Here is a 72,089-nt window from a genome sequence, read left to right as displayed (position 1 = left end):
CACGCAAGAGGCGCCCACGAAACCGTCGGCACCTCTCCCGCGATGGTTCGCTGAACACGAAACCGCGTTACATTGGCAAGCGCTGTGGCGTCGTCTGCTCTATGCCTAGCAGTCGACAAAGCGAGGGTGTGATCGCAGGCGGGAATAGCGAGTCCGCCACACGGCGCATGCGCGGAGTTTCGGACGGCACCCGCTATGCGGCACTGGGGGTGCGGGAAAGCTAAAGCCCCTACAGGTCTCAAAAGTTGCGCAAGGTGCGCCGACGTACGAGGCACGTGCTACGTGCAGCCCTTGGGAAGATCATAGCGGCGCAGCCCAGCACTCAGCTAGATTTCAGACGCCATGTTCTTCCCAGAAGTGAGGCGCGGCACGTGTCTCGAGCATTTTCACAACAATGAATGGCGCCACTTTTCCCAGGATAGAGGGGCTTTAGGAAAAGCAAGCAAAAGCGCCCGTGGGTATGAAAGCACTCTAAGTACTCTAAGGAAAGCCGCCGCTCGCGTGTTACAGCTAACAGAGTCCGCAATAATACTTGCCCCGGAAAGTACCAGAAGAAATACTTTAGGTAAACTACAGAGGCCAGATTCCCTAAACTTTCTTACGACAAAAAAATTCGAAAATTTATCTTACGACGAAGTTACGTACTTTTGAGTATTCCGAAGCAAACTGTTCATACGTTTTGCGTAAGTTACGACGAAATCCAGCGACAGGTGAATTTCGTCGAAACTTACACAAAACTTACGAACCTGTTGCTTCAGAAATACTCAAAAGTTCGTTACTTTGTCGTAATATAAATGTAGGAATTTTTTGTCGCAAGAAAGTTTCGGGAATCTGGCCTCAGGTGCATACATACACAATGTACTTCAAGTAAAGTACAAGGGCATACATGGAGAAGGCACTTCAAGTAAAGTACAGGTTTTCTAAACCTACTTGGAGTAGTGTGTTACATACAATACAGTTAAAGCACTTCCCAACACCGCGGGAATGTTCAGTGCTTCCTAAACTTAAATCGCCATAAGATGGTTCAGTTTTTCCACGTTCTATTCTTTTCCAATGCCGGCAAGGCAGCCGCTGCGACCAACGGCCTCTGTGTTTATTCAACGTTTCAAATCAGTCAATCTAAACGCGCATCAAAACAGAGCATCTGCACAAGTGACTTGAGCGTCTGCTTCAAGAATGCCCTAAAGAACTTTCTCCACGAACATGAGATTTTTTTGTGTATTAGAGCGTAGTTCTTAGGCGTCCATTTCCGGCTTGGGCGGCGTTGGCGTTGCCGTCGCCGTCGGCGTAACCGCGCGTTGCATTATAGGACGATTGCCATGAGGACGTCACACGTGACGTCACGTGTGATGTCATTAGGGTCTCTTGTGACGTCACTAGGGTGACGAGTGACGTCACAAGAGGAGGGAGGGAGAGGAGGAAGGGAGGAGGAGGAGAGGGAGGAGGAAGGAAAAGGGCGAGGAAGGTGGAGGAAGGGGGAGGATGAGAGGATAACTTTCCTTCCTCCTCCTCAAGAGCTGCGCTCTAGCTCGGCATTGCAGGGAATCGTAAACGTCTGATTTATTTTTTCCTAGGGGACAGTCTGGTCCCCATCTGCACTTTCTTGTTATATGTGTGCGCATTTGTATAACTCCGCTTACAAAGTGTTATGTCTTATCTTTCCTGCTTGGGCCCGTGTGGGGCCTGCAATACTTTTAAATAAAAAAAAATTAAAAATATGTGCTACTTCAACAGGCGTGTTCAGGAGATCATTATGTAGCGCCATTTGACAGTCTCGAGAAGATTAGCGGTAATTGGCTGTGATACTTGTCGGGCAAAGGAGTACCTTTATATGATATATGATGACCTCTAATAAAATAAATTGAGAATCGGCACATTTCTTGTCGTCTTTGTGTCTTCATCGTCCTCGTTTTTTTTTTCACTATTTATAATCGATGTTTTTTTCGGAGACTAACAGCTGTTGCATTGAAGTCCTGACCCGTCTGCGTTTGAAGCAGCGTACTGATCGCCGGGCTTCAACTGGACTGGTACAAACAGCATTGCACGTTCATAGAAATCATGCAGCAGATTATCGGCTTTTCTAGATCAAAACCCGACGTTCTTGTAGAATTTCCTAACGGAGATTCTGCAAGGTCGTAGAACACCGGAATTACCATCGCCACGAGCTCACTTTTTCTGCTATGTGTGATACGCAAGGCTGCGCAAAGACGTACCAAGAGTCTGAATAGTACAGAAGCCGAGTGCACAAGACATATATGGATCCAGAAATCTCGAGAGAAGCCCCGGATATCGAGTGCGTACGTTCTTTTCATTTGTTTGCGTGTCTCCGGTTTATTCTGCGACTTAGTAGTCACCAGCTCACCTGCGCCCTCAATCTTTTTTTTTTAGTTTACGTCAGTGCACCGTGTTGACTAAGTTTACAAGTAAACGCAGCATAAATGGCAAACGATCATACAAAGTGCGAAGCGACCAACAGCGGCAGCTGTTACATTGTGGACAATGTGCTTTAGGAGTTTCGCTTTTAGTTGATGCGGTTTGGAATATTTGTTTCGCATTATTTGTTTTTATTTGAATAGCTGCAGGATATGGGCTTAATGAGATGTGTGAAAGGCGCCTACGCGCTGCCTCTCGTGTTCTTGACAGTCGGCGTACTAAGACCCGTGCTGATTGTTGGGCAAGTTGGTATGGTACGTTAGAAAGCATGATTGCGCTTTGAAGACAGGGACATACGAAAAACAGACATCACAGAGCGCTCTGTGGTGTCTATTCTTCCTATGTCCCTGTCTTCAAAGCGCCAATCATGTTTTCTAACGTACTAAACACCGTCCTCGTGACGCCTGGCGGCCATCCGCCTTTACTGTGCTCAGCGCAGCGCGCCTGCTGTTCCCGCTCTTCGCACGCAGAGCGAACCTTGCGTGATCCACGGCCCTAATCTTCACACTTGGCAAAAAGATCGGTGAGAAATCAGGCGGTCATGATTGGCTAACGCCGCACTTGACCTTGGCACCTGCCAATCACTGCCGCCAGATTTTTAGACGTCTTTTTCCCCGATTCTCTAATTAACCCCACAAGTCATGTCTGGCGGGGGGCGAGAACTGAGCCAGCGCCGTGTGGACGGGCCGGAGAACCTTTAAGAACCATGAAGCATCGGCGGCGGTGAAGGAGAGTGTGGAAGGAGGGAGGGGGGGGGGGGGCGGAAGTGAGAAGAAGCGATAGCCCAATAGCATGTCTTGTCATGTATGACAGTTGTGCGATAGGTGACGGCAATGGGGAGAGAGCAATATGGCACGGGTGCACTGGCGGCATTACCACCCTCTCACATGCTTACAAGTTGTTGCTGTTGTTGTTCTTGTTGTTGTTGTTGCTGCTTTTCTTGGTGTTGTTTTTGTTGCTGTTGTTGTTTTTGTTGTTGTTGTGTTTGTTTCTGTTGTTGTTCTTGTCGTTGTGTTTGTTGCCGTTGTTATTGTTGTTCTTTTTGTTGTTGTTGTCGTTGTTGTCGTTGCTGCTGTTTGTTATTGTTGTTGTTCTTGTTGTTTCTGTTGTTGTCGTTCTTGTTGTTGTTGTTGATGTTGTTCTTGTCGTTGTTTTTGTTGTTCTTGTTCTTGTTGCTGTTATTCTTGTTGTTGTTTTTGTTGTTGTTCTTGTTTTGCGTACGAACGTTGCCGGACTCACGGAAGAGGGGCGGTAACAGCTTCCACTCTAAATCAAGAGGATGCAAAAAAATCGCGCACACCGGAGCCCGCTCTTCCGAGTGCCCACGGAGCCTAAGTGTTGAATTCAAGAACCTGCCTTTCATTTCAGCGCTTTCCTCGAGTAATAAACAGAAATTGTTTGACTTAAATAACGACGCCATTTCGATTCAGGAACCTTCCTCACCTTTTGCTAAGGTAAGGAGCAGACGAAGGGCTCCTTCGTTGAGTAAGAAAAATATGAAGGGATTTGGGGTCAACATTAAGCTGCAATTTGATCTCAGCACTAATACTTGATACATGCATTTTAGCGATTATTGAGACCTCTGTGGAATTTTAGAAAAACCAGACAGTGAAAATTTTGCATACTGAATATGCTAGTATAAATAATTCGCGTTTTAATGCGAACGCATTAACTATCCCCTTTTTCTCATTGGTAGAGCGAAACGGCTCCTAGATAGCCATTGGCGGCCGCTTCACGAGAGCGCGCGCTCGGCCGCCGCTCTCGTGTTAAGGCCAAGCGGGAAACACATGTACGACGAAACCTTCCGATCCGACGTGCGGACTGCCGGAATGACCTTGGGGGGAGAGGGTTTTCGTAGCATCGGAGAGCGTTAAAAACCCTCTCCTCCGACCGTCGTATTGCGCGGTCGGACGTCGGATCGGACGGTTTCGTCGCACATGTGTTTCCCGCTTAAGGCCCGTTCACACACTTGCGACCTCTTAGAACCTGGTGCCTTGGAACCTCTTAATATCTTTTACAACGAGAGGACACACTAGCGCCATCTATTGGGTAGCAGTGGAAACTTGGCGGTCCGCATATTTTCTCTATCTCTCGCGCAATATTCTTTCTTTCTTGTCTCAAAAAACTTTTGTCAACGTAATAAACGAGCTTGTCTTATAGGTATTACGCACATTTGACCTGGGAAATCCCGCAAAAACTTCGCCCTTGTGAAATGCAGTTCCAGGGTCACCGCATAGATGGCGCCAGAGTGCCAGCGCGTTCTCTCGTCCTAAGAAATTTTAAGAGGTTTTTACAGGTCTCGTCTCTCTCGGTCGTACTCGGTTGCCACAGTGTGAACGGGCCTTTAGTCGTTGAACCCGGAAGGGGGAGGAGGAGGGCGGAGGGGGGGGGGGGTGGCTGCGGTCACTTCTGCTCCTCTTGGCGCCGAGGAACATGGCGCCACCTGGGGCATCTATATCGTCGGCGGCAGCATTATTGTGCAGTGGGCAATCGTTGCAGGAAATACCACAGCTTCGCTGTCCGATAACCTTCACAGCGTGGATTGAGCCTTCATTCTTTTACTGTTTCACAAAATGCGCTGCAAGACAAGGACAGAGTAAGTGACACAACACGAAGCGCTACTTTCAACTGAATGTTTATTGAAAACACACTATTTATATACCCAATCGGGCTTCTCAAGTGAGAATTCAAATTCTTTGTCTGTCAGTGGTTTCTTACATCCAAGAGAACAAGCTCAAGCTCCTGACCGCCGATAAGGAGGGCGGCTTCGTCGTGACCCCTGAGGGCCTCTTCGGGGAGAAGTCGCGGGCGGCTATCCAAAAGAACTTCAGGCAAGTTGAAAATGTGTCACTTAACAAGATCAAGACAGCGGCCAAGCAACTTTGTGAAAGTCTTGAATTGAAAAGTCTGGCGAAGAGGGTTCCAGCTTCCAAGAACCTTAGCCTGGAAGTGTTTTTCACTGCCAAAAACCCATAAAGCTAATATTCCTTTTAAAGTGATAGCGTCGGAAAGGGACTCATGGCAACGTGAAGTCGCGGGGTTCTTGGGCAAGCAGGTTGCGGGTCTTGATTTGAACGATCCGTTTCTGATTCGTAATTCAGAGGCGGCCATCCAGTGCTCGTCTGCAGATGTTTTCTACTCGGGCGGGTTCTCCATCGATGTAGAGGACTTGCTTTATTCCATACGGCATGACGAATTGTTCTCTGCAGTTAGAGAGTGCATAGAACGTAACGACGAGATTGCGTTTCGGACCTCTACTGGGCTTAGTGTGGACTCATTTATAGGACTGCTCACATGTTACGTGGATTCTACCTTTGTGTCTTTTGAAAGTGACTTGTATGTTCAGAAGCATGGGAACTGCATTGGGTCACGAGTCGGCCCCGTACTGTGCGATATTCTTTTGGCGCGATTTGGCCGGGAAGTGCTCAGCAGTCTAAAAGAAAAGGGGGATGTTAAGATACTAAGATACGTGGATGACTTTCTGGTGCTGGTACCGCAGCCCACTGTGTTGGATGAGAACATTATTAAAAGAGTGCTGGGAATTTTCGGTTTTAATTCGCGAGGACTAAAGTTCACTCACGAAACAATGGCGTCAGGAAAGCTGCAATTCCTGGATTTAAGTTTAGATTTTCAAGAGCAGCACGTGTGCTGGGAGTACAGACCACGCTCAACGAAAACGGTCCTGCCCTTTAATTCAGCACACTCTAAGCTGGTTAAGAGAGGGATCGCTTCCTCCCTTTTGAAGGCATCGTTCGCCAAGTCGTGTCAGCACGCCGTGAAAAGTAGTTTTTGCAACCAGGTGGAACGCCTAAAAATGTCGGGATACACTGATCGCTTTCTTCAAGAGGTGGCTGAAACACTTGTTTCCAAGATGAAAAAGAAAGAAGAGGAAGCACAGGAGCCCAGGAGGAGAAGGAGACCCGCTGTTATACCGTATATACACAAGGTGTCACACAACCTAAAAAAGGTGGCGGCACACTTTGATTTGCCGGTTGTGTTTTCGGCCCCGGAAAAGCTGTCCAGCCTGTGCCAAAGAATTAACAATAAACAAGAAGGAGTAGACGTTTGCAGAAAGAAGCACTCTAGAAAATTCGTGGAATGCGCATCTTCGGTCGTATACGAAATTCCAATGACATGCGGAAAAGGGTACGTAGGCCAAACGGGCGGATGCGTTAATGAAAGGGCAAGAGAGCACGCGCTATCAGTAAGGAATTCCCCCACGAGCAACTTAGCAATTCATTGCGACAAATGCCCTTGCGCCCCGGTACTAGAAAAAACAAAAATTCTGGGAAAGCTGAGAAGTAAAATCTCGAGAGAAATCTTCGAGTCATTTAATATTAGAATGCAGGTGGATGATAAGTGCATTAGTGGCCCGTCAGTGCATCTGAGAGACAAAGAATTGGAATTTTTACTTGAGAAGCCCGATTGGGGTTCTATAGATAGTGTGTTTTCAATAAACATTCAGTTGAAAGTAGCGCTTCGTGTTGTGTCACTTAATCTGTCCTTGTCTTGCGGCGCATTTTGTGAAAAAGTAGTCATGTACCAACTGGCCCATCTGTCACTATTGATCATTCTTTTAGACGAAGCGTTGCGTGATAGGTTCGTGTGCGGATTGCGAAGAGTGGGCATACAACGAGTATTGTTCGCTGAAGACCAAAAGCTGACGTTTTCGAAAGTAGTCGAACGAGCTTTAGCAATGGAGGCAACAACAAAAAGCGTTGCGGAAGTGCAAGATGGAAGGACGAGTTTTTTTAGTTGCAGCTCTCCGAAGCACATGAGCAAGGATTGTAGGCACGCGTCAGGACCTTGCTTTTATTGTGGAAAGAAAGGACATATTAAGAGAATTTGTCAAGCCGAAAAAAATTAATGCGATGAGGAAAACGGGAAGATCCTTTAAGACACGGACGTGACCGTTAACGGCGTCACTTGTTCTGCGCAGAAGCCGATAACCCTCCGTGTCATGATCAACTAAACGCCGCTTGAAATGGAACTCGATACGGGAGCGACCTTGTCAGTGATCGGCAGTTGTTTCCTTCTTTCCAATGACAAGCGCTTCCGGACATACACAGGTGCTCTCGTTCAGGTGAAAAAAGTGTTTTTTTTTTTTTTGCGTTGACGTCCAACGCAAAAGGCGAACACATAACTTGCCGATGAAAGTCATCAAGCAAAAAGCGCCACCACTCCTCGATCGACAATGGCTGCAGCATCTGCGTTTGGACTGGAACACTATTTTCACCCAGAGCAAGCTGTCTCCGGCACTCAACTCAACTGACAACAATGCAAGCGCTTAGGTGAGCGCACTTTTGCACAAGTACAGTCATATTTTTAAGGAAGAGCTGGGATGCATCAAAGGAGACAAAGTAGAGCTATTTTTGAAAAAAGACGCCCGCTCAAAGTATTTAAAGGCACGGACGGAATGTGTCTTTTGCTATACTTCCTCAGTAGAGAAATACCTAAAAATAATGGAGTCTATGGGTATCCTCATCCCCATCGCCACGTGCGAATTCAAAACACCGGTAGTACCGATCACAAAGAAAAATGGCAACATTGGACTTTGTGGTGATCATAAGACGACAGTGAGCTCCATGCTTGACAACGACCGTTACTTTTTGTTCAGCGTTTAGGATATCGTCACCACACCTGCTTTTTTTTTTTTTTAATTGGCATAAACAGGGTCTACCTAAAAGCTCGTAGGCCATGTTTAGGACTCTGCCCGGCATGTGCTCGCGATCAACACTCACAACGGCCTGTTTGCAATGGACAGACTGCCTTTTGGGGTCACGTCAGCTCTTGGAATATGCCACAGGATCATGGATACTGTGCTCAAAGGCTTTAAGGGGTTGCATGTTACTTGGACGACACTTTTCTTACTGGACAGTCGAAAATAGAGCATATTATGAATCTAAAACAAGTGCCCAAGCGGTTGGCTGAAAAAACAGTGCGTGTGAAAGCCGATAAATCGATAAATGCATTTTATTTTAGAAAGGGCTAAACATTTGGGCCACGGACTCATTGCAGCTGGTATATATGCTTCGACGGAGAAGACGAAGAGCTTCAGAAATACTCCAGCTCCAGACGACAAGCAGCAGCCTCGGTCACAAACAGTTAGTTAGATTGCGGGATGCTGGTTTCCCACCCCGTTTTTTTTTTTTTTTTTTTTTTTTGTGATGTTGCAGCGGAGAGCTGGCTGTGAGGGAAAGTCGAGAGGTGAGACCTGTTTTCATGCCATATGTGCACAAGGTGTCTCATAATCTAAACAAAGGGGCGAATAGGTTAAACATTCCGGTTGTTGTTTCCTCACCAAAAACCTTTCTAAGCTATATAAAAGAATGATAAAAAAAAATAAGAAGGGTCAGGAGAGGTGGCGGGAGTGTGCATCAAACGTCATGTCACTAAGTTTCGTGAGTGCTCCATTAAGGTTACCTATAAAAGTCCTCTGTCATGTGGTAGTGTTTACATGGGCCAGACAGGGAGGTGCATCAATGATAGAATTAGAGAGAACTCAGCGGCAACCAGGCAATCCCCGTCTGGCCATTTGGCTGTACACTGCGAAAGATGTGAATGCCAACCTGTGCTCTATAAAACTAAGGTTGCGGGAAGATTCAGAGCGCCACTGGAGCGTGAAATATATGAGGCCTCCATGATAAGGGTCCATGGTTTGAATGTTTGTATCAGCGTTCTCTCTATCGCCCTCTTTGATAAGGAGTAGGCTTTTAACAATCAAGCTTCAGACAGATATCACTGACGTCTGGCTTCGATTTTTTTTATTTAGATGTAGCCTCTGTGCACATGTGCGATTTTAATATTTTCATGTGTGTGTTCTGTTAAAATTCCGTTGCAAGTTACGCCCTGTCCTGTGTGCCTTTCTCCTCTGTCCTCTCTTCTTGCGTATTTTTCACCATGTATCAGAAACAAGTAGCCCAACTCGCAGTCTTAATACTATAGCAAGTTCCTTCCTCGGCTAGCGACCATGGCGCACCCGCTATACAGACTGCTGCGTGAGGACCAGGACCAGACTTGGCAGTGGACACCGGCTTTCCACGATGCCTTCGACAGCATCAAGCACGTGCTAGCGTGCTTACCCCCAACGACCCGGAGATTCCTCTTCAGCTGGCCTGCGACTCATCGCATTACGGGGTAGGCGCCCTACTCTCGCGCATTTTGTCTAACGGCACAGTTCGATTTGCTGCTTGCGCATGTAGAATTTTGTCAGTAGTGGAACAAAAATACAGCCAGTTTTAAAGGAAGCCCACGCGCTCATTTTCGGCGTCAAGAAGCTCCGCTGCTCATCACTGATCACAGCCGCGCTTTCACGATTATTACTTAGAACAAGCCATGGCAAACAATCTTAGGGCCAAAGGGCAGTATTCCAGCGATAGCAGAGGCAAAGTTTCAGCGTTGTGCCGTGACGTTGTTTGCGTACAGTAATTCTTTGAAGTTCAAGCCTACAATCGAGGATGCAGAGGCCGACTGTTTTTCGTGGTTGCTAAAGCATGAAGACGACTTGGGTGACCCGGACGAAACATTTTACTCCTTACGCCTACCGTCGATGCTGTAACAGGTGCAACAGCACAAGACCCCTCTTTGCAAGGTCATGTAGCTCACGAACACAGGGTGGCCGAACTTCATACAGGATGTAGAGTTGAAGTCGTTCTTCGACAGGCGGACTCCGCTGACCACGCAGCAGGGATGTCTGCTCTGCGTTATGCGGACGGTCGTACCGCCCAAGCTAGGATTCTTGGTTCTCCAAAAACTCCACGACGGATATCCTGGTTTGGTAAGGACACAAAAGATTGCCCGGAGTTATGTGGGGTGGCCTACTATAGACATCGAGCTAGAAGCACACGGAAAGAGGTGCAAGCCATGTCAGGAACCACGTGATGCCCCGAGCAACGCTCAACTGCACCCATGGGCTTGGCCCACGGCACCTTGAAAGTGTGTGCACGTTAATTTTGGTGGACCTTTTCGACAACGCATGTCTCTTGCCGTTGTGGATGCTGATTCTAAATTACCAGAAGTATGCATCATGAAAAACACAACTAGCGCCGACATCGTTGCTCGTCTTCGTTAAATGTTTTCTAGGTTTGGTTATCATTGTCTCCGACAAAAAAAAAAACGCACCTGACATCTTCCGAATTCAAAGCCTGCGTCCGAGAGCTGGGTGCACGCGACGTCACCACGGCTCCGTACCACCCCAGCAGTTCGAACAGACTAGCAGAACGCTTCATGCAGTCCCTCAAGAAAGCACTAAAGAAAGGGGTGAACACGGAAAACATACCGCTAACCTTCAAACGTTCCTACTAGCCTACGGGAACACACCTCTTGCTGCGACAAAATAGACCCCTTTCGGAATTTTGACAACACTAAAAAACATGTAGCCGGAATAGTAAAACATCTAGCAACATTGGGTGATCGCCGCCATTACGCAGGGTTCGATTCGTTCGACCGGTCGGCGTGCAGCGTAGCCGCCGAAGCGTTTTGAGCTATGGCTTGTGCGGGTGTTTTCCCGATCACCTGTTGGTCTAATAATCAATCGATACTGCCACGTATAAGTGACAGAAAGGTGAGGCAGTTTTACAGGAGCTGGTCAGGCACAGACCGGTGCATGGAAAGAAGCTACAACTTCTTTGTCGAAGCATACGTGGTCCCCGCATCGATAAGGGAAGGGCTAACTACTCACGGAACAGGCAAGTTCTTTCCTGTTTTGTAGTGATTTTTTTTTTAGTAACATACCATAATTTTAGTACGGTTAATCATAGTGATCGCGCTTCTACCATGGCCACTCCGAACGACCCGGTACGCAGCCCCCTTCGTGAGCTTTTCGTTCGGTGAGAGCCGAGAACTCGCTCGAATTTTGTTGCCTTCGACACTTTAAATAGTCTACTTTCATCACGCCTTATTGCTGTGATCCACTTCCGATAGCCATTGTCTGTTTTGGAGAACATATGAAAGGACACCTGCAAAATAACATACATTCGACAAAAATAGTTTCCTTAAAAATTAAAATTAAACAACATACAATGTGTTCAAAAATAACAACCGTTGAACAGAGTAACAATTGTTGAACACGCTCTCAACACCAACTCTTTGGCTGCATTCTCACAAATTTCCAAACTGATTAGTAGCGTAACGTCCCTAAACATCTAGCGGTACGGCCTTGGCACTCTGGTCAGGTCACCATTCCAAAAGTTCCCACGATCGCAAGGCGCGTTCGAGTGATCTTCAGATTCGGTGTACACTGCATTTAGTCTGTACACCCCCTCCACCCGACGTCGGTTTTCTGGAAAACTCTTTACCGGCGTGAGTAAAGGAAATTAACTTGCGGAAGAAGTAATCATGCATCTGCACGCCGAAAAAGTACTTAAAATGGCCTCGGTTGCAGTGAAGAAGCACTGAAGGAGGGAGCCGCTCGCGCATGCGAGCTGCGCACTGAACCGCGGCCGTACCCCTCTAGTTAAAGACGGGGCGCGACACATCACCACACTGCTACAACATACAATCGTTTGCGATGCTTCCGCTGACGGATGATAAGAGCGTATTCTTGTCTAACCCGCGAAAGTTTTGTAAACAACACGAGGACTCGGTTTTTCTTTTTAAACACTTTAGAACTTGTCTGACACATACCTTTTTCCCGTCTCCGTCAACGTATCCATCCTGCGTACATAAAGGTACGCAGCAATGCAATGGCATATTGATGCGGCGCGCGCAGACAGGGGCTCAAAGTAAAAGCAGCACCGTTGTAGGCGGTAAGATGCAGGCGGTTCTGGCGGGACCCCAGCGTGATGGCGGCGGACTTAGTTGCAGTTGCGTGCAACAGGTGGCGCTACTTCGAAAGGGGTCTTATAGACCCCTTTCGAAGTAGAGCGCCACACGAAGTAGAGCGCCACTTGATGTTCATTAGACGCCTTCTGTTCCAAGCTACGCGTTTCTTAACCAACAGTGGTAGAACAAGTGCAGCACAAGCAATTCATTTAGGGTTGTCAGCGCAGCTCCACTTTCCAGACCTTCACGTACGCGACACTGCTAGGGTTCGCAATTACAGGGGATTGCCAAGATGGGTCCAAGGAACCGTGGTGCTGTAGAAAAGGGCCCATCTCCCCCACCGTACGAATGCAGACACCATGTGGTGTTGCGGTGTAGCATCGGTACCAAGGTCAGCTGCTACAGAACTGTACCACTGGTGTCAACCAAGATTGCAGTGCACGAGACACTTTCTCGGAGAAACCACCGACGTCTTTTGCAGCTGCCACTCCTCCTCAGGCAACAGCCAAAACTTCCTGGAAGTGTTCACCAGCTGCTGCAACCACCAGTACTCCGCAAGCGGCAGCAGCTACCACTTTGGCGCCTGCCCGCCGATACGCCGAAAGATCCCGAAGGCCCCCGGATCGCTACACGCCGTCATAAGCATTTTATGATTGTAGTCTCCCAAATTAAGTGGGAGGAGATGTCATGTATTCGTTATCGCCATGACGAGCGATTTCGCAAAGCACCTGACAAGGTGTGATCTTGATCAACGACGAGCGCGCTCTGCTCCTGTCTCTTTTTGCTACGTACGTTTTATAGTCGGTAGTGAAGACGACTATGTGGCAATAAACGGCTCGTTACAATCAGCCTCGTGTCCCTCGCCCCAACATGTCCTTTTACCCCACGTTTCAGTCCCAAGTGTTGGGCAGTTGGAGCATCTGGCACACCTTGCTCGAAGATAAAGTAAGTAGGCAGGCGAGCTGGTTGATGTTACACATTTTTGAAAACCGGAGACGACGGACGATGAAGGGGACAACACACAAAACGTCTCAACCGCAGCTACTAAATTTTATTTGAACAATCGTTTATATAGCATCTCTCCCACACGTCTTCCGGAACTACCCACGTCACTGCAACTTTTAGCCAGGGTATATCTCGTCTTGACTTTTTTTTTCTAATCACCTCACTTAGTTTGTACAAAGCATTGCAATCCAAGCCCCATCGTCACACCCCCTAAAGTCGGACCCAAGGAACCACACCTTCACACTCCACCTAGCCTAACTGGCAAAAAAAAAAAATTGATAACAGCACAAAATCTTTTGTGTCGCTTCGTCTAGTATGATTACAATTTAAACCTCCGAACTCCCTTCATTGTCGCAACCCCGAAGGTCGGACCCAACGCCGAAGGTCGGACCCCCCCCCCCCCCCAAAAAAAAAAAAAAAGATTTACAACAGCAAAAATTTTCGGGTCGCTTCGTCTAATGCGATTGACGGCTGACTGATAGTTTCCTACAGTCGTGATTCTAATTGTCTCTTTCAAAACTCTTTTTGCACAATCTTTTTCTTTGCTCAAAACAACGGTAGACCCCCAATCCGGTAGACAATTATTGCATTCCTGTACGTGTTTAGCAATCTCAGAGTTTGGAGACCCGTTTCTAACTGCCCTCATGTGTTCAAGCAGTCTCTCATTCAAGCACCTTTTTGTCTGCCCCACGTAGGTGAAACCGCAGGCCATTGGAATATCGTACACTACACCAACCTGGCAATCAACGGCAGCTTCTCTGTGCCGTTTCTGACAACCTCGCGCCCCTCCCGCGAACGGCGTAAGTTTGTTCAACTTAAAGTCGGGAGTGAAGACCACCTTTATCCTGAATCTCCCAGCAACCGCCAACAAGTTGTGCGAAAACTTATGGAAAAAAGGAATGCACACTACCCTCTCTGGTTTCTCAATTTCTTTAATCACCTCTCCTCTGAGTCTCACCACACACTTCCTTGCGACCCCCTCCACAAGGCTACTCTTATACCTTGCCTCCTTAATGCGTTCTAATTGTCTTATAACAGCTTTATGTACTTTGTGCCGACAAGATTTTTTAAAGCGTTGTCTAGCAGAGACATGACTACCCCTCGTTTAATCAATTTTGAGTGGCAACTTTTGTAGGGCAACAAAGGTTTTGCCGCTACTTTTCCGTATTCCCAGCACAACCCGTCCACCGTGTTCAACCTAAGATCTAAATACTGCAGCACACCTCCATCAGGCTCCTCACTGCTAAAGGTCAACTCAGGCACTGCTTGTACTATGAAATCTTTGATCTCGGGCAGTGCCCCCTTCTCAACCGAACATATCAAAATATCATCAACGTATCTCCTGATCAACACTGACCCTGTTGGGAATGATTGTACAACTTGTGCCAAGGCCGAATCCAATGAAGCCAAATAAATCTTGGACAAAGCCGGTGCCAACGATGAACCGATGCAGACCCCTTTCTTTTGAGCATATTTGCCCCCCTCAAATTCTACAGCTGTAGAGTTCAGATATAATTCCGTTAAGTTAAGAAAACTCCCTACGTCTATACCGGACTGTGACTGCAACCGAACTAAGTTTGCCCCCAACAAGTCGCTTAATCTCGAGAGGAGCAATGGTTGATGGCGGGAGTAATACAAGTCTTCAATGTGTAGTGACATGACTTCGCACTTCTGCTGGTGGAAAGGCGTCAAACAGCTCACAAGATCTTCCGACTTCCTGAGACCGATAGGACTGTTCAACTCGATTGTCGACAGACAACCTTGGAGAAAAGTCGACACAACCTTTTGCCAAGTTCCATTCTCGTTGACAACTACCCTAAGCGGCAACATAGGCTTGTGGTCTTTTAGAAAGAATTTGATAGAAAACGAGTTCCTTGTGACCTCTCCAACCTTTTTCGCCACTTTCTCCATCTCACACTCATTCGAAATTCCCAGCACATTCCTTTTTATCTGTCTGAGGTTAACCTTGACAGGCTGGAACAACCCCGCAATCGCTGCTCTTGATTTCTCTTGAAACTCGGGCTCTGGCAAAATCGCAAACTTCCCGGTTTTGTCAGTCTGTAGCACTGAAAGTTTACCTACTTGTAACTCTTTCTTAAGCTCCCTAACAGCCTTGAAATCTCTGCTAGACAACGCTTTAAAAAAATCTTGTCGGCACAAAGTACATAAAGCTGTTATAAGACAATTAGAACTCATTAAGGAGGCAGGGTATAAGAGTAGCCTTGTGAAGGGGGTCGCAAGGAAGTGTGTGGTGAGACTCAGAGGAGAGGTGAGGAAAGAAATTGAGAAACCAGAGAGGGTAGTGTGCATTCCTTTTTTCCATAAGTTTTCGCACAACTTGTTGGCGGTTGCTGGGAGATTCAAGATAAAGGTGGTCTTCACTCCCGACTTTAAGTTGAACAGGCTTACGGCGTTCGCAAGAGGGGCGCGAGGTTGTCAGAAACGGCACAGGGAAGCTGCAGTTGATTGCCAGGTTGGTGTAGTGTACGATATTCCAATGGCCTCCGGTTCACCTACGTGGGGCAGACAAAAAGGTGCTTGAATGAGAGACTGCTTGAACACATGAGGGCAGTTAGGAACGGGTCTCCAAACTCAGAGATTGCCAAACACGTACAGGAGTGCAATAATTGTCTGCCGGATTGGGGGTCTACCGTTGTTTTGAGCAAAGAAAAAGATTGTGCAAAAAGAGTTTTGAAAGAGACAATTAGAATCACGACTGTCGGAAACTGTATCAGTCAGCCGCCAATCGCATTAGACGAAGCGACCTGAAAATTTTTGCTGTTGTAAATGTTTTTTTGTTCTTTTTTGGGGTGGTGGGGGGCGGTCCGACCTTCGGCGTTGGGTCCGACCTTCGGGGTTGCGACAATGAAGGGAGTTCGGAGGTTTGAATTGTTATCAGACTAGACGAAGCGACCCAAAAGATTTTGTGCTGTTATAATTTTTTTTTTTTTTTTGCCAGTTAGGCTAGGTGGAGTGTGAAGGTGTGGTTCCTTGGGTCCGACTTTATGGGGTGTGACGATGGGGCTTGTATTGCAATGCTTTGTACAAACTAAGTGAGGTGATTAGAAAAAAAAAAAAAGTCAAGACGAGATATACCCTGGCTAAAAGTTGCAGTGACGTGGGAAGTTCCGGAAGACGTGTGGGAGAGATGCTATATAAACGACTGTTCAAATAAAATTTAGTAGCTGCGGTTGAGACGTTTTGTGGGTTGTCCCCTTCTTCGTCCGTCGTCTCCGGTTTTCAAAAATGTGTAACACCTTGCTCTTCCCAATTCATCATCAGTTTTCAGGGAAGACGGCAGAGAAATAAATAGGCAAAAAGCCTGAGAAATTGACAAGCCTGGCGTGGCGAGCGTGGGTAGAAAACAACGAAAGAGAGAGCGTTCAACTTCTTAATCAGTCAGGTAGTTCATGGACGAGCTGCCGTCGCCACATTAGGTAAACGACGTCAGGGTTGTGTCAAGGTATCCTGGTCACCAAAATCAAACCGCGAAAATTAAAAAAAACATTTGTTGTAATTAGAGGTTTTAATATTTAAAAATGTTTTCTGTATGTCCAATAACCTATGGTGGGTGTCATAGAACGAATAATCTAACTTGTCTAATTTCTGTGTCCTGGCCCTTTTTGATTAATTTAATTTGGGATTGCAGCTTTTTTAATCACACTGGCACACCTGATTGGCGATGTCACATATCTTGCAGTTTGAACTGAACAACGCATAGTATGTATATCTGCGAGTTTATTACATTTAGACTTCGGCATAACTGTGACACTTTTTACTAGTGGTGCTTGCTTTTTAAAACGTAAATTAAAAAGATTCATTTACTATTTGTACTGCACTTTCTTTTTTCACAGACAAGCATCTTCGATGCGCAATGCCTTTAGACCGCGGACAGGGACCGATGGATAGAAATAACTTTATTTATTTATACAGGTGGAGGCGGTTATGCCCGCGCTCCTTCGAGAGTCTGCCACACCTGGTGGCCGGGAGCCCATGGGCCTCGGCGACCTCGGGAGCCCGACGGACCACCTGTAATTATGTGGTCGGGTCTAAGCTGCGTAGCGCAGCGTCCCACCGCTCCTCCGAGGGGAAGGGAGAGGGATGGAAAGAAGAGCACTTCCATAATATATGGGAGAGAGTACCTCTGGCGCTGCAGAAAATGCAGGTGAGATTGTAGAGGGCTGGGTAGATGTCAGAGAGGACGAGAGGGCTGGGGAAGGAGTCTGTCTGCAGCTGGTGCCACATAGCACTCTCTTCCCGGGAGAGGGCTTGGGTCGCAGGAGGGTAAAGGTGGCGGGAGAGGCGGTAATGTCATAGGAGGCCACTAGACGTTCGCGCGCTGAACGAGCCCCGCGGTCTCCAGACTGGGTCCATCCCGCCCGAACGGTGTATCCTCGGGCTGTGGAGTGGGCCAACTCGTGTCCGCAGAGTCCCGGTTGCGCTGGCATCCAGATTAGGCTGACATTTGATTCAAACAAATTAAAAGGATTGGCTCTCAGGATGATTTGGGCCGGAACTGATATGTAACCATTAGCGAAATTCAGGGTGGCGGTTTTTGAGTCAGATACGATAACCTTGGGGCATGGCGTGGCGGTGAGGGCAAGTGCAATGGCGGCCTCTTGCGCCTGCTCCGGGGAAGTAGTAAAGATCATGGCACAAGTTTTCACCTGGCCCGTGGAGGTGACCGCTACAGCTGCAAATGCCGACCGATGTACGTATTCGGCCGCGTCCACATAGCGGACGTCGAACCGATCAGTAAATAACTTATGATGAGTGGAGGCTCTTCTGCGCCGACGACCCTCGTGGAATGTCGGGTGCATATTTCGCGGGAAGGGAGCTACTACCAGGCGAGAGTGTATCTCTCGTATAATTGCTTGTTTAGGGGCCCATTCTGTGGGGGGATTAAGATTCAAACGGGATGGGATTTGACGGCCAGTGGAAGAGCGCGAGAGGTGTTCGTATTGGCCTGTACGGTGTGCCTCAATTAGCTCGGATGCCGTGTTATGAAGTCCTAAGCTAAAGAGACGCTGTGTGGAAGTATTGTGTGGTAGTCTGAGGGCGAACCTGAATGCTTGACGAATAAGTATGTCAATCTTGCTGGTTTCAGTAACCGCAAGGTGAAGGTAAGAAAGTGTAAGTGAGGCGGCTAAGGACTATGGGAACCACGGGTTCCCCGCATCCCTATCTAGGCCTAGCTCAGGCAGGCCGTGGGACGTCGCCACGTGGGGGCGCGTCCTGGATGCGGCTTTCCCTCGTCCTTCTCGGGTGATTTGCCTAAGGCACACCCCTCGGGATCATGACTTGGACGCGTCCGCCCCTCCGGGGAGCCACCTACATCCGACCCAGCCCGGGCGCGTCCATTCCCGCAGGCTATATAAGACGGCCCTAATCCAACGGGCGGGACTCTCGCTGGGGGAGGCTCTGCTCGACGGAGCCTTCATATCTTTATCTGATCCTCCCCCTCCGTGATACTGTCAATAGCGGCAGCGCGGACTCCGACTGGTGATCCTGTCAAAAGAGACAGCGCCGTCATCTCCAACATTGTTGGCCTTCGGGCAAGCGTGTGACATTCGAGTCAATAAACACGTCTTTGTCCGGACCCAAGGAACCTTCTGTGTTTCTAAGTGGTACCCCCAAAGAAGGGGATTCCCACATCTGGCGCCTCAACGTGCGGCTTGTCCGGCGACTACAAACAAAGCAGCACTCTCACAATGACAGCGAACCAGGCCAATTTCCGGCCAAGACACTTGGTGGACGGAGGGAGAGGCAAATGCCCAAAACCCGATGCCACTCAACGGCTTTGTGGCCACATCAGCCACGCACGGACACAATGAGCAAGTGTCCTTTCAGCCGAGCTTCCCTAGTGGGTATGACTCACAATGCCCGGAATGCAACCGTGGCACTCCTTCTCGGAGTGCGCCAGCCTTCATCGCCAAGCTCACCCGCGACTTTCGAAGTCAACACGGGTCCGACGAGACAAGAGACAATGACGCGACAGCAGGCAAATGCAGCCTCTTACAGCTTCGATCTCTTAACCTCAGACTGGCCGTCAGGTTCACCGCACGGAGATAACACTGACGCCTTCTACGAGCCGCAGCACAGCACAGCTGCTACAGGCGCAACAAACCACTTGGCGGGCCCATACAGAGGGAACAACCCGCCAGCCGCACATGCGAAGAGCGATTCTCACCACAGAGAAAACACGCTAGGCGGATATCACCCCCTGCAAGAAAACGCAGCTCGGGTGATCGAAAGCCTGACGGGCGCACTGCAAACAGCAGTTAGGCCCCCGCCGCCGACACGGCCACCGGTCAGAATCCCTATCCCGACATACCAAGGGTACGGAGACCGAGTGAGTGCGACAGACTTCCTCGAAAACCTGAAGTACCAACAGGCCATGGGAATGTCGGACCTCGAGATACTTGAACGCGTCTTGCCAATCTCGTTGGTGGACCAAGCGGCGCGGTGGCTCCGACTAACCGGAAGCCAGCTGTCGTCGATCGAGCAGTTCCGGAAGGCATTTCGCCAGGAATTCCTCCCTGCAGACTACGAACGCAGGATGAGGCGAGAGCTCGAACAACGGACCCAACACCCAGACGAGTCACAGTTGGAGTTCGTTAGGGCGATGCAAGAGCTCTTTGAGCTAGCAGAACCCTCAGCGCCCAATGCAGAGCGGGTAGAGCGAATCATTAGACAATCGCCACCGACTTTTGCGGCGTATCTCCGAGGCAGTCACTTTCGCGACTTGAACGAACTGGCCTCGGAGGCTCGGCGGATTCAGGGAGACATTCTTGCCGCACGAGTGTATCGTCCCCCACCCCCAGCATCAGCGGCACTCGAGCCGCGCTGCGCGTGGAACGGTGACGCGGCGTCCCGAAACAAGAGACATGAAGCCGCCCACTACGCAGACGAGCGAAGTCGAGACACGTACGACATATCAGATCGTGCGCTCGACCCGTACTCCTATGAACGGCAGGCAGCAGAGACTGCGCCGCAGTTCAACAGGCAAGATCGGACCACAGAGTTACCGACGCCACGGGAGGAAACGCGGCCAAAGCGTCCAAACACACAGGACGAAAGGCGCGGCACACATCAAAGCACACTACAGGACTCAAGAAAAGTCCCGAAACAACGTTGCTTTCGCTGTAATAGCGCCAACCACCTGGTTCGACAATGCCCAGAACGGCAGAACCCCGGTCCCCAACAGTCAGGAAACGAGCAAGGCCGCCGATAACCAACCCGGCGGCTCTAAACGGCACGGAGCAAGAGACTCTTTTGCCTACAGCCTACAGAATAGGCTTTCCGACCGGCACGCTAGCGCTATTCATAGCCCTGACGATTGTCGGTCGGACGTTCAAGGCACTGCTGGACACACGAGCCAGCGCCTCGCGTTTCGGCGATGAAGTGTTGACCCACCTCCAGCAAAACTCAGTGCATATGAGGGAGGGCAACAAAGCCTTTCGACTCGCGTGCGGTACCGCCCATTCAAGCGGTACTGTGCGGTTGGTTGCGAGATGGGAGAATCGAGTAAGACGGCAACGCTTCGTTCATCTTCCCAGTCTTTCCGTTCCGATCATCCTGGGCAGAGATTCTCTCGCCAAAACAGGGATCGTGATCAACGTGAGTAGCGGTGGCTACCGAGAGGGCACATTCGCACCTCTGAAACCCTTCTGCGAACCCCCAACGCCAGAAAAAAACACTGGGTAATGGGGCAGACAGCAGCTGCCAAAACAAGGCAACAGAATCACAAAAACCGGGTATCAACCCCTCAACAGGTACCCCGACGCGGCTGCAAACAAGCGCCGTAGCGTCGGAGGTCACCCACCCCCTGCTGACTGAGTCATGCTGCGGGTCAGGGCAAAAAAAAGCCCGTTTGTCGACATTATTGCGACGCTATGACGCCATGTTCACAGAGCGTCCCGGCTGCACAAACGAAGTGCGACACAGGATCGACACGGGCGATGCGCTTCCTCGGAGGCAAAACGCACGACCCGTCAGTCTGGCTAAACCGAAAGCCATCGACGTCGCTTTGGACGAAATGATCGAGACCGGAGTTGTCCCTGGGGATTTCCCGTTGTGCTGGTCCCAAAAAAGGACGGCAGCTCACGGCTCTGCGTAGACTACCGCCGTCTAAATGACGCAACGCGGAAAGACGCATATCCCCTTCCGAGCATTGACTCGATCCTTTCCAACCTCGGCAGCGCACGGTATTTCACAACCCTGGAAGCTAGCCGAGGCTACCTCCAAGTTCAAATGGAGGCAGGTGACGAGGCAAAAACAGCCTTTGTGTGTCACCGCGGGGTTTTCGAATTCACAAGAATGCCCTTTGGTCTGTGCGGAGCGCCAATGACGTTTCAACGCTTGATTGACCGAGTACTGGGAGAAGCCAAATGGAAACATGCAATGGCCTATCTCGACGACATTGTCGTATACTCCAACACCTTCGAAGATCATCTACGAGATCTGAAGGATGTGTTCGACAGGCTAAAGGCTGCGGGTATCACTTTAAACCCAGAAAAAGCCCAAATAGCCGAAACCCGAATCAACTTGCTTGGGTTCACGCTCGATTGCGGGCGCATCACGCCAAACCCCGAGAAGCTAAAGGCTATCCGGGAGTTTTCGGCGCCGACGGACGTAAACTCGCTCCGTCGCTATCTGGGAATGGTAAATTTTTACCGCCAATTCATCCCAAACTGCGCATCACTCCAAGCGCCACTAACACGGCTACTGAGAAAGACCGTGAGATGGAGTTGGGGTCCCGAGTAGGAGGCGGCATTTCGCTGCACCTCTAAAGCGCTCGAGGACACAGCTGAACTAAAGCTGCCCGACTTTAACAAGCCTTTCGTGATCCAAACGGACGCGAGCAAACTGGGCTTGGGAGCGGTCCTGCTCCAAGAACACGAGGGAGTGCTTGGTCCGGTAGCTTTTGCTAGCCGCTCGCTGACACCCGCAGAGGTGAACTACAGCACATGTGAACAAGAGTGCTTGGCCATTGTATTCGCCCTGAAGCGCTTCGAGATATATGTCGACGGGACCACGTTCACGATCGAAACAGATCACCAGAGCCTAATATGGCTGTCCAGACTTCGCGAACCCGCAGGACGGTTAGCGAGATGCATCTTGCTACTGCAAAAATACGACTATGTCGTGCGGTACAGGAAAGGCAGCACAAACGTGGTGACGGACGCACTGTCGCGAGCCCCCGTAGACTGCGCAAATTTTTCCGCGAGGACCAAGGCCGAGCCAATGGCAAACCCCAAGCCACGCGGAGCCGAAAATCAGTCCAAAATGGAGGCAACACCACAGACCACCTCGGACGAAAACGTGAACCACATAGACGCAGTGAGCGCAGTGGGGATCGTGTTCAGCAAAGAAGAGCTACTGAAAGCTCAGCAGAATGATCCGTTTTGTCGAAAGGTGATCGACGGACTCTCGAGTGAGTCGGACTCTGTGGAGTCGGGCGGCGCGTCCGCCGGGCGTATGACTGCTGGTATTGCAGTAAACGCCGAGTGTCGGGATGTATCTGGTACTGGTACTGACACGCTGGATCAATATCTGCTGAACGCCGACGGGCTGCTGCTGAAGTATATCCCATCTGAGAAGGACACAGATAATGTGTTCAAGGTGGTAGTGCCAAAAAGTCTGAGGTGCGCAGTAATGCGTTACTATCACGACTCGCACTTGGCCGGACATGCGAGCGGCTCCAAGACTCACACAAAGTTATGCCACATCGCAACCTGGCCGGGCATGAAAAGGGACGTATTCCGCTATGCCCGCACGTGCCACACTTGCCAAAGCTTGAAACCAAGAGGCGGCAAACCTCCGGGCCTAATGCAGCCGATCCACAGCCAAGAACCATGGTCTTTGGCGGCTTGCGACGTGGTCGGGCCTTAACCAAGGAGCCCCAAAGGACACCAGTATCTATTGGTTGTCACTGACCACTTCAGCAAATGGGTAGAACTTTTCCCACTACGAAAGCTGACGGCCCGAGCAATCACTGAAAAGCTCATGGAGGTGTTCACCCGATTCGGATTCGCTGAAGCTCTTCTAACAGATAGAGCAAGCTAATTCGTCGGGAAGGTATTTGTGGACGCTTGCAAAGCGCTGGGCATCAAGTGCAGAACAACCACACCCTACCACCCACAGGCGAACATCACGGAGCGATGTAACAGAAACATCAAACCCATGCTGGCAGCATTTGCCGAAAAGCACCGCGACTGGGACGCATACATTCCCGAGATTGGGTTCGCTCTCCGTTCTACTGTCAATCGTTCGACAGGCTTCACCCCCGCCTTCCTCACATTTGGAAGAGAATTGCCGAATCCAATGGACCGCGTCCTGCGGGCAAACGCTGGGGTGAGCGACGCACAGTCGAAACAGACTGAACATGCGCGCAGGCTACAAACCCGGATGACGAAAGCTTTCTCGGAGGCCCGTCGCAATCTCGGGGTAGCACGAGCTAACCAAAAAGCTCAGTACGACCGCTCTCGCCGGGATCTCCGCTACAAAGTCGGCGATCTCGTGCTCATACGAAATCATGTTCTGAGCGACGCCAGCAAAGGCTTTTCTGCTACACTGGCACCAAAGTGGTTGGGCCCGTACCGAGTGCACGAAGTATTTTCACCACTCGTGTACAAGCTGACTGAGAAGGACTCAAGAAAAGTCAGCGGGCCTGTGCATGTCTGCGATCTCAAACCCTACAACGAAAGGGAAGAAGAAGGGGACGAACAAACGCAGCCCCCGCAGCAATATGCACGCAAAACGCGAGACAACGCCGACGATGGACAACAGGCGTCTCGCTACAATCTGCGAACACGGAAAAACTAATATCCGAAGTTTTCGTAGAGGCAGCCCCAGTAAGTGGCGAAATGTCACATTAAGGGAAGTGCAAAACACAATGCACCTGCTGCCTTCACGAACGCGCCAGACATCATTGTTTTACTGGCAAGTGACCTAGATAAAAGGTCACCTCAGCGTTCGCTCCCGGATCAACCCGTAGGGGAATCCCCCGAACTACGGCATCCGAGGGGAAGGGTAGGCGCAACGGCCATTGGTCAGTTACTGCCACCTACGCTCACGTGTCCACACGTCACCGCAAAAGCGCGGTGCGAGCGTCGTCACAAGCGGTCGGAGACCAAGTGGTAATTGGACCGCAGTACGCCCCCGCATCTACGAAGGTCCCCAGCCAGCACGGGGCTTCGCGCCGTTCGGGAGCTGCCGTCTCCTGGTGACGGCAGTTCAGCGGCGTCCAGGGATCAGAGCTGCGCGTGGGTCGTCAGGCAGCCCCGATACCCCAGTCGGCCCTGCGCCGAACCAGCGACCCGCCGTCTTGGGTCGTCGGGATCGACAAACGGTCAGGGGATTGCCCGCTCTTCATCCACGAGACTTGCGCGCCGGTTGGCCAGCTCACCGACCAGGGACCAGCTCTTCTTGTTCGTCCCGCGACAAGTCCCAAGGGCCCCACGAACCACTTCCACCAAAGACCCTACGCCATGGTGAGCGAGCTACTGCAACGCGGGGAACGTCACCGAAGACGCCAAACTATTTGTTACCCCATGAATGTGAAAGCCGGCACCGCCGCGTTGTTTTTGTTTTGTTTTGTTTTGTTTTCGAGAGTCGGTAGGTTAATTTTTATTTTTCTTAAACCTACCTCAGCCTTAAAGGAGCTATGCAACAATTTCTGTGCTTTGCGCAAATACCGCTTAAAACGGATCCCTAACGTTAATGACCTGTAAAACACGCGTTCGTTTTTCACCCCACGCAATAGAAGTCCCAGAAAAAAAATTAAAGAAAAACGAGCAGCGTTCACCCCCTCAACTCGCAGCCAGAACAAGCGGCCACGTTATCTGGAGCCGAATAATAATTGGGTTGTGTGTGTGTTTATACAGCCTAGAACTTGGTCTGCCTCACAGGGGCGACGAGTCTCCCAGCTGTAGATGAGAAATTTAGCCACTGCGGTACAGCCGCTAGCCTGGGGTCTTTAACGTGCATCACGCAGTAGTGATACACGACCGCACGCCGGTACGATGCTCATCCAGATCGAAACGGGCAGGGGTGGGGCTCGAACCCAGGATCCCTGGGTTCTGCAGCGCGAGCTTTCGCTCCACGTGCTCCGAGCTGGTGTGCGCTAGACCACTCGGTCACCGATCCCTTTTTTTTTTTTTTCTTTATTGCATGGTAGTTACAGCAACATTCATGTCATTCTAACAGCACTGCACAGCTCTTTTGCACAGCGTATTAAAAATCACGCATTTCGAGGAGTGATTTTAAAATACTACCCTATTGGAAAAACGTACAAGAAACAAACCTGCGGCTTGTACAGTCCTGGTATGACACCATTATAATTTATTGTTATTATACATGCAGCTAGTTAGGTTTTGCGGTCTCCATAACTGGAGATACCGGCACCGCTATGGCTCCGGGTCTGTCTATACTGGCAGCCGGTTGGCTCGCCGATATGACTCGGTATGGCTGGTATGATTTTGCGTCCGATGACGTAGGCGACCGCCATCTTTCCAACGAAACGCCTATACCACAAGACCACCGGTATAACTAAATCATACATGCAGAAAGACGACCGCCATCTTCCAACAAAAACGTCCATCGTTTACCACCGGTATCGTTACATACATCATACATGTCGAAAAATAACATAAGCCGCGTTTACATGAATGCGACTTAGTCGCATTGAATCCAGTTGCCGCATTCAATATGCGGTCATGTAAACGGCATAATGCGCAAAGCGCATCGCATTAAAGTCGCTAGACAGAGGTGGATCGAGATGGCGAGTGCGCATTCATTCAGCCCATGTAAACGAAGATCGCATCGCATTTTGGAACGGGGAGGATTATCGGAAGGCGCTCGCTGCGGGAGCGAGTGAACAGCTGAGAACATGGTGGCGGCCAACCTCGTCGGCGGCGCGGAGAGCGGTCCCGCAATTTTTTTCCCGAGAACAAACGCAAGCTTTTATTGCGATCATAAGTAAGCGGAATTTAGCGGAGCTGCTCGGTGAGGGCGGCCCCGTCCAAGGGTTTACTACGGTTGATAGAATGCCATTTCGTCGAAGCACGTTTTAGAGAACGGGCACGTTTTATCGAAGCACAGTTTAGAGAAAGCAGAGCCTCAGTTTAGAGAAATGCCGTTTATCGAAAAGGGGACGCTATTGGAAAAAGGGTTTTCTACTTCGCGCGTGTATCACTGGTGCGCGTGTTAACCCAAGCCCCCCGCTGCGCTCCCGCCGCTTCGCGGCGGCAGTCTGCGGCGGCTCATTACAAAAATGTTAACTCACCAGACTTATCCGCACACGCCGCTTCGCGGCGACCGAATTCGCTAAAAGGAGGCTCATCGCCATTTTCTCTAAACTTGGTTTCTCTATAAAGGCATTCGATAAACTGGGGTCGGTAAAACGACGTTCGCTAAAACGAGCTTCTCTAAACCGCATGACTCCGCCCGTCCAAACCTTTGCGAAGTACGACTTGCGCGTCCGAAGGGGTCACAAAGGCTTCGGTGCAAGCACGCATGACACCGAGAGCTCCGATCACTGTAGAGCACTGCATGGTTGCGCAGAACGAGCAGCTCCTACCTCGCTGCCGTTCCTGGCTGCGCAAGAGCCTCTCGGACTCGGGGTCTGGTCGCGATCGGCGAGGTCTGGCGCGGCGAAACGTGGAGGCTTCCTCAAAGCGTGCACACACACGTCGCCTCTCGTTCAGAGTGGACCGGCGGCCCGGACTGGAGTCCTAAACGCCTTGGTTTTGATGCTTCTTCCGTCTCCCAACTTCTTCCACAGCACCGAAGACAGCGGGCGCGATCTTTACGTTCACTGAATGCGTCGAAAGGCCTCCACGTGCGATGCACCGGAAAACGTGGTGCGGCTGGTGCCGGAACGGAACTGACGGAACTGCATAACTTCGAGCTTTGAGTCAACGTGCACGGCAACAAACCGATCGTGACACTAAGCCGCGGATACCGCATCGCCGGTCGACAGGGGCAAATGGCCCGTTGCTCGTATCGTGGGCCGTGACTCGTACTCGGCCAACTCGGCGTCTTTTCGTGGCCCCTCGCGTCGTCGCAACCAGCCGCAAACATACCAGCCCGCGACCGTGGCCGATGTCGGAGAAAAGCGAAACCGAAACGTAAAGCTTCCGCCCAGTGGCTTCCGCTGCCGCGCCTTTTCTAACTTCCCGGCCAGTCCCGGTTTACACACTTCCGGTCGTCGCGGAGATGGCGACGCAGCCAGACGTAGCGGTTTTGGCGCTGGCTCCTTCTGCGTTTTACGGGACAGATGTTTTACGGTCCGTTTCTACTGCGTCTCTGGCTCTCAACTCGACGACGCCTCTCATGGTTCAACCAGGCGTGGTCAGCCGGGGTCAGCACAGCGCGGCCGGCTCAACTCGTCCGATCGCCGGACCGCAGGCGACTTCCGATTTCGGCCGTTAGGCCTAGGATCCGAAGGACTCTGTTTCCGTGAAGCGGTAAGCGAATCTCGTCCCGTTTTCGTTCTACTTTTAAATTACGTTAGGTGCGCTACAGTGTAAGCATGCGTGCCAAGTGTTCGTGACAATTTTGAACTAGAATAATTGTGCTTCATTGCGGTTTGTCATTTACGAAAAAGTAAATCGAGCAATGAACGAGGAGCCATGCTTGAAAACGATGTATGTACGATGTTAACTTCTACCTGGGCGGCTTAAAAAAAAGTCAAGACTGGTTACGGTTGAATGCGAGGCTGGTCCCAATGCAATGGTAACCACTTAGAGCACCTTTCTGAACAGCATGTAAGCAATATAGCGATCAACGAGACGAGCGACGACGAGAAGCTACGAGTGCCGGCGCCGAGCGACGAAGATTTCTCACTCTCGCTGCTTGCGCCGCTCGGTACCTGGGCTTCTAGAAAACGTCGCTCATCACCTTGATCGCTCGCACCAATCGCTTTCATAATGTGTGTCTCGTCGCGCAGCTGACTACCGTGTTTATTCAAATATATGTCGACCTTTTTTTTTTCTTTTATTTATTTATTTTTTTTTTTTTTTCGGAAATCGTGACTAAAGAATTTCGACCTACATTCGCGACCAAATTTTGCGACCGTACCGGAGGCATGAAGCTATCGAGTCACCGAGCCGGCGTTGCCGTAGAGCTGCGCCGCTTCTTGTTTCCAAAAGCTTTTGTTAAACAACCGAAAACAACAGCGGTGGCCGATGCCGCTATCGCGCGCACCTCTTGGGGCATTGGATTTCGCCATCGCACCTCTAGCGTTCCCCTTGCTGGGCAATGGGGAAGGAGAGGAACGCGATGCGCCATGCACTTTGTCCTCCATCCTCGCAAACGCGCACAAAAAAAGAAAAAAAAAAAGATGTTACTTTTGTTAGTTGCTTGAGGCGGCTCGGCTCGCGTGTTGCTCATGGCGACACGGCGGCTTTGTTTGCGTCTTTGTAGTTTGTCTTTCGTCGCTTCGCACCTTCTTTCGTTTCTTGTCGTCATTTTACAACGGTGTCAGTGAAGTATTGTGGCGGATTTGCGAGCATGTCTACCAAGCTGTGAAGTGATGTAAATAAAGGTTTCTTTCTTTTGCCCAAAATTTCCCCTGTTCTTAAAAATAAAAAAAAAAGTCGACCTATATTTGAATTTTTTTTTTTATTATTCTCGGTGGGTCCAACAAATAGAGTTCGACCTATTTTCGAGTAAATACGGTAACTTTAATTTTTATTTTGGGTTACGTCGGACGTAACTTGAATGCTTGACAGTTACGTTGGGCGTAACTTTAATTTTTATTTCGGGTTCCGTCGGACGTAACGTTAGACACTGCGTTACACTTAAGAAAAATAGGGGCTGATGGTTCATCATATAAACCAACCATTTGTGTTTAATTAAAGTGAATCACTGGCCTAAACAAAATACTGCTGTCCTATAGGAATGTAGCGCTTCAGATAAATTTGTTAATTTTTGCTTTTAGTCTCTGCCCCACCAGATACAACATCTGGCCTAAAGCAGTGTTCCGGATCTCCTTCCAAGACCTCAGGCGGGTCGTCATTCAATCCAGGAGGCGGCGGCGTCTCATGGGCGTGTTGCTGGTGCTTCTTACTGGATGGTGCTACCGAGGGAAAAGTGGTCGTGCTTGGGAAAGGCAAGTATGGCCGCCGTAAGTATAGATATTGTTTTTACCTTTGCTCGAACCCACCTTTAAGAAATGCACAGTTCGCATGTGTGCATCTCTCAATGCTTCTACAGTCGGCTGTTAATATTTGGAGTGCTCCAACTCTGTCAGCGCTAGTTTCTCTAGATTATGCAAATGAGATGCAACACTAAACCACATATGCTCTCGCAACAAACAGTGCTCTGCTGAAGCACGCACTGTGGAATCTACTGGCTTTATAATGCAGCATAAAATAGTTGACGCCAAGTATAGCTACTTTTGTGACTCCGTTTTACCAAAAGCTCTGCCGAAATAAACTTGCCACCTTATAGGTAGTGCAAAAGAACCTCGCGTGCCTAACCTGGAGAAGGACATTTTTTTCATAGGTCAATTTTTTCTTAAACCAATACCTTCAGCCTCCTTGAAATGTTAACATCATGTGACACTCAGAAGAACAGTAAACCCCTTAATGTTGGCGAACCTTTAATTTTCGCAACCTTTAATTTTGCGGAATTCAGTGACTGCGATTATGTCCTCTGTGACCGATTCGAGAAGAAATAGGGGCCACCAAGATAAGGGGGTTTTACTGTCCATCGGAGGAGAGAGGAAGTCACCTTTGTTTGTATGCAAGAGTAAAACCAACAACAACAATCATGGTGCCGACACTTTGTGAGCCTATCTGTGTCTATTGAATGATATCAATTTTGTTTTTGTTCGTTAAAAATTGTTGCCTGTCCACTGTGGGATGTCGTCTTCAACACGAGCAGTGGTTTTCCTCTGAAGCAGGCAGCATGGACGCGTGCCGCAGCACAACATAGTTTATTTGCAGGTGGTACCGCAGTTTGAAGGATGGTTCGCACAATATGGGGGAATCGCAATTCAATGTTCTACCTCGGGCGTAGACAAGATTTGCTCATTCTAAATCATTTTGTCTACAAATCGGGAACTTGCAACGAATGTACCCGCATGGTTGGAAGGTCCAGACAAGCCTTGCGAGCGCTTCGTTTTCTAGCCTCTCAGTCCTGAACCTACTCACGCACCACATGTGTAGATGTTCCGGTACGTGGGAGCACTTATTTGGAAAATGGTGAATGGCAACTGTTGTTATCTTTAAGGTGGACTGCATATTTGCAGTACTTTTCCTCACTTAAAAATATGTCTTACTAAAAATATGTAGTATAGCCGATGACAAAAAGAGAATGGCTGGGCGTCCTCTAGCACATGCTTGTGCTTTTCACCCCGCTTTAGACAGATGTGCTCGCTCCAGGCTCATCAGGAGCTGAAACGTCATCGAAGGTAGCAGACGGGCTGGAGGTCGAACAACGGAGACTTCTCCCTGCCTTTCTGATGGTGTCAGTGAGCATGTACTTCTATACTCTAACTTAGCTTAACCTGCACAGAGCTGAGTAGAATAGGCTTGGCAAGTGCCCTTCTTGCATATGCATTTGTACAGCTGAGGCACTTTCTAAATCAAGAACATTGTGTACCTTACCTTCAAAAACACATCATTTTGAGGGTGCAAAAGGAATTCTAAGGCATATTTTTGTTTGTATTGTCCTATTACGCATCGACTCCTTCAACTTAATGCGGAGTCGACCCAGCCTCTTGAAAAATTTAATGCTTGCCAGGTAATTGTTTTGCATTTAGTTGATATATCAGTATTCAGTTAGGTATCCCAAGTCATTAGTCGTTGAGGTGGAGTCTCTCTGTAAGTCAGTCATGTTTAACAGTCATAGAAATGCTTGTCAAATAATGGCACTGTCGAGGACATGTATTCAGCTCGAACAATCGCTGGGCACAAGCTGGTCGTGTGGTTACAGGCAGCAAACATCCCGGTTGGAACGTCCTATTTCGCAATGTAGCTGCAGACTAAATGAGGGCCCCACTCATAAACGTCTATACTTTTAGTCTCTTTAAGCTGGACCACTTTTGAAACTACAAGCCTTTGCAGCAAAAACAGCATGACGCATGATTATAAGCTCGACGTACCATGGCGTCCAACTAGAAGGTCACATGGCTTGCTTTGTGCACTGAATTTGCAAGGATGGCTTGAAGCTTCTGTCGTGGTTAACTTTAAGCTGAGATAGTTTAAAATAATGCTCTCAGTTTTTAGTGTTGCCCGGCATGGTTAACAAGTTGGTGATATAGCGCTGCATTGAAAAGTCTGTGCATTCATGACTGTATCACCTTATGAATGCAAGCTACCTATTAAACTCTTCGTTTTTCAGAGAAATGAAATGCACTTTGCTTCCAATTGCACCCGCTTCTGTAACTTCATGGTATGAAGCACCTTATGGCTGCAAGCTCTGACCGATCTTGTTCTGTGGTCTGCGCAGGCCCATATGAGGGAGTCACTCCGAGAGCCTCACCAGAGTTTCCTGCCCGTGGTCGTTCTAAATGTTTTTGTTGTAGGTATGCATCCTTTCTGTCTTTCCCTTAATTGTACTCAAACGTCTTCTTTTCATTGTCGCCGATTTGCCTCAAAATTGGTTAAGCACACAAATGCACGCTGTACAACTATATTGTACATATTTTTTCCAAGGTAACTTTTCTTTGCCAAAGTTAGATTTTTTTATGAAGGTTAGTCTTTTTTGTTTTTATTTTCAAATTTATGTGAGTTTCCATGGGCAACACTAAAACGTTATGCCAGAAGCAAGGACAAGTTCACTGCTCTAATTTGTTCTCAACTGATTGCAAGAAATTTCGTTAATGTCGTGAAACCTCCTTCCAGCGCTTGCTTTGCAGCATAAAAAAAATTATACATAGGACATACTCTGTTTCTTAAACTGCTTGCTCATTCTGCAGGTCTGCCTGCCATAGATGTCGTGCCACTGGAGAGCAGGCGAATTCGAATGCTGGTTTTGCCATTGCTTTTTTTTTTTAGACGTTGTCTTAGTAGTTCTTGTAAATTTGGAGATTTTCCTAAAAAGCAAGCCGGGAAGAATATTTAGTTTAGTTAGGAAGCTGAAAATAATGATTTAGTACCCCTTTGTCACTAAAATAGATACTGTGTGCCGCTGTTAGTGTCAAGCCGAGATCCACGCTTTTTTGGCATTTTGCTCAGAGTGGTACCCATTCTTATTCGTTAGCCTCTTGGTGTGCCAACTAAACTCTTTGTATACAGACACCTGCCCTCTGCTGGTACACTCTACCCTCATGTTCAGCGAGTGTATGAACCGGAGTTGTATCCACAGTCGACACTCGCTGAGCACGAGGGTAGGAAAATCTTTCCATTGCAGCAGAGCCATATATGGGAAGAGTCTGGCAGTCTATGATTTCGCTGCCGTAACGTCTCCCTTCCGAGTGAGCTGATCAGCCCGCGGCACAGAGCAAGAGGCGTGAGCGCATGCGCGTGAACTCTAGGCTGCTCCCAGCTGAGCGGGGAGGGCCGCCATTTTCATTCATTCGCCCGGCATGGGATCGATATTCAAATTTCGGTTCTTTCCTTTTATTTGGCAGGCTCTGGCAATAAAATGATATAGTGTTATTCCTCGGTGGCTTAAAAACCTAAAGAAAGAAGTTCCTCCGTGTTTGAACGCACTTTTATTTAGGCAAAAAAAATAAATAAGCCCGTAGCAGACGACACGTAGCCTCAACAGTGCTCCGTGCAGACAGCTTTGCGTCAAAATGGTGGTCGTCTCCGCTTTGTTTCTCTGCTGCCTTCTCTCTCCCTCCTTCGGCGTTCTCCTCCCTTTCCTCCTCTCCGGCACCTTCGTTGCCACACCCGCTGGCTAAACTCTCCCACTATACGGCTTTGCATTGCAGTAGTAGTTTTATTTGTAGTCTTTACAGTTGAATGTGAATATTTGACAGAAGTCTCAGGTTGGGGCGAAAGGGGGTTAAATGAATGCATTTGATCATTCACCTAAATTCGGTACCCATCATTTTAACGCCTACGTCGCTTTGTCCTGGGGGGTGACTATGACTAAAATAAGAGGATCTATGTGCTGATCACGAAAGAATATGCTAGCCATTCTAATGTAGCTCTACCAAGTACTTGATTGTGATTTGTTTTTATTTTCAGCTACTTGGGTGCCTCAAGATCTGGAGATCCTAGTGGCCACAAGCTTGGTCTCAATCTTTTTCTGTGGTCTGGGCAGGACCATGGGGGAGGTAATCCCAGCAACAAGAGCATCGCAGTATCTCCCTGGCTGTGACTTTCGGTCTGCGTCACGACAGGGGAGTCCTCGTGCCACCAGGTGTTAGGTATGCCACTTGAAATAAGCATTTTTCTTACCTATTAATAGAACAGCAAAAGCACTACTAAGCCTAAAATGAAAAAAACATATTCAAATCTTGGGTTGGATGAAATTCCAATTACAAAAAGGAGTCTGCAGACATGATTAACATGTGAACTTAAAGCCCGCGGATGTAGGTTCGACGGTGTCACAGAAATAACTTCCCGCAGATCGCCTTGCTCGTGCTATACCCAAACAAATTCTTAAAATAATCATTGTGTTTCGTTGGTGTCATCAATCTTATGTCCCTACCACACTCACCAGTCGGGACATGTGAAATATAAAAAAAACAGGAACTTGCACATTGTCAGCTCTGCAAAGATTTATATAGTAAACAGAGCATAGCACGTTCAGCTTAAGAAAAAAATTCAGTGCAGGCCTATATTCATGGTTCACATATGTGTAATTGCTCTTTATAATGAAGTGAAAACTGCTTAAGTTGTGGCCCACTACAGGCTTTCTATTAGTGTTAAAAAGTGCGGTAGAAAATATGATTGCGCTTGGAAGACGGGGACATAGGAAGGACAGACACAACAGAGCGCTAACTTTCAACTGATTTAATTCAAGAACCTCAGCGTAGAAACGGACTGTGTCACCGCACCACATCTCAACCAATCCGTGGCCCTGCCATGGACCGCAAGTACGCCAAATCCTTATCCGCCAAGTCAATTGACGCCACACTGACACAACTTGTGCCGGAACTATTTATAGTGTCAGCCTCCATAATCTCGCTAACAGTCCTATCTTTGTGCCTCTCAAGAACAATAGACGAAACAAATAATGGTTTGCACCCGCAGTCATGACAGTGACACGACAGATCATGACTGCGAGTGCAAACCGTTATTTGCTCAGTCTACTGTTCTTGCTAGGCACAAAGATATGACTGTTGAGAGATTATGGAGGCTGATGCTATAAATAGTTCCGGCACGTGTTGTGTCAGTGTGGCGTCAATTGACTTGGCGGATAAGGAGTTGGCGTACTTGCGGTCCGTGGCAGGGCCACGGATTGGTTGAGATGTGGTGCGGTGACGCAGTGTGTTTCTACGCCGAGGTTCTTGAATTAAATCAGTTGAAAGTTAGCACTCTGTGGTGTCTGTCCTTCCTTTGTCCCCGTCTTCAAAGCACAATCATGTTTTCTAACGTACCGTACCAACTTGCCCAACAATCAGCACTTGCTAAAAAGTGCTATTGTGTTTTAAGCAGCTTGCACCAAATATTTTCTTGAAATACATAGGTTCATGGAAATTATTATGTAGATGTTGGCAGACAGTCATGGTGAGGCCAATCTTTAATGCCAAGTGGTCCACTTATTCAGAGTTAATTGAGTTTGTAAATATTGTAGGTCGCAAATTAAATTTTTATGGTACGCAATGGCCACAATCATCCGTAATGACTAGCTCTACCTAGGGGAACTTCATACGTTTACTACGGCAAGATGGTTTCGAAAAACAAAGTATTTAGTTTATTCAACTCCTGCACTAACCTTGTCTTTAGAAACTTTTTACATTCTTTGCGATGCTGAGATAAGATTCTGGAAATAGTTTTTCTAGAACTACTCTAGATATTTCCAGTTCATCATTTTTCTCGCAAAGCATTCGAGAGAGCCAAACCCTGTAATGTACGGAGGGAACTCACAGAATGATGCGACTGACAGTTTGGAACATTCGGCACTGTAACAGTAATAATGACATGTCACTTATGTAATGTTCATTATCGCAGATCAAACTGCTTTTTCCGTCTACACTCATTTTCAGTAGACTCATTCAGCGAACTCCCACCTGAGACTGCAGCGCTGGGTTCTGCAAAGTAATTTGAATGAATATAGATGCAACAGGTTTCTTTGAGCGTGCGTCTAACACATATTCTTCATATTGAATCTGCTAACTGTATTCATGTCCATGTCCATAATTCCACATTCCAGCTTATTTTTATTTTGACATTTGAGTTTTCTTCAGTACTTTTCTCAACATCTGTGCTTGCTGAGCCGTACTCAAGTCCATACATCTTGTCTTTCGCTATTACATTAATATATAAAACTGTTGATGCCGAGTGAGAATTCAAGGTACCGAATCTGTCGTGCGAGCTAAATAAGAACCAATAAAAAGCTCTACAAAGGAAATTTTGTTAAAGGATGCTGTATGGGCATTAGAATAGCACATGCCATGCTAAAAAAAATACAAATTCTTGTTAGGTATGCGAGGATGACAGTGCTGTGCTGTTTCTGATGTGTCACAAAAAAAAAATCAGTGCCATACAGTGTTCCTTATGGAAGTACAAACTGTTGAATTCGAAGCCCAGAAGTTTTATTCAAGAATGTTCCTCAATACAAATGTATTTAGAGATCTGAGCCACTGACTCATACATGACTATGTGGCAAACATTAATTTTCATGTGGATTATAGTTTACAAGGTCTAGTCTGCATTGATTTATTGCATTCATGCTGAAACTGGGAGGGTTTCTCTGGGTATGAATAAAGAGATAAACATTTCTTGAAATCAAAACATTTGAGAACGGACAAAAGGAAGGATCTGAGAATGGTATCTTAGATTCTCTTCTTTTTCTTACAGTATCTCTAATGTTCACTTTATTTCACCTGATGCATTTAGTTTTTAGCGCAGGTCTTAGCACCCGTTTCCGCGTTTCGCGGCGTCGCTGTCGGCGTAACCACCCAACTAAACTTGGCAGGAAATTGAATTAATGTTGTGGTCATGTGACGTTAATATTTCCGCTAAGTCTAGCTGAGAAACTGAATTTTTTTATGGCTGACGTGACACGGTCATGCGACGTCATTTTCCCTGCTACTTTTAGCGGAAAAACTGCATTTGTGTTGAGGTCATGTGACATCAATTTCTGCGCTAAATTTAGTGGGAAACTTAACCAGCTAAATTTAGTGGGGAAATTTTCCCGCTAAATTCAGGGAAGTTTCCTGCTAAATGGGAGGGAGCAGAAGAGGAGGAGGGGAGGGGGAGGAGGGGCATACCTTCCCATCCTCCTCTTCAAGATCTGTGCTCTAATTTCACGTTACATAGAATTGTAAACGTCTCATATTTCATCTCATGTTTATTCAACTTTTATATTGCAGGTGCGCTCGCAGCACAAATCTGGGTTGTGCTGATCCTCTATGCACAAGTTAGGAACTCCTGAGTGGCAAGAGTGGGAGTTTGGTCTGACAGCTCAAGGGACACCATTGTTCAGTATTGAATTTTTAATAATCTTCTTTTAAGCAAAGTTAAGCTTTGCTGCATGCAGTTCTTGTAAAAATAAATACCTGCAACCAAATTTACCAGGTCACGACATTTCGCCTCTGCTCTTAGTGGTCCTGGTGAGCCTCGGATAAGAGCTTACTGGTGTGCAAACACCATGCTTGTTTGAAACCACTCACTGATGTAGAGACTCGCTGACATCCAGCATTCCAATGAAACGCTGGATGTCCACAAGTCTTTCTTGAACAATGCAAGCGGGGAAGGAACCATACAATCGTATCGTATTGGGGGACATTCTACATAGTTTTTTTTCTATGTTTTACAGATTTTTTTTAAAAAAGCCGTAAAAGCTACATTTACGCGGTCTGTGCACGTGAGTTATATGGCCAGGGCGGCATAGTATTAAAGGCTAATTTGTAATGATCCGTCGGCTTATTACAGAGATGTGCCAGACTTCTTTCAGAAAACTAGATGGAGGTTCATTCTAGCGTAGTTCTATCCCGCGAATCTGAATATCCCGTTCGTTTTCCTCAAAGATATAACTAAACGTGAGAAAACACAAAAAACATCCCACCAACAGTGACATCGTAAGAAGACCTTTCGGCCGCCAAGCGTGTGTCGCTTAAGGGCCGCGCGTCCAATCGCAAGTTTTCTAGGTATATTCTCCGGCACTGGCACCAGTCGTGACACATTTTTCTGCCCTTTTAAAAAATAGCATGTGCGTGCATAGCTTTGATAGGCGCTGAAGATGCGTGAACAAAGATTTTGAAAGCTGCTGTTGTGACGTCGCTCTCTAGGGAGGTGCTTTCACAGCGCTTTAAAAATGACTATGCAGCCTTGATTAATTAAATTAGCAAATAATTTTGATATTTGAGATTCTGGAGGTCGAATGAAGAAGATTTAAAAGTGTTTTCTCAAATACAAAACTGCTTCAGCCTCTCTCTAAGTATAGTATGTTCGTGAAATTTTTAATCAGTGGAAATAGACCCAAGGTTCCAATTAGAAACCTGCTAAGCATCATCAAAACACACTAAATCAATTTTCTTTGTAAAGATATAAGACGAGTAGCATTTTATGGCGTTATAAAAAAATGGTCAATTTGGACGCATTTCCAGACTTCGGTTTCTTACCAGAGCGCATCTTTGCACCTGCGGTCCAGCTGCCCGGTGACCGCAGTGCGAAGCCGCCCCCTCGCCTCCCTTGTAGGATGAAGGGAAGCAAGGCGCATGTGTGTTGCGTGTCTATGCCCCTGGGGAACAGGACCGTGGGCGCAGAGATGAGCTCTGATAAGAAACTGAAACCTAGAAACTCGTCCAAATAAAGCTTTTTACAGAATGCATAAAACGCTACCCCTGAATTATATCCTTCTAAAAAAAACTTGATTTTGTGGTTTTCAAAGACTCAGCAAGTTTCTAATTGAAACCATATTTTCATTTTCACTAATTAAAAAGTTGATTAACAAATTGTATTTAATTATCTGACTGATCGTTACGACTAGGTCCTATACTACGTACGCCTGGCCGTATAACTCGCCTGCACAAACCGCATTAATATAGCTTTCACGACCTTTCTAAACATATATGTAAAGCTTAAAACTAAATCGCCCTGTACAACAGTGAAAAGGCGAAACCAACACGCTGGAGCCATATGGCTCCACCATGCTGGTATCGCCTTTTTGCTGGTATAGGATGTCCCATATTACGTTATGCATGTATGGTTCCGTCCGTCTACATGGTTCCGCCTATATCCACTACGCTGGTATAGGATGTCCCATAATACGACACGCTTGTATGGTTCCGCCCACCTGTATCATTCCGCCTTATTCCACTATACTGGAGCCGCCTTTTTCGCTTGTATAGGATGTCCCATATTACGGTTACGCTTGTATGAGCCTTTTCCGTCATCTTTCCAACATCGAGATTTTCCAACAGGGTAGTCCACTCCGGTTCAGGTTCACAGTTCAAATACACACTCTGTACTTGTTTTACAAGGTTGAAGAAATATATCCGCACTTCTTTTGCGTCGAGGTCAGCATGTCGAACAGCCATACGTGATCTCCAAATGCTGCACAAAGCTAACAACATAATCATGTCATAAGGAACTTCATTATCATTATCCACACTAAGGGAACGTATCCCTGTTGGGGTTACAGGTAATTCTTTCTTTAAAGTGCGTTGGAGGACATCCCTGAAAAATACCGCGTCCCAACAAAAAATAAACACATGTTCAATAGCCTCAGGTTTTTTACATAGAAGGCAATTTACCGACCATGGCACATAGATCGCTCTTTCTTTAAGCCGAACCTTAACTGGCACGGTATTCGTGTGTAATTTATAAAAGAAAGTCTTAAGAGCCGCGGGAACACATATCCTTTTTACACGTCTAAGCACATCGTGGCCACGTTGGGACACACCTCGATACAAGGGCATGGGGAAAACATTCACAACTAAATCGCGATAGAGCGCTTTTTTACTGACATCACAAAGGTAATTCAAAGAAAAACGTGCTGTCAGGAACCCCATCGTGTCAACAACTTCTTTAAAAAGATCAGTGATTCTTGTTGGTTCGCCGCCATGAGAAGAAAAAAGAAAAGATGGCAAATGTGGTGACACTTTTGTTTGGATCAGTGTGCGAATGAACGGGTGCTCTTGGTCTCTCAAAAAAAAAGAAGCGTGACACAAGCTGCTCGACAAAAAGGTGGGAAAGCCCCACGCCACCGTTACAAACTCGATGAAAAAGATTGTCTCGTCTCATCGGCTCATACTTCGAGTTCCAAATAAACGTGGCGAAAATTCGATGAAATTTTTGAACATTAGTTCGCGCACAATGGATGACCTGAAGAACATACCAGAGCTTCGCAATCAGAAAAACGTTACAAACAGTCGCTCGGGCAAAAATGGACAGCTCGCGTTGCTTCCAACGAGAAGCACGCCTGTCCAGGTCGATAGCGACACCCGACCAGTACGTTTGGCTATTCCGGAAACTTTGCAATGGCACCCCGAGGTACTTGCACGGCACTGTGTCCCAGCATACACCCTCAAATTCTGAGGGTGTAGTGGCCCAAGCACCATGCCAGAAACCACGGCACTTTTCCCAGTTTATAACAGCACCAGTAGCGTGGCAAAACCTTTTAGCCAAAGTTATGACTTCGGTAACGTTTTCTTTGTCCCTACAAAAAACAGCAATGTCATCGGCGTAACTCATTATTTTTACTTCTGCATTATAAAATTGGAAACCTCGGACACGTTGACTATTTTTTACGCTTAAACAGAAAAGCTCTAAATACAAATCAAACAAAAGGGGAGACATAAGGCAACCTTGTCGTACCGACTCTCGTACGTTAATAACAGAACTGAGCTCTTTGTTCACTATAAGCCTTGTTGTACAGTCCTTATAGGCCATCTTTACACCTTTTAGGATGGCGTCACCAACATTGACATGACTCAAAACATCAAAGAGTAGATCATGGCTAACACGGTCGAATACCGTATCTAGATCTGTCTGTAGCACTGCAACCTGCGTGGTGCTGTCACTGCAAGCCTCCAGGACGCTACGAGCCACATGCACATTTGTCAAGATAGTCCTCCCCTGTATCCCACACGTTTGATGCTCGCTTATTACCTCACATGCGACACCTTGAAGGCGACGCGCCAGAATTTTCGCGAAGATCTTGTAATCGGTATTGCATAGCGTTATTGGGCGATAACCGGTGACGCTGCGCAGTTTCACGGGGTCATCAGATTTCGGTATCAGGACAGTGTAGGCGCGAGAAAACGAAAAGGGCAAACATTCTCTTTCATAGGCAGTATGAATGACGTTCAAAAAAACACTAGCTATTAGGCTCTTAAAGTTCTTGTAAAAGTCTGCGCCCAATCCATCCGGTCCCGGCGTCTTAGAGTTTGGCAGGTCGTCGATTGCGCGCTCCACTTCTTGGATCGTAATTTCTTGCTCAAGCTCTTCGCGTTCATCATTCGATAGCCTTGTCAGTTCTTCTAAAAGCTGGGCATAAATGTCCGTATGACACCCTTGCGCTTTGTTAGCAAAAAGCTGTGCGTAATGCCCGAGGAAGGCCTCTGCTATTTTCTCAAGATCCGTAGTAATCATTTGCTTGAATTCAATTTCGGCTATTTCGTTCCGAAGTGCGTAACGCTTCTCGTCTGCCAAGGCACGCTTAGTGGGCTGCTCGCCCATTGTGTATTTTTCTGCGCGGGCGCGCACTACTGCACCACGATAGCGCTCGCGGTAGAGCTAATCTAATTTTTCTCTGACATACTCCACGTCTTTTACCCCATTACCGGGTCTTTCGCACTCTGCTTTACATAGCTCTATCAAGTCCTTATTTAAACTGCGTTCCTCACACCGGGCGTTGTACGAAAGAATTTGCGACCTCTCAATGGCGATTGCCTTAATTTCTTGTTTTGCCAGTTCCCATTTCTCAAAAATGTCCCCTCCCGGCTCTTTAAAAGCATCTTTCAAAAACTGTTCTGCGTTTTTTAGGAAGACGTTGTCTTTCAGAAGCTTTATGTTTAGTTTCCATAGGTTCCAATTAAACTTTTTCTTTTCAGGTGCTCTGTCGCCTATCGTCGCGATAACCAAACTGTGGTCTGAGAAAAAAACTGGAGTGACACGGTACTTTCCTAAATGTTCTGCTAGAGGGGCAGAAACATACACCCTGTCCAAACGCGCACTGGACGACGCTTGAAAATGGGTAAAGCGCATTTCCTTCGCGTTTTTTACAGTGCCCACATCAATCAGGTCATAATCCTCCAACATTTCGCCCAAAAGTAGTTCACTCTTATCAGCGTTCCGTCTTATTGGCGATCTATCCAACTGTCGTACAACACAATTAAAGTCACCCACAAGGACTAGAGCTCTATCGCAATCAAGATACCGACGTAAACCGCCAAAAAATAAAACGCGGTCAATGGTCACATTTGGGGCATAAATGCAAATAAGCCTGAATTGATTTGACGTTAGCACAAAATCACACATAATGAAACGTCCTTCAGTGTCCGTAGTAACGCATAACTGCGACAACGGTACCGACTTCTTCAGAAGCAGGAAGCACCCTGCCGAATGACCAACTGCATGCGTCACACAGATTTCGTAGTTAGGCATGAAAGGTCTGACTGCTTCCTCTACCTGTTCCGCCTCAGCCAATTTAGTTTCTTGCAACGCCAAGAAATCGGGTTGCTCTTTCGACAATAATCGCTGTATTTGGTACTGCTTTTTCCTAGTGCATAAACCACGAACATTCAGCGTTGCAACTGTAATGGCTGATTGGGACTCACAAATCATGCGTTGTGCTTCGGTGCAGACACTAAAAACCTAAGCAGTCAGGGTCGAAGTTGTCTTGATGCAGCAATCTTAAACACCAGGGAACCAGGCAAAGAACGCCTTACTTGCTTTCCCTGCGCCGACGTTCCTCTTTAGGATCGTTGGGCGCGGGCTGGTAACGCCCCTTCTTCGTGCGTTCCATCCAGGGGTGTAGTTGGCGTGCTCCGTTTCCTGCTGCTATATCGTCATCGAAGGCTCGCTTAGTTGACTCGCTGGTGTCGTCCATATCTGAAGGTCCGTTAATGCTTGCGTCGTTCGATTCCTTGTCTGCTCCGGCATCAGAGGGTTTCACGTCGGCACCGCTGGGAGGTGCGCCTTCCGGTTGACCTCCGTTCTCTCTGGATGCCTCCAAGGAGCTGTTTCCTTCACTCTTGCGTTCTTTGGCAGGGGTTGAAACTTCTGGCGCCAAGCCCTGGATAGTACGCTCCGCTTCCTCGGCATCCATGGCGTGGTCATTGGTCTCGGCCGTCCCGGCCCCGCTGGCCACCCTGGCGTACGACCTGACACACTCGGTGCCATAATGCCCGAAGCGAAAACACTCCGAGCACTTCGGCGCCCTGCATTCTCGTCGAATATGACCTGTGCGCTTACAGCGTAAGCACAAGGGCGCCCGACCAGGGATCACAACAAGTACGTTACCACCTTGGATCCGAAGCTGGTGTGGCATGGTATCGGCCGTGCCGCCTTCGTTCAGTGTCATCCGCGCACACCTGGTCGTTGATTCGATCCCTTGGAAGCCTTCAACATTCCACTTCTCCCGGCTCACTTCCAGGACCTTGCCATATGGCTCCAATTCCTTACGCACAACGTCGTCCGGCACATCATACGGGATCCAGCGGAGACGAAGCCGTAACTCCGTGATGCTGGGATCCACGACGAGGCACCGAAGACCCTTCACCTGCAGTTCTTTGGCGTCCACGAGTCGTCTCTTTGCTTCTGCTGTTCGGAGGGTAGCCATCCAAACATGATTCATTTGGTACGCACCGAGTGCTGCGATGTCGCCGAGTACGCCGCACCTGGCCATCTCTTGTCGAAAATCCTGGATACGGTAGGGGCGCCCTTTCAAATCGCAATGCAGAAGCACCGATGTTTCACTCGTAATTCCTGTAGGCATCTGTGGTAAAACAATTTTATAGTCATCGTTCGTCGATTCACCGGAGTGATTAGAACCGCGGCCAGCAAGGGCCGTTGCAGACGCTTCCACGGAGCTCATGTTTCGAACGTCTTGCACGTTCCGGCCACCGATCCCCCCCATCTGGAGCCGATTATATGCCGCCAGTGTTGATCATAGCCACGCGCTGGGGTTGGCAAAGCGCAGGACACGCACTGAGTTCCAGACATTGTTATGGCTCGGCTGTTGTTGTCGTTGCAGCGATTGGACACGGGTCACAACCCGAATGCTTCTCGAGCTAGCAATTGTCACGAGCCCAAGTCGAGTGCCCACGCAATGCTCGGGTCCAATCTATGAACCGCATTCAAATATCGTCCCTTGGGTGTACTGCGATCCCCGAGTTACGTCATCAAATTTTGCAAAGGAGGGATTGAATGAAAATGATCGATTTTGTCCTTGAAATTCTGCCGTAACAAAGGAGTTTCTTGGCCAATGGCGTTGCGTGTGAGTATCCTCGAGTCCCAGGTGTGCCAGTAAGCTCGTGTAGAGAGAAAAACATTCCACTTGAATATCGTTTCACAGCCCCTTTAAGGAGGGGGGAGTGTGGGAACCACGGGTTCCCGGCATCCCTATCTAGGCCTAGCTCAGGCAGGCCGTGGGACGTCGCCACGTGGAAGCGCGTCCCGGATGCGAGGGCCAGAGCCGTATATTGGGAGAGTTTGGCCAGTGGGTGTGGCGACGAAAGGCGCCGGAGAGGAGAAAAGTAGGAGAGCGCCGAAGGAGCGAGAGAGAAAGAAGGGAGCAGAGAGGAGACGACCGTCATTTTTTAGCAACGCTGTCGGAGACTGGTCGGAAAAGAGCACTGCTGAGGCCACGCGTCGTCTGCTACGGACCGACTTCTTTTTCGCCTGAATAAAAGTTTGTGGCCATACGCCGAAAAATATTAATTTATTAGCTTCTTAACCCACCGAGGAATAACAGAATATCATTTTCTTGCCAGAGCCAGCGATATAAAAGGCAATAATCGAGATTTAGATGCCGATTCCACACAATCCGCCCGGAGAATGATCGAAGATGGCGGCCCTCCCCACTCAGGTGGGAGCAGCCGGGAGTTCACGAGCATGCGCTCATGTCTCTCGCTCTACGCCGCGTGCTGTTTGGCTCACTCGGAAGGAGAGCGTTACGGCGGCGAGGTCATAGACTGACCAAACTCTCCCCATATACGGCTCTGGCGAGGGCGAAGCCGTATTCCCTGGTGGGCGGCTTTCCCTCGTCCTTCTCGGGTGATTTGGCTAAAGCACACTCCTCGGGATCATGACTTGGACGCGTCCGCCCCTCCGGGAAGCCACCTACATCCGACCCACCCCGGGCGCGTCCATTCCCGCAGGCTATATAAGACGGCCCTAATCCAACGGGCGGGACTCTCGCTGGGGGAGGCTCTGCTCGACGGAGCCTTCATATCTTTATCTGATCCTCCCCCTCCGTGATACTGTCAATAGCGGCAGCGCGGACTCCGACTGGTGATCCTGTCAAGAGAGACAGCGCCGTCATCTCCAACATTGTTGGCCTTCTGGCAAGCGTGTGACATTCGAGTCAATAAACATATCTTTATCCGGACCCAAGGAACCTTCTGTGTTTCTAAGGGGTACCCCCAAGGAAGGGGATTCCCACAGGGCAAAAGCATGTAGCAGGCGAACCAAGTCTTTCTCATGCAGCCCTTTGTGCCGCATAGTGACTCGAAGTAAGAGCCGAATGTTTTGTTGCACTTGGGAAGGAATTTTTGCGATAAAAGCAGAGTTCTTACGATTACGTTGAATTAGTCCAAGCACTCGAAAGGTGGTGACAATAGGGACCGGTTCTCCAGTAAGGCACACCCTTATATTGGGAAAGTGTAGGATCGGTCTGTGGGGGGGATGTGGTAAGTGGAGGACTGCAGATTTGGTCGGAGAGCATCCTAACCAGGGTGTCGAACCGAACCGAACCGAAAACCGGAACAGAACCGTTATTTTTACCCGAACCGGAACTGAACCGAACCGAAATCTTCGCCGCCATCTTGGAACTGAACCAGAACCGAACCGAAAAGAAATATAACGGTAACCGGTTCAAAACGCTTCAAGGTAATGTTTTTTTTGTTGTTAGTATCACAAAATGAACATATGGGAATAAAAAATTGGCGCCTGTATTTGTATCTATTGATCAAATTGTCATATAGAGAATTGCAATGTACGATAAATTGTGGATTTTCGTGGCACCTTTGTATTGGAACTAGGTGTAACCATATGTAAAGTTGTCACGTGACGTTATGGTGTCAATACATGTTGTCAAGTAGTGTCACGTGGCCTCGTGACGTCACGTGACTCACTGCGTCAACTCGATTTAATTTGAGGAAGTCATTAGATGTATTAACCTTGTTCACAGCATGACGCAACATGACATTTTGATTTCGCTCCGAGAGTCACGTGACGCCGTGACGTAAGCGATTTTCATAACCCCTAGTTGAGTGCTCGGGTTCATGAGAATCAGCATAGCCAAATATTCGGGTAATGGCTAATGTCAATTAAATATGGTAATTAATAGCCCAACTCTAACAATATCTGAAGCTCAGCCCCAGCTTTTGTTTTCCAAACCCTAGCCGCCTAGGGCATGAGTGTGATGAACACTGACGTTATATAATTAGGGTCAGATCACGTGGCCGCTTGTTCAAATTGCGAGTTGAGGAGATATCGGCAGCTGTCTCTGCCCTTTATTTTTTCTGCATCTGTTATTAAGGGAAAACTAATGGATGTTTCCGCAAGCTATCAACGTCAGGGGTTATTTTTAACATTATTTATTGAAATACAAAAAAAAAGTGTTGCAAGACCAATTTTACATTATTGAGGTACCGAAACATTTTTTTCGTTGTTGTTGAACTGCATCCAAAGATGTCCCTAAGAATAAAAGTTCTGAACTGACTAAATGCGATTTATTAATGTGACGCTAAATGCAACTACACGTGTGTACGGAAGGAATACCTAAAAAAAAAAGAAGATATTTGAGTGACCTCAGAGGAACAGCCGAACGTTGGCAGTCGCTGCAAGTCCCACACGAGCGTCGTTCTCAAGTTATTGCCCGTTTCGACCTCCTCTGTATTTTGCTTAAATGGGCTATAAAAATATTGCTATACATTAATAAATACTGCTCTGGATCACTCCCAAACGTTAATAACTGATTGAACTTGGCTTTGCTCTTTTTTCTAGGCAATGGCAGTCGCCCAAAAATTCAAGAAATACGAGCATCGTTCGTCCCCCCAACTCGGAGCCAGAAGCGGCCACGTGGCCTGGTGCCTGTCTTATGCCGCCAACGTTAATCATACAGCCGCGCTGGGGTTTTAAAGGAGGAAAACGCGTGCTCAGCTCCCGGCATTGTTAGAGTTTGGCTATTCTCATCACCGCAGTGGTTGGACACGAGTTACGAGCCGATGTACGCTGCTCACGCAGTCCTCCTGTCCGATCCATGAGCCGCGCTTGACTGTCGACAGGCGGGTGGTTTTGATCCCACAATTACGACATCATCTTTGGGAAGGCAAGACCAAAAGAAATAGTCTCGTTTAATCCTCGCCATTTCACCGCGACAAAGAAGCTTCTGAATCAGTGGTGGCCTGTGCGAGTACACTTGGGCCAGAGGACCAGTACGCCTCGGGAAAGTCATGAACATTCCAACCCCATATCGTATTATAACCCCTTTAAACTTCACAGGGTGCAAAATAAAAGCAATGAAGAGTTGCGGTTAACAAGTGTCAAATAAAATTGTCGAATTAACAGACACAAACGGAGGAGGCAAATCCTCAGGAATACTTTCTGCCTTTCCACTCTGGTGAAGAAGGAAGACCAGAAAAGCTGTACTATGGTGGGAATCCTGGCAGCAGCGGCGACAGACGACAGTGCACAAGCTAATCTGTCCTGTTACATCATTGCAGTTTATCAACGGTGTGCCCGATCCTAGAAGCAAGTGAAACTGCAGCGTGCTGCCTGCTGTGTCGGACGCCTTGCTCCACAACAAAAGCGACTATCGTGGCCAGATTGCAACGAGCTGAAGCGTGTGGCCACGCCCACGACACCAGACACGGGCGACGCCAGCGGTACATCGTGCCATAAGAATCATCACAGGCGCCGGACCTCGGCATTCTGGCAGCAGCGGCGACAGACGGCAGTGCACAAGCTAATCTGTCCTGTTACATCATTGCAGTTTATCAACGGTGTGCCCGATCCTAGAAGCAAGTGAAACTGCAGCGTGCTGCCTGCTGTGTCGGACGCCTTGCTCCACAACAAAAGCGACTATCGTGGCCAGATTGCAACGAGCTGAAGCGTGTGGCCACGCCCACGACACCAGACACGGGCGACGCCAGCGGTACATCGTGCCATAAGAATCATCACAGGCGCCGGACCTCGGCATTCTGGCAGCAGCGGCGACAGACGACAGTGCACAAGCTAATCTGTCCTGTTACATCATTGCAGTTTATCAACGGTGTGCCCGATCCTAGAAGCAAGTGAAACTGCAGCGTGCTGCCTGCTGTGTCGGACGCCTCGCTCCACAACAAAAGCGACTATCGTGGCCAGATTGCAACGAGCTGAAGCGTGTGGCCACGCCCACGACACCAGACACGGGCGACGCCAGCGGTACATCGTGCCATAAGAATCATCACAGGCGCCGGACCTCGGCATTCTGGCAGCAGCGGCGACAGACGACAGTGCACAAGCTAATCTGTCCTGTTACATCATTGCAGTTTATCAACGGTGTGCCCGATCCTAGAAGCAAGTGAAACTGCAGCGTGCTGCCTGCTGTGTCGGACGCCTTGCTCCACAACAAAAGCGACTATCGTGGCCAGATTGCAACGAGCTGAAGCGTGTGGCCACGCCCACGACACCAGACACGGGCGACGCCAGCGGTACATCGTGCCATAAGAATCATCACAGGCGCCGGACCTCGGCATTCTGGCAGCAGCGGCGACAGACGGCAGTGCACAAGCTAATCTGTCCTGTTACATCATTGCAGTTTATCAACGGTGTGCCCGATCCTAGAAGCAAGTGAAACTGCAGCGTGCTGCCTGCTGTGTCGGACGCCTTGCTCCACAACAAAAGCGACTATCGTGGCCAGATTGCAACGAGCTGAAGCGTGTGGCCACGCCCACGACACCAGACACGGGCGACGCCAGCGGTACATCGAGCCATAAGAATCATCACAGGCGCCGGACCTCGGCATTCTGGCAGCAGCGGCGACAGACGACAGTGCACAAGCTAATCTGTCCTGTTACATCATTGCAGTTTATCAACGGTGTGCCCGATCCTAGAAGCAAGTGAAACTGCAGCGTGCTGCCTGCTGTGTCGGACGCCTTGCTCCACAACAAAAGCGACTATCGTGGCCAGATTGCAACGAGCTGAAGCGTGTGGCCACGCCCACGACACCAGACACGGGCGACGCCAGCGGTACATCGTGCCATAAGAATCATCACAGGCGCCGGACCTCGGCATTCTGGCAGCAGCGGCGACAGACGGCAGTGCACATGCTAATCTGTCCTGTTACATCATTGCAGTTTATCAACGGTGTGCCCGATCCTAGAAGCAAGTGAAACTGCAGCGTGCTGCCTGCTGTGTCGGACGCCTTGCTCCACAACAAAAGCGACTATCGTGGCCAGATTGCAACGAGCTGAAGCGTGTGGCCACGCCCACGACACCAGACACGGGCGACGCCAGCGGTACATCGTGCCATAAGAATCATCACAGGCGCCGGACCTCGGCATTCTGGCAGCAGCGGCGACAGACGACAGTGCACAAGCTAATCTGTCCTGTTACATCATTGCAGTTTATCAACGGTGTGCCCGATCCTAGAAGCAAGTGAAACTGCAGCGTGCTGCCTGCTGTGTCGGACGCCTTGCTCCACAACAAAAGCGACTATCGTGGCCAGATTGCAACGAGCTGAAGCGTGTGGCCACGCCCACGACACCAGACACGGGCGACGCCAGCGGTACATCGTGCCATAAGAATCATCACAGGCGCCGGACCTCGGCATTCTGGCAGCAGCGGCGACAGACGACAGTGCACAAGCTAATCTGTCCTGTTACATCATTGCAGTTTATCAACGGTGTGCCCGATCCTAGAAGCAAGTGAAACTGCAGCGTGCTGCCTGCTGTGTCGGACGCCTTGCTCCACAACAAAAGCGACTATCGTGGCCAGATTGCAACGAGCTGAAGCGTGTGGCCACGCCCACGACACCAGACACGGGCGACGCCAGCGGTAAATCGTGCCATAAGAATCATCACAGGCGCCGGACCTCGGCATTCTGGCAGCAGCGGCGACAGACGGCAGTGCACAAGCTAATCTGTCCTGTTACATCATTGCAGTTTATCAACGGTGTGCCCGATCCTAGAAGCAAGTGAAACTGCAGCGTGCTGCCTGCTGTGTCGGACGCCTTGCTCCACAACAAAAGCGATATCGTGGCCAGATTGCAACGAGCTGAAGCGTGTGGCCACGCCCACGACACCAGACACGGGCGACGCCAGCGGTACATCGTGCCATAAGAATCATCACAGGCGCCGGACCTCGGCATTCTGGCAGCAGCGGCGACAGACGACAGTGCACAAGCTAATCTGTCCTGTTACATCATTGCAGTTTATCAACGGTGTGCCCGATCCTAGAAGCAAGTGAAACTGCAGCGTGCTGCCTGCTGTGTCAGACGCCTTGCTCCACAACAAAAGCGACTATCGTGGCCAGATTGCAACGAGCTGAAGCGTGTGGCCACGCCCACGACACCAGACACGGGCGACGCCAGCGGTACATCGTGCCATAAGAATCATCACAGGCGCCGGACCTCGGCATTCTGGCAGCAGCGGCGACAGACGGCAGTGCACAAGCTAATCTGTCCTGTTACATCATTGCAGTTTATCAACGGTGTGCCCGATCCTAGAAGCAAGTGAAACTGCAGCGTGCTGCCTGCTGTGTCGGACGCCTTGCTCCACAACAAAAGCGACTATCGTGGCCAGATTGCAACGAGCTGAAGCGTGTGGCCACGCCCACGACACCAGACACGGGCGACGCCAGCGGTACATCGTGCCATAAGAATCATCACAGGCGCCGGACCTCGGCATTCTGGCAGCAGCGGCGACAGACGACAGTGCACAAGCTAATCTGTCCTGTTACATCATTGCAGTTTATCAACGGTGTGCCCGATCCTAGAAGCAAGTGAAACTGCAGCGTGCTGCCTGCTGTGTCGGACGCCTTGCTCCACAACAAAAACGACTATCGTGGCCAGATTGCAACGAGCTGAAGCGTGTGGCCACGCCCACGACACCAGACACGGGCGACGCCAGCGGTACATCGTGCCATAAGAATCATCACAGGCGCCGGACCTCGGCATTCTGGCAGCAGCGGCGACAGACGGCAGTGCACAAGCTAATCTGTCCTGTTACATCATTGCAGTTTATCAACGGTGTGCCCGATCCTAGAAGCAAGTGAAACTGCAGCGTGCTGCCTGCTGTGTCGGACGCCTTGCTCCACAACAAAAGCGACTATCGTGGCCAGATTGCAACGAGCTGAAGCGTGTGGCCACGCCCACGACACCAGACACGGGCGACGCCAGCGGTACATCGTGCCATAAGAATCATCACAGGCGCCGGACCTCGGCATTCTGGCAGCAGCGGCGACAGACGACAGTGCACAAGCTAATCTGTCCTGTTACATCATTGCAGTTTATCAACGGTGTGCCCGATCCTAGAAGCAAGTGAAACTGCAGCGTGCTGCCTGCTGTGTCGGACGCCTTGCTCCACAACAAAAGCGACTATCGTGGCCAGATTGCAACGAGCTGAAGCGTGTGGCCACGCCCACGACACCAGACACGAGCGACGCCAGCGGTACATCGTGCCATAAGAATCATCACAGGCGCCGGACCTCGGCATTCTGGCAGCAGCGGCGACAGACGGCAGTGCACAAGCTAATCTGTCCTGTTACATCATTGCAGTTTATCAACGGTGTGCCCGATCCTAGAAGCAAGTGAAACTGCAGCGTGCTGCCTGCTGTGTCGGACGCCTTGCTCCACAACAAAAGCGACTATCGTGGCCAGATTGCAACGAGCTGAAGCGTGTGGCCACGCCCACGACACCAGACACGAGCGACGCCAGCGGTACATCGTGCCATAAGAATCATCACAGGCGCCGGACCTCGGCATTCTGGCAGCAGCGGCGACAGACGGCAGTGCACAAGCTAATCTGTCCTGTTACATCATTGCAGTTTATCAACGGTGTGCCCGATCCTAGAAGCAAGTGAAACTGCAGCGTGCTGCCTGCTGTGTCGGACGCCTTGCTCCACAACAAAAGCGACTATCGTGGCCAGATTGCAACGAGCTGAAGCGTGTGGCCACGCCCACGACACCAGACACGGGCGACGCCAGCGGTACATCGTGCCATAAGAATCATCACAGGCGCCGGACCTCGGCATTCTGGCAGCAGCGGCGACAGACGACAGTGCACAAGCTAATCTGTCCTGTTACATCATTGCAGTTTATCAACGGTGTGCCCGATCCTAGAAGCAAGTGAAACTGCAGCGTGCTGCCTGCTGTGTCGGACGCCTTGCTCCACAACAAAAGCGACTATCGTGGCCAGATTGCAACGAGCTGAAGCGTGTGGCCACGCCCACGACACCAGACACGGGCGACGCCAGCGGTACATCGTGCCATAAGAATCATCACAGGCGCCGGACCTCGGCATTCTGGCAGCAGCGGCGACAGACGACAGTGCACAAGCTAATCTGTCCTGTTACATCATTGCAGTTTATCAACGGTGTGCCCGATCCTAGAAGCAAGTGAAACTGCAGCGTGCTGCCTGCTGTGTCGGACGCCTTGCTCCACAACAAAAGCGACTATCGTGGCCACATTGCAACGAGCTGAAGCGTGTGGCCACGCCCACGACACCAGACACGGGCACGCCAGCGGTACATCGTGCCAAAGAATCATCACAGGCGCCGGACCTCGGCATTCTGGCAGCAGCGGCGACAGACGACAGTGCACAAGCTAATCTGTCCTGTTACATCATTGCAGTTTATCAACGGTGTGCCCGATCCTAGAAGCAAGTGAAACTGCAGCGTGCTGCCTGCTGTGTCGGACGCCTTGCTCCACAACAAAAGCGACTATCGTGGCCAGATTGCAACGAGCTGAAGCGTGTGGCCACGCCCACGACACCAGACACGGGCACGCCAGCGGTACATCGTGCCATAAGAATCATCACAGGCGCCGGACCTCGGCATTCTGGCAGCAGCGGCGACAGACGACAGTGCAGAAGCTAATCTGTCCTGTTACATCATTGCAGTTTATCAACGGTGTGCCCGATCCTAGAAGCAAGTGAAACTGCAGCGTGCTGCCTGCTGTGTCGGACGCCTTGCTCCACAACAAAAGCGACTATCGTGGCCAGATTGCAACGAGCTGAAGCGTGTGGCCACGCCCACGACACCAGACACGAGCGACGCCAGCGGTACATCGTGCCATAAGAATCATCACAGGCGCCGGACCTCGGCATTCTGGCAGCAGCGGCGACAGACGACAGTGCACAAGCTAATCTGTCCTGTTACATCATTGCAGTTTATCAACGGTGTGCCCGATCCTAGAAGCAAGTGAAACTGCAGCGTGCTGCCTGCTGTGTCGGACGCCTTGCTCCACAACAAAAGCGACTATCGTGGCCAGATTGCAACGAGCTGAAGCGTGTGGCCACGCCCACGACACCAGACACGGGCACGCCAGCGGTACATCGTGCCATAAGAATCATCACAGGCGCCGGACCTCGGCATTCTGGCAGCAGCGGCGACAGACGACAGTGCACAAGCTAATCTGTCCTGTTACATCATTGCAGTTTATCAACGGTGTGCCCGATCCTAGAAGCAAGTGAAACTGCAGCGTGCTGCCTGCTGTGTCGAACGCCTTGCTCCACAACAAAAGCGACTATCGTGGCCAGATTGCAACGAGCTGAAGCGTGTGGCCACGCCCACGACACCAGACACGGGCGACGCCAGCGGTACATCGTGCCATAAGAATCATCACAGGCGCCGAACCTCGGCATTTTGGCAGCAGCGGCGACAGACGACAGTGCACAAGCTAATCTGTCCTGTTACATCATTGCAGGTTGGTTTACGTTACTTATTTCGCGTTAAACATTTCTAGCTCTGTCGCTGCTGCTGCCTGCGGTGTTTACTGTTTGGTGAATGTTTTTATCTGGTAATGGCTGACGCATTGTGTTTGAAATGCAAAGAGAAAATTCTTAATGCCGAACAATCTATTTCGTGTAGTGGATGCGAGTATTCCTACCACTGTGGTGTTTGCGCGGGGGTGTCCGAAGTCACGTTAAAAACAAAGGGCGAGGCATATCGTAAGACATGGAAATGCCCCACTTGTCGAGTCTCAAGGTTGAAAGGCGGGGCTGTCAGTAAACAAGAAACCGGATGACGACATTTCAATTTCAATTCTGTTGGCTGGCATGAACGAAAAGCTAGATGAGCTGTTGAACCTTAAAGAAACTGTTGGGAGCATTGAGGCATCTATCAGCATGATGTCTGCTCAGTATGATGAAATTCTGAAATCTGTGAATGAACAAAAGAAAGAGATGAAAGAGGTGAAAAGTAGACTTGCAGAAATCGAGAAAAAGGATCAGGAGGAGGAAGTGAAAAAGCTCAAGGCAGAACTTCACGACATGGAATGGCGAAGCCGTAAGCTTAATTTGGAGTTCCACGGCATCGCAAAAAGTAATGACGAAGACCTTATAAGCAAGGTAAATGAAGTGGCGCGAACTCTAGAAGTGCCCGAGCTAGCTGGATGCGATATCACCGCGATTCACCGACTGCCATCAAAACCAGACAAAATTCCAGGCGTCATTGTCAGGTTTGCATCCCAAACAACTAGGGATGCATGGCTCTACCGGAAGAATAAGCTAAGGGCAACCGGAATGACGGTGTACATCTACGAGAACATGACTAAACAAAACAGGGAACTCCTAGCGAAAACAAAAGAATGGGCGAAAGCGAACGGTTTCAAATACACTTGGCACAGAAACGGAAAAATCTTTGCTAGGCGCAAGGATGGTGACGATGCGGTTGTGATAAGGAGTGAAGACGACCTGGAAGTGATTGGTTTGTAGTTTTTGGCATGAATCTTATTTACACATTGGGTTTTCAATAAATTTACGATGGATTCTTCATACTTGCTTCCGACTGACTTTGCAAAAATTCTTGAGGGTGGTTTTGAGGCTTCACTCAAACTTTTTCACTTAAATGTACGGTCGGCTAAAAATAAATCGATGGAACTCGAATGTCTTTTTAGCCAACTTTCAGTTAGGTTGAACGTGATTATGTTCACGGAAACATGGTATTCCGACGAAACTGATGCATTTCATATGCCGTCCTATAAAAGCTACTGTTTAAACCGGACTACAGGTCGCGGGGGTGGTGTTTGCGCATTGGTCCAAGAAAACATTAACTCTCAATTATTATCAAATTTTTGCGTTACCACTGGAGACTATGAAGTGCTATCTCTCATAGCAGATAATATGCTTATTTCTGTTGTTTATCGCCCACCGGATGGCAATATTGTGAATTTTTTTACGTTTTTCGAGAGGCTCTTGGGATTCGGTAGTGACAATAATTTTAGTGTGATAATTGGGGGGGATTTCAATATCAATATGCTAGTTAATAGCACGCCTAAAAATGAGTTTGAAGTATTGCTTGCCACGTACGGATATCTTAATACGATAACCAGACCAACACGAATCACTGTTCACACAGAAACCTTAATAGACCTTTTCATTACAAATATTGATAATACACGTCTAAAAGGAGGAATATTTAGCACCCAGATCAGCGATCATCTCCCGATATTTATTTGCATTAACAAAGCCCTTCACCCAAAACGAGACATTCGGTCATTAAGAAAATTTCAAAACATAACGCCTGACAATCTTGATATGTTTCGCAACGATATTGTAAGCGCGAGTTGGAATGATGTTCTAACAGAGACTGATCCCAATATAGCATACAACACTTTTTTGAATAGGTTTCAGACGATCTATGCGAAGGATTTCCCCTATAAGATATGTAAATCGTCGCGTAAAATTCGAAAGCCGTGGATTACCCCGAACCTTTTATCAAAAATTGTTATAAAAAATCAGCTATTTCATAACTTTAACAAATCTAGAAACCAAGATGATTTAAAAAAGTTCAAATGTTATAGAAACCAGCTGTCAAAAGAATTACGAAAGGCTAGGGAACGTTATTACCATAACAGTTTTACCTCGACAATTAGAAATGTTGAGGTCACTTGGAAAAAAGTGAATACAATCTTACGGGGTAGTCAAAGAAATGAACACCTAGAGAAGTTGTATATAAACGGCGAAGAAATAAAGAACGCTGCTTTAGCTGATATGTTTAATGACCATTTTGTAAATTTAGTGAATATAAATTACGATGATGATGCTTGTAGGTATATTGAAAAGAGAAGTGCAAATTCAATCTTTTTGGATCCGGTTGACGATTCCGAGGTTTTTAAAGCATTTATGAATTTAAATAACACTCGTAGCAGAGATATAGATGATATACAGATTAAACCTGTGAAATACGTTTTAGAGTTAATTATGCCTTATTTGACTTATATATTTAACTTGTGTATATCTGAAGGTGTATTCCCTGAGCGTATGCAAATAGCAAAAGTTTCCGTGCTGCATAAGAAAGGCGATAAAAATGATATAAATAACTATAGACCAGTTTCCATACTGCCTGTTTTTTCAAAAGGGCTAGAAAAACTTATTCATACACGGCTCTCAAAATTTTTTGATAAGCATCAGCTAATTACAAAGTCCCAGTTTGAATATCGAAAGCACCGTTCCACTGAGCTTGCGTTACTTGAAGAAAAGGAATTTATTTTACGTAACCTAGAAGATAGAAAATTAGTCTTGGGAGTTTACATTGACTTTACGAAAGCTTTTGACTATTTGAACCACACGCTTTTATTACAGAAACTTGAATGCTATGGAGTACGCGGGCAAGCCCTGCTTTTATTGCAATTATATCTCAAAAATCGTAAACAATATGTGTGCTGTAGTAATTTTTCATCCAGTATAAAACCCATAGTCTCTGGAGTACCACAAGGAAGTATATTAGGCCCTTTTCTCTTTAACGTATATGTAAATGACATTGTGAAAATTGACCAAACAACTAAATTGATAATATATGCTGACGATACAACACTTCTGTATGCTGCGGACGATCCTGAGGAGCTCGTGTCAAAAGTAAACCTATTGTTAGGTCAGATATCGGTATGGACAAAAAAGAACGCTTTAAAAATAAATACAAGTAAAACTAAAGCCGTACTATTTCGACCTAAGCATAAAATTCTTCCTCCAATAAACACCATTACTTTAAACTCGGTAAATATTGAATTAACTGATAATTTTAAAACACTTGGAGTAGTGTTTTCCCAGAATATGTCCTGGGATAGCCATATTGAACATTTAAATAAAAAATTGTCAAGAACTTTGGGTATTATATGTCGGCATCGGTATTTACTTCCTACATCTGTTAAAATATTATTATACAAATCATTATTTTATTCCCATTTAAATTATTGTTCGTTAGTTTGGGGTACTACCACTGCAACTAATCTTGAGAAGGTGCACCTGCTTCAAAAAAGAATGTTGCGAGTAATTGCAAACGTACCTTATCTTTCGCACACGGAAAACCTGTTTAAAAGTTATCATATACTCAATATTCACAATCTTTATAACTATAGGCTATCCACAAAACTTAGAACAGAATTTCTTTACAACACTTCATCCCTGGTAGAATTGTCTGCTTTGCAACAACATATCGTACCATACCAAATTCGTAATCCAGATTACTGGCACGTACCAACGTGTCGGCTAAACACTGGTAAGAAAATGTTAGCATACCGAATCCCAAAGCTTCTAAATGTATTGCATTCTAAAGGTGTCTTTATAGATAGATTAAGCCTGGGTGGATTGCGATCTGTCATGCATGATTTTGCATATATAGATTGATGCGATTTCTTTTTTCTTAGTTTAAAAGTGTGTTTTGTGTTGATTTGCGAATGTCAACTTATATGGTGCTCAGTGGCGTTTTCTAGTTTCATGCTGTTTTCTTTGTTGTTTTTTTTTTGTTTGTTTTTTTCGTATTCATTGTGATTATGCACGATTTTTTTTTGTATATTGATATTTCCGACGCTTCTGCAGAATGTACTGGGGCCAAGAACTCGTCAAGCCGCGTAGCGCGGCTTTTTTTCTTGGCTCCACCATTAGGTGTAATGGAAATAAACAGTTATTATTAAGTAATAATGGCCGTCCGCGAGTGGGCAAGCCAGAGTGGAAAGGCTGGAGGGGTTGCCGCCATCTATGCGCAACGGCGGCATCGAGACAACCGGCAAGCCGGTTGTCTGGTTGCCGTCGTCATTTATAGATGGCGGTACCTCTCCACAGTTTAGTGTCATCATTTGTTTGCTGACGGACGCGACACTGGGGAAACTAGCCCTTAACAGCACCGCTGTATAAAGAAGTGCGTCTGTGTGTTTGGGGGGGGGGGAGTTTTAAAAACATACTGTATTCTAAAGGTTCCTCTTCCCTGCATCTTTGGCGCAGACCAAAAAGCGTGACCCCTGAAATTACTTTGTTTGCAAAAACGCTCTTGCCAAAACGCACGTTTTTCTCGTTCCAGACGCTCGCGCCGTTCCTCACAACGATGCACTAAGAATAATAATACGTGCCCTTCAAATACTTGGCTTTCACTGAGCTTGAGCCTCCTGCAGCGTGCTTTTTGCACCGTCGAATTCAATTTTCTCAGCAAGAAGAACTAAGAATGACCACCAGCCTACAGTGTGATGACATCATGTGCATACCATGCTAAATAGTTCAGCTTTCTGGTGAAATGTGATATTCGCAACGCTAGCAATAGGTGTCCTAATTGTAAAGTTGTGCAGTATTTATAGCAGTCTCGCGATGAGATATGGCAGTCTAGAGAAATGTTAGAGCGCATGACTATTCTAGCATAGTGTTGTAAAGTGAGGGCCCAAAACAAGTGCAGGTAAAACTCAATATAACATTAGCCTCCCGAGGCAGCAAGTCGCGAAGTTTCGAGCTCATGAAAGCTGATAAAATGCCATTTATACTACGATTGTAAGAATCTTTGTCTGTCCTTCGCGCTATGGATGTAAAATCATGAATTCCATTGCGTGCATCTTTACGTAACTCTTTTTGCAGGGATTTGAAAAATAACACTAATTATTTCTCTCTTTTTGAACATTTCGTGTATTTGACTTCCAATTCATCATGTGAGCACACAGTCCTTTTTAGCGTGCCCTGAAACCCGATGTTTCACACTGCAGATCAGAAAACAGAAAAACACCTTTACGCATACTCCACAGCTCGCGTAGTTTCGAGTGTCGTCCTTCTGCGTCGATCTCAAGCGGTGATGTGAACTTTATCAAGTAAAATTTATTGATCAATATAAATATATATTTAATTACTAACTGAATATTTGACAACATAGAGAGCCGACCACCCTAGAGCTATGCCCCCAAATTGTTTGAAAGGTGTTCTGCCAATATTTTCCGGCGATTTTATCCTCGACAGGCACGTTGTAAGTTATATGGGGCGGCCTTACATACATTTCTGATTTTGAAGCGAATTTAAATAACTATGTGTTTTGTGTTTCTCACACATATAGCTTCTCAAACATATGGAAGTTTGTTATTGCCTCTTTTATGTAATGAACATTACTTTTATGTGTCTGTGGGCTGGACAAAACAAAGTAAACAGGGTCGCACGGTAGAACTATGACGATTACGTACGCAAACCGCCAGAAAGTGTCTAATTAAGTAGCTGCCATGTCGAGTAGAACGTGAAATAGTACTTCGTTTTACTTAACAAAAAAAAAATCTCGAAGGACGCTTAAGCTTCGCCTTTAAAAGTGGAACGAGATAGCGTCAGCGGGCCTCGTTTGCATTGCATTCTCATTTGCCGCGCAAGCGTGCCTCGCCTGGCCTAGTGAAAAGCCTCTGACTCGCAACTAAAGGGTCGTGGGTTCGAATCCCGTCTTAAATTCTTAATTTTTTTTTCTTTAAGGCAAAGGAGTTACTTTCAAAAGTGAAATTATTTGAGACATATGGCAAGCTTTAACTCACATTACATGTCATGTTTTAATCACTCATTCCACGCGTGATGTCACGTATCACGTAAGCATTTTGGGTTGTTTAAAATTCTTGCGCGAGGTTATGTAGCTCTGACGTCATGAACCTATCGACCAAACAGGATTTTCCAGGCACGCCACCAAAATCGGCTTTTCTGCGACATGAGCTCCTTAACGCTATCGTGTTAAAATCATCAATTAGCAAGGGTGATCCTCATTTGCAAATTAAATTGTCCGGCGTCTTGTCCAGAACAAACCTCAACAGCCGGCTTATTCTGTATAAGAAAATATTCACCTGGGCAAGCGCTATTTTGGGCCAGATTCGATCAGAGTGCGAAGTGAACAATTGCGATTACTTCTTGCTCCATGATTAGTCGCATGCGTGCGGTGCTGAGTGTAAACAATGTTTGGTTAGAACAACAGGCATTTGGATTGCCGCTCGGTGTTTCTATAAAAATAGTCTGGAAGGAATTATCCTAAAACTGTTAACATTTCTAAAATTTCATTGCTTTTAGCTCAGTTGGGTCGTGATCATATACATATATATTTTGAAGTGTAATACGTGAACCTTATTTCATAATGTATATGCCCAGGAGGAGCTCATTTCATAATTTTATGTGATGTAATTAATTCCTTAGTTCAAGAACACGATTTCACTTTTAATACTGCGATACAAAGTTGTACCAATCACGGGTATTTTACATGACCTATCACACTTCGCGAAATTTTATATAGTGTAAATAGATCAGCTTGAACTGAAGGAAGGTCAAGAAAAAACTTGAAGGAAGGACAAACTTGAAGGAAGGACAAGAAAATACAGTATAGTTCTAAATTTGAAGCTGATCTAGTAACAGGCATGTACCAATAAGCTCAACTCTTTACTCTTGTACTTAAACATTTTGATTCAGGTAAAATATATGCTACTGGTAAACAAAGGGATGCTGAGTTGTATGAACACGACGTTAAGTACGTTAATGTAGATTTTCTTCTACTTTTGCGTCGAAATTAAATACCCTAACTGAATTTCATATTTTTGGCACCTAAAAACAAAAGTAAATTGCACGGACGATAGAAGGAACTGTATAGTTAATCGTTTCACGGCGTAAATAGTGTATATTGCCAGAACGACGCGGAAAGTATATTCTCAATTTAGTGGTTCAAACCGGTTCAAACCGGTTCGAACCGGTTTGAACCGTTATTTTTTGCTCCCCGAACTGAACCGGAACTGAACCGAAAGCCGTGAACCCGAACCGGAACCGAACCGATAAAAATTTCGGTTCGACACCCTGATCCTAACCCAGCTTGCGCGGCAATGGTGCATACCGTGTGCGCACCAAGCTGGAGGGTTTCCTCCCGTTCAGCATCACTGCCCTTGGTAACCCATATGCTGATGTCATCCGCCTACATACTATGATGTAGGCCCGGGATGGCAGCTAAGGCGGGTGGTAGTTTGAGAAGCGCGAGATTAAATAGTAAAGGAGAGAGCACAGCTCCCTGGGGGGTGCCTCTTTTTATTTCACACACAAGCACCTTTGATGCGCAATGCCTCCAGACCGCGGACAAGGAATTATGTTTTGGCCAAGTAGGCCTACTGGAGGGGATTTAGCTCAAGTTCGCCTCCTACTATTGTGGTGCCGTAACACTGTAATTTATATAGAGGTAAAGAAAAATGTATATTGTCATGGGTGGTGACCAATAAACAAGAAATGAACAGGAAGAAATAAACGTTTAATGTGGCGAACTTGTGCCAAAAATAAAAGGGTACAAAAGATAATAACAGAGCGTCTCGGGCGCCGAAGTCGGCGTAGCAGCAGAGCAGAACGCTGGGGCGAGACTGACTCCGGCTTGCCACGCGGAGCCGCTTTTGTACACGCTTTGGCTTCTGGAGCATTCGACGTAGAGGGTTCGACGCGTAGAACATTCTAAACTCGAATCAGCTAGACGGTTTTCGAATTCACCAGAACATCACATTACAGTGTTAACAAAATGCGTAGCCGCGGCCAGAAATCAAACCCTGGCCTTTCGCGTGGGAGGCAAGCGCGATAACCGTTAGGCTACGGCCGCTTTTGTCTTTACTACCTTTATTTCAACAGACAGTACGAAAAACATTCCCAACAATGACAACCTAGAGCAACTAGATAGTCCTTGGACTGCGACTAAGTTTAAAATTGCTTCATCGATACCAGCCTGTCCAGTCTAGGCACCCACTCAGGCTTTTCGGTCAGCGTTTCATACCCTTCCCTTACATAAATAGCACTCTCAATTAAATATTCCCTTGCTTGACGGGGGTTAACATCAGCATTTCGTACAGCCATCCTAGTCCTCCATAGGCTGTGGAGGCCCAACAGCATAAACATGTCGTAAGGCACACCCCCTTCGTTGTCGACAGATAGGAATCGAATACCATAATTTGTTAATGGTAGGTCCTTCTTCAGGGTACGTTGCAGAATGTCCCACAAAAAAACAGCATCCCAACAGTCCAGGGAAATATGTTCTACAGTTTCGGGTTTTCGACATAAGAGACAGTTAATAGACCATGGCACAAAAAGGCCTTTTTCCTGCAGCCAGGGCTTAACAGGAAGGGTGCCACTGTGTAGCTGGAAAAAGAAGGTCTTCACAGTTGGCCTAACCGGCATTCTTTTAACCCTTTTGAAAACATCTTTTCCTGGGCCTTCACAATATAAGGAGCGGTACAAAGGTATTGGCAGCACAGTGTCAACCAGATCTTTATATAAGCGCTTCCGATCGACAACACTTAAATACTCCAATGAAAACCGTACTTTTAAAAACTGAAAGGCTCTGACCACTTCATACAAAAAACCACGTAGTCCCACACGTTGAAAGGTACTAGTAGATACAACAAACTCGGGTAATGCATGACACAGCCTGACCTGCAGAACAGTTCGCAAGAAATCATCTTTTTGATCCCGAAGAAAAATAAAACGAGAAACCACCTGGCGAAGAAACAAATGAATAAGCCCAATCCCACCATTTCGCGCAGAACGAAACAAATTAGTACAACTGCTTCGCTCCCAACCCGAACCCCATACGAAAACCGCAAACACCCTATGTAACCTCTGAACATTCACTCTCGACATCGACAGCACTTGTAGCACATACCATACTTTTGCCACAATAAACAAGTTGCAAACTAATGACCCCACTTTGCTGTTTTTGCCCGTACTTGCTCCGTCTGCTCCCTCCAATAGTCTCCGGTGTCACGATAATGTTCTAGTGGCACGCCAAGGTACTTGGGCGGCAAAACAGTAAAGTGAATGTTTTCAAAAATAGCTGGCGTGGATTCCCAACAACCATGCCAGAATCCAACGCATTTTTTCCAATTTATGGCACTACCTGCCATCTTACAAAACAAGGCAGTTTCTTTCACAACCTCACTAACACTTTCTGTATCCTTACAAAACACAGCTATATCGTCTGCGTAAGAAAGGAGCTTGACTTCACTTGAAACCAGCCTAAAACCACGTATCCTTTGACTATGAAGGATCTTTAAACAAAATGGCTCGAGATAAATGGCGAACAACAGAGGAGATAAAGGGCATCCCTGTCGGACCGAGGAGCGAACTTCCAATTTTTCACTCACTTCCTTATTGACGATTAGGCTTGTAAAGCACTTTTCATAGGACATTTTTACACCATCTAAAATAACTGAACCTACATTTACGTGTTCCAATATCGAAAAAAGTATATCGTGCGCTACCCTATCAAAGGCCTTTTCTAAATCCAGTTGCAGCATGGCCACTCTACCGCCGAAAGCGTCACAGCACTCTAAAATACTTCTGGCCACGTGAATATTCGTAAAGATTGTGCGCCCTTTAATGCCACAGGTTTGGTGAGGCCCAACAATGGATGTTATTATAGTTTGCATTCTTCTCGCCAAAATTTTCATAAAAATCTTATAATCTACGTTGGTAAGGCTTATTGGGCGATATGACTTAACCGATAATTGTTTTACAGGGTCTTCACTTTTGGGAATCAAAATGGTATGGGTTCTCCGGAAAGATGGTGGCATTTCTTTTACCTCGTACGCTTCTAGTAGCACACGGTGTAGAGCCTCAGCCATAGGTTCTTTAAAAGCCTTGTAAAAAGCTGCTCCCAAGCCATCGGGTCCGGGAGACTTTCCTGTGTTTAGATCATCAATAGCTCTTTTTATTTCTAGCACACTTATCGGCACTTCGAGGGCTGTCTTAACCTCTTCATTTAATTGTGGCATTAACGGTAAAAACTCTTTTTCAAAACCACCTTTAACACTTATTTTGTGCCCTAAAAGATCTCGATAATATTCAAAGAAAGCACGTTTAATAATCTTTTTATCAGGGGTGATTTCGCTGCCGTATTGTATCTCTTTTATTTCGTTTTGTATAGCATATTTTTTTTCATCACTCAGTGAGCGCTTAGTCGGTGTTTCTCCCGCCCACAATCGTTCGGCTCGAGCTCTTATCACAGCTCCTCGGTAGTTATCTGCATCGATAAGCTCTAGTTTGCTCTTGATTTCGCTAATTTCTTTCGTAAACTGTCCCGGATGAGCGCTCTCCATACATAGCAGAAACTGGAGCTGACATTGCAGTTCTTTTTCTTTTGCCCTTTCTTGCCTTTTCAAAAAACTCGCCCGTTCTATCGCATTAATTTTTACTTCTTCCTTAAATAGCTCCCACAATGTTCTAAAGCTTCCAGTCTCAGCCTCCAGCAGCTTTTGTGTGCTTTCCTTCACTCCGCTCATGAAGGCCTCATCTTTCAAAAGCTTATCAATTAATTTCCATAAATCCCAGTTAAAGGCCTTTGTATTTTTTTTTTAGTTCCTAGCGTGAACATCACCAAGCTGTGATCACTGAAAGATACATGTTTAACGTCATAGTTCTGGCAGAGTGGGACAAGTTCTGCTGATATATAAGCCCTATAAAGCCTGGCGTGGCTTGCGCGTTGGTGATGCGTGAACTGGGGTACATTACTTTTCGACAGAACCCACCCAACGTCCTCTAAGTTACATTCTTGCACTAAGGTATTCAATAACATCGCGCTCTGATCACGTATCGGCAACTGCTGTACTCTATCTTCTGGAACGCACACACAGTTGAAATCCCCCAGGAAGATAATAAGTTTATCAGAGTTAAGATAGGAGGCAACTTGTTCAAAAAAAATACCACGTTCACTTTGCTGATTTGGCACGTAGACACATATTATACGCCATTGCTTACCGGAAAAGGAAAAATCGCATACAATCAAACGCCCATTCGTACAAACAACAACAGACTCTACCACAATACCTACGGAATTGCGCAAAAATAAAGCACAACCGCCAGATCTACCAACGGAGTGGCATACACGTACATACATTATAGCGAGCGCTGAAAGGCTGAAGCATACGGCTCGTTTGCTCTTCGCTCTCTACTTTCGTCTCTTGCACAGCCACTACGTCAAGGTCGTTATCCAGAAAAAGGCGGCTAAGTTGGTACTGCCTGCGCCTGGCCGCCAGGCCCCGTACATTCAGCGTGGCGACACGTAGGGCTCTATCGAGATTACCTGCCCTTTCTGAGCGAGTAGAACGGAGCTGCTTGGTGCTCACCTCGGCTCTTTGAGAGACGCCTAACGACTCACTGTCCCGAAGCGCTGGCCGGCCATTTTCGCCAGCCGAAAAGTCCAAGGCGCTACAGGAGGTCTCCGTCTCGGCCACGTCGTGTTTACGTCCCTCTAGAGTTCCGAGTGCCTTGCAGAGCGCGAGGCCTCACTACTGCGTGAGCGGCGTCACCATCGGACTTCGGTCCGGTGGTATGTTGGGCTTGGGTCTCAGGCTTGACCGCCGCGTCAGAGGCGCCTTCGGGGGCGGCTCATCGGGGGCAGCCGCTCCGGAGTTCTGGCTGACTTTTTCACTAAGTTCACGGGCCCGCTTGGGGACCGGGGCCGTGGGGACCTCTGTCTCGACGTCCTTAGGTTCAACCTTGTCAGTATGCGGCGTCTCGATAGCTGAAGACTTCGCCAAGCCGACGTTTTCCACACTCGGTGCACCGCCCGCCGACGTCCCCGCAGGTAGCCTACCGCGGTCACAGTCGCTTCGGCTTTCGTCACTGCTCCCCAAAGGGCCAAGGGGTGCTGGTGCCTGCTCGGGTAGCTGACTCGCTCCTCCGCTGGCAGCTTCCTCCGCGTCAGCCACGTCCATGAGGTGCTCCGAAATATCGTCGCTCCTCACGGGGCCTGCGACGCTCGCGTAAGTGCGGACGCATTGGCTCTCACTGTGGCCGAAACGTCTGCAGGACGCACAGCGTGGTACTCTGCACTCCCGGCGTATATGGCCCTTGCCCTTACACCGAAGGCAAAGCGGCGCCCTGCCCGGCACCACCACCAACACCAGGTCGCCAGCGATGCGCAGCTGGTGAGGGATGTCCTCCACCGTGACGCCGGCTGCCAGCTTGAGGGTCACCGAGCGTGTCGTCGACCCCATGTCCATACAGCCTGGCACGTGCCACTTGTCTCTTGTGATCCCCGTCACCTTCCCAAAGGGCGCCAGGGCCACACGCACTTCTTCATCTTGGACGTGGTGCAGCAGCCAGTGGAGCTTGAGTCGCGTGTCCTGGTTATTCGGGTCCACCACGACACAGCGGCCTTCCTTGACTGTGAAGCCGTCGGTTGCGAGCAACTTCTTCTTGCCCTCGGCGCTCCTGAAGGTAACAGCCCACACGTGGTTGTACTGGTACGCCCCCAAGGCGAGCACTTCAGGGAGAAGTGCCGCACGGGCCAAGGCGTCTCGGAAATGTTCCAGGCGGTAGGGCCGGGCTCGCACATCGGCGTGTAAAAAAATCGTGTTCTGGACAGACGAGCCAGTAGGCAGCGTAGGCATTATCACTTCGTAGTCCTGCGATGCAGAGTCAGCGTTCCTGCTTCCGCGGCCGGAAAGGGCCGCTGATACCGCTCCGACGGAGCTCATGATAAGTACGTCCGATCTGCTCGGCAGCCGGAAGTCGAATCCAGGCTACGGCCGCGCTGCCTACTTGGCGCGCGGCAATATAATGGTTTCCATTGAAAAGTAAACGTTTCGGTGCACATCCAGCTGGTTAGGAATGACAGTTAATGTAAAAGAAAAACTCTAACCAAAAAATAATATGGAGCCCGACGTTTCAAGGCCAGTTGTTCACGGGTGACTGCTTTTGTCTTTGTTGTCTTCTTGCAAATTGCCCGGTGTTGTTGGCTTCTTTAAAGCCGCCGTTGTTTCTGCACGTGTGTTATGATTCGTAGCGTCAAGCGTGACGCACCGCAAACCGGACACGTAAGCGCTTGGAAGTGTCCCAGCTGACTGGTTGACGTTATTTTCGGTGTTTTGAATGTACCAAGACTCTATTAAAAGGCGTCTTCGCCCGTTTCTTTCCGTGCCACGAATTGAGCTGTTGTTGACTCCGATCGTGTGACCCTCTTTCTGGACGCGTTCTGCGAGCGCGCTACCCTGTACGTTATTTTTTTGACGTCATACTCATGCTGGCGTAGAGGTTTCGGGAAGTTTTTCGTTTGCCCAGCATAGGAAGCGGCGCAGTCACCACAGGGAGTCCTGTAGACGAGTCCCTGAGCCTTTTCTTTAGGGGGACGATCTTTTGGAAGAGGGAGGCGTCCAATGGTGGACACCGGTTTCTGTGTCACACTGACACCGTATTTTCGTAAAACGCGCGAGCGAGTCTTGCTTGTGCCCTTGATGTACGGGACGCATACGCGATTTGGGAAGGGGGGGCATCTTTCTTTCCATTGTGTCTAAGTTTTTTGTAAGTGCAGGATACCCGTTCTGTTTCAAGTCGTGTGTGATCGTTGTGACCTCTTTCTTAAGAGCCTCTTCAGTGGAGCAGGCACTTTGTGCATATCGATGCGTCGCTTGCGATATGTGCCCATCAGGACCGTAAACCGTGGACAGCCGATGTCCGCGTCTGAGCCCCGCTGTTCCTAAACGGCCCCAATGGAACCTTTCCTTCTAAATTATAATAATAGGGAGTTCGTGGAGATTGTTTTCAAAGGTCCGCTACTTCTACGTGCGCGCGCATCAGAGCATGCGTCGAAGGGGCAGCGCGAGCTCCCGCTTCAAACAGCGTGGCTTGAAAACACGATATCCTAAAACTCTGTATTAACTTTATGGTTTAAATATCACATCAATACATCCGCAGATACTGGCTTAGAGAATGGACACGGGGCGCCCGTCGGCTCCCTGACTGTGCTCGGGTACAGCGAAATGTGTCGTTATGCGTCCATACTTGAGTTGATGAGCAATCACTGATATAAAAAGAGCAACGTGTATTAACAATGTCCCGGGCCAACGCATTCTGTACTAAGGTGTCTGTCAGGTGGTTCGCTCTCCCATTGCGGCCGGTCTGCCATCGTATTGTAGCCAAACGCCACGCGGTGGAGCTTGCCTCCAACGCTAATTTTTGACAAGGTACGAGCATGGTTTGGAACCACCAGATTCAAAGGGAAAAGCTACATCATCATCATCATCATCATTAACTTGCGCTGGGCGCTCGGCCATCTCGGTGCGGATGGCGCAGCCGGCCACTCACAACTGAGTGGAAGCTTTATTTAATTGGACATTAATTTTAATTTTAGTTTTTGGTTTATGGTTGAGCATCCTATTGTAGAAAAATACAAAATTATTCTCTATGTTCCTAAGCCATAATACCAAGAGAAGAGATAGACGAAGGTGTAAATATACCAAAGAGTTGTTAGTCAGAGCTGCGTAGGTGTGTCTTTCTCTTGTGTGCGTGAACTTTCAAAACTGTTTCGCGGGTGCTCTTTTCTTCCAGTACAGCACAACGTCATTAATAGCCCTTGCGGTGCAAAGGAAAGCCGATGCAACCGGCTCTCTTTGCGCTTTTGATGCTAGGAATGACACTGCTTTATTCGATTCGGACCACTATTCGCACACCCTTACTGGTATCACAATAGCAGACGCCAAATCTCCCGCGCTGTCGCGGCCTCGATAGTGTCCGTTGGCAGCGCTCCTCGCGGTCGTTTTGGTAAAGGAGAGGAGGAAAGAGGGAGAGGGCACTGCAGGACGCCCGCCGCTTTTATGGCAGGCATCTTAGTACAAAAGGAGTTGCCCGGGCAAGGCAGAAGAAATGTTACACAGCTACTTGCTTCGTTAAACTTCATTTCTGCAACTTTTTCTTTAACTTCCCGTTCAGAACTATCTCTGAACGTAAAAATGTTTGACAGAGATCTGTCTGGTTAGGAAATAAATAGACTGACTGAAAAAATTAAAACTCTAACCAGGTTTGAATAAAACAAAATGCCCTACGTTTTGGGACCGGCTCGGTCCCTTGGTCACGGCTGACTGTGTATTGGGCGAACCTTCTTTGTCGTCTTCATCGATATCATCTTAATGATCTTCATCTTAATCTCCATCAAGAATAGTCACCCGTGACCAAGGAACCGAGGTGGTCCCGAAACGTAGAATATTTTGTTTTATTCAAACTTGGTTAGAGTTTAAATTTTTTGAGTCAGTCTACCTCTATCTCTGGTGAGAATAAAATCCGTGTTGTATAGTATCGTACCGTATCACTGCGCCATAGCACAGGACTCATACCAGAGCAAAACCAGTTTCAGCACATTGCTGTCGATACCTTTTCTTGCCTCGTTGGTCATTTCAAAGCCTTTCTGATCAAGACTGTCCTTGCCGTAGTCATTAGACATAGAAGTAGAAGCGACCATCATCCCTTCCTATATTAGCGCGCAAGAACAGCAGCTTAAGTGAGAGCTTCGACGCACCGTCTACCGGTCGAGGTGAATCAATCTCATCTGCCGTACATGACATAACCTCTACCAAAAATGCGGACCTCGCGGTAGTGATATCCTTCGTAGAACTTACTGCATGTTTTCATCAGCCGGCACCATCTGTTTTGAGCTCGGAGGGACTGTCGGTTGTTGGGAAGATGAATTCTAACGCTTGCATTACATGTTCTTCGTTTTCTTCGTTCCAGAAACGTGTTTATGTCCGGTGCAGTTTTCAGCATTCAAGCTTATGGCGCGTGCTTCTTCGAATTCCGAGGCAACGAACACGCCCGTGCTCGGCTGCGAAGATCGCAGCCTGGTATGTGACGTTCTACAGTTTGGAAGCCTGACGTCCCTACTGGTTCTCAAAGCGTGCGAGCACATGCAGAACGCGCTTGGAGTTAACGTCGGCGGCATTAAATTTACATCATCATCATCATCATAAACTTTATTAATTGATAAAGTGAAAGGACCTTGCGGTCTCTGGTCGGTGCCCTTAGTCCAGGGCTCCGTTGGCCGCCCAGATTCGGCGGGCTCGCTCAACCAGTCGCTGCTGGTCATCGAGCTCGTTCTTGCTTACACGAGCGAAGGCAAGGCGGCGGCCAGGTGTCCTGCCTGGATATAGACGCTTTGCAGCAGCTGTGCATGGACGCCGCCATAACTGACCTTCAGTTTTTGTTTCCTCTTATTCCGTTTATTTCACTTCATCATTACTATAGCAGGCCAGGTTATTGCCATATTAGATTAAACTGTGTCCTTTTCTAAAGCATCGGCCTTTGTAGAGGATCTTCAACTACCGTTTCCGTTGCTCGGCATCTCGGTAAGACAAGAGAAGGTCAGCAATGGCGGCTGTAATTTGGCGCGTGTGTAAAGCGTCTATAGATGCTGTCAGGCCACTGCGCAAGGGCGCAGCGATAAACGATTTTCAGTTTTTGTTTTCTTTTTTTTCGTTTGCTTTACTTCATCAGTGTTACAGCAGTCGGTATTCTTCTACTAGGATAGCGCCGGCCTCGGCCGATCTTTCTAATCCTTTCCTCCCAAAAGAGCCTTGCCATAGTGCAACCGCTCTCTATATTTTTTTATAAATAAATAACAGTTTTTTTCACACTCACTCACTACAGAGGAGGCACAAGTAGAAGAATAACCTCCCAAATCAAGAAGCCTCCTTTCCTTTCGTATTAATTACCTACAAATCATGAATTTATTGTATTTTTTAATGAAAGGTTTCACTACTTGTCGATCAAAATTCGAAGGAAGTGGCGTAGTTACCTTAGATACAGTGTTCTTTAGATGCTTCCTCTCCTTTCCGTTTCAAAGATGGCGACGTTCAGGGAGATGGACCATTTTGCCAGCATCGTTGAATACTGGTTTGTGGTAGCTGATGCATTCGACGGGGAAGTCTACCCAGTTTCAGCTATAAAACGGCTTCTCACGAGAGATCGGCACAACCCAATGGAAAGCTCTAACAACCGCGCGTTCTCGGAGCGATATAGGTTTTCGAAAACGACAGTGGCCGAGTTTCTGGGCCTCTTGCCGCTTCAGCCCAGCACAGATGACCGAGGGAAACCACTGTCTCCTCTACTCCAGCTGTTGGTGACATCGCGCTTTTGTGGGGCGAGCGCACCCAGACCGTCACTGGCGATCTGGTGAACATGTCTCAGCCGGCGGTATGGCGCATTGTAGACCGGTACTCAAACCTAATAGCGCAAGAACTGTTTTCTAAACTCGAAAAGTTTCCGGACACCACCGCGTACCGCACAGTGATACATGAGTTCTACAAGATCCCCAAGTTTCCGGGAGTGACTTGATGCTTTGATTTCACGGACGTTCGCTTCAAAAGCCAAAGCGTCGACGACGCTGGAGTATTCTGTAACCGGAAGGATTATTTCTCGATAAACGTGAAGTTTAGAGCGAGTTCAGGAGGTTTGCGGTGTATCTCTTGTGCTCATATGAACCACATGTGTTCCACTTCGTTTAACGAATTATACTTTGAAAGTCGCTTCAACGAAAAGACGTTTCATTTCTTCAGGCCACCCCAGGGCGCGAGTTGCAATTCCTCAAACTGATGGCAAACTGGCCCGCCTCTGTGCCCCGACAGCAGGATCTTTTACAACTCTCGTGCCCGTGCGCTATACGAGGAAGCAATTGTGCCAGGACTCCACCTTGGCGACATGGGCTACTCATGTCTCTCGTCTTTAATAACGCCACTGGCAGATCAAGGAAAGGCGAACGGTCCTGGTGACAGGTAAGTTTATCTTTTTGCCATGTACCTTTTGTCATCGCTCACTAAAACGAGCGATGACACCACAAAACCGCTGGGGGTGTTAACGTGTGAGTCGTTCATTCAAGAGCCAGCAGGAGGTCACCCCAGCTCGCTGGCCGACTCGTTTAAACCTTTACCGAGCCTTCGAGCAACACTGCTTGCGATGTTGACAAGACCACCTCGTCCTCCCCTTGCACAAATCATCTCAAAATCAACATCACTTTCATCTTAAATATTATATCATCACATAATGACCATCACTGGTCACGGCAGCACGGGCCTCATGGTACGGGCTATTTTTCTGTGCTGCCGTGGCTCTCCTGAACCAAAAAAAAACTATTTTAATTAATATGTATTCACGTGTATTATTTCACCAATAATTATACTATATTATATTGTCACGAATTAAGGCGACGAGAAGGCGAACAGTGGACTGAAAGTAAAGGTTTAATTGGCGAACTTGTGCCAAACAAAAATAAGAAACGAAAGAGCGTCGGGTCAGCAGAAAAGCGGGCGGCGATTCGGCGGCACTACAGAGCGCTAGCGAGAGTGGGACTGAGACTGACTCGACAAGGTCGCGGGCAGCTGCTTATCTACCGTGCGTCACTATCTCGAAAATTCGGCAAAGAAGGTTCGAGCGTCGCGCGCTCGGGGCGAGGATG

At 48.0% G+C, this 72,089-nt stretch overlaps 2 protein-coding genes across 2 annotated transcripts; both read right to left on the bottom strand.

Annotated features, from left to right (window-relative positions):
* Positions 1–42,133: 42,133 nt before the first annotated feature.
* LOC120840505 lies at positions 42,134–53,290 on the bottom strand. Its single transcript, XM_040211091.2, has 2 exons — positions 53,283–53,290; positions 42,134–42,937 (listed from the first exon to the last, which is right to left on the bottom strand). The coding sequence occupies exons 1-2, from the start codon at positions 53,288–53,290 to the stop codon at positions 42,166–42,168; spliced, it is 780 nt and encodes a 259-aa protein (XP_040067025.1). The 3' UTR covers positions 42,134–42,165.
* Positions 53,291–65,154: 11,864 nt separating this feature from the next.
* On the bottom strand, positions 65,155–66,384 carry LOC115312422. The gene has a single exon (XM_040211115.2). It carries the CDS (start codon positions 66,346–66,348, stop codon positions 65,155–65,157), a length of 1,194 nt encoding a protein of 397 aa, XP_040067049.1. The 5' UTR covers positions 66,349–66,384.
* Between the last annotated feature and the right edge of the window lie 5,705 nt (positions 66,385–72,089).

The sequence above is a fragment of the Ixodes scapularis genome, unplaced genomic scaffold (assembly GCF_016920785.2).
Source record: "Ixodes scapularis isolate PalLabHiFi unplaced genomic scaffold, ASM1692078v2 PGA_scaffold4__175_contigs__length_147842914, whole genome shotgun sequence".
Taxonomy (NCBI): Eukaryota; Metazoa; Arthropoda; class Arachnida; order Ixodida; family Ixodidae; genus Ixodes; species Ixodes scapularis.
The sequence above is the reverse complement of the archived record's forward strand: the minus strand, read 5'-3'. Positions and strand labels throughout refer to the sequence as shown.

Bases quoted from the DNA above. Each gene is read 5' to 3' on its own strand.
- LOC115312422 (XM_040211115.2), bottom strand. From the start codon at position 66,348: ATGAGCTCCGTCGGAGCGGTATCAGCGGCCCTTTCCGGCCGCGGAAGC.